General features: G+C 35.6%; 1 protein-coding gene and 1 pseudogene across 1 annotated transcript; both read left to right on the top strand.

Moving 5' to 3' along the window:
• Positions 1-17,321: 17,321 nt before the first annotated feature.
• LOC113192445 (neuropeptide FF receptor 2) lies at positions 17,322-26,455 on the top strand. Its single transcript, XM_026402587.2, has 3 exons — positions 17,322-17,649; positions 21,456-21,555; positions 25,621-26,455. Exons 1-3 carry the CDS (start codon positions 17,322-17,324, stop codon positions 26,453-26,455), a joined length of 1,263 nt encoding a protein of 420 aa, XP_026258372.2.
• A 17,855-nt stretch (positions 26,456-44,310) lies between these two features.
• Positions 44,311-53,922, top strand: LOC144257276 (protein archease pseudogene; annotated as a pseudogene).
• Positions 53,923-72,089: the final 18,167 nt, after the last annotated feature.

The raw sequence follows: 72,089 nt of genomic DNA, 5'->3' as shown, positions 1-72,089 counted from the left end.
GTCTGATAGAAGAAAAAGTTGGCTCCGATCTACATATTGTGGGGTCGGGTTCCAAATTCCTTAATAGGACACCCATAGCACAAGAGTTAATAACAAGAATCAATAAATGGGACTTACTTAAACTGAAAAGTTTTTTCTCAGCAAGAGAAACAATAAGAGAGGTAAATAGGGAGCCTACATCATGGGAACAAATTTTTACTCCTCACACTTCAGATAGAGCCCTAATATCCAGAGTATACAAAGAACTCAAAAAATTAAACAATAAGAAAACAAATAGCCCAATCAACAAATGGGCCAAAGACCTGAACAGACACTTCTCAGAGGAGGACATACAATCAATCAACAAGTACATGAAAAAATGCTCACCATCTCTAGCAGTCAGAGAAATGCAAATCAAAACCACCCTAAGATACCATCTCATTCCAGTAAGATTGGCAGCCATTATGAAGTCAAACAACAACAAGTGCTGGCGAGGATGTGGGGAAAAGGGTACTCTTGTACATTGCTGGTGGGACTGCAAACTGGTGCGGCCAATTTGGAAAGCAGTATGGAGATTCCTGGGAAAGCTGGGAATCTAACCACCATTTGACCCAGCTATTGCCCTTCTCGGACTATTCCCTGAAGACCTTAAAAGAGCTTACTACAGGGATACTGCCACATCGATGTTCATAGCAGCACAATTCACAATTGCTAGACTGTGGAACCAACCCAGATGCCCTTCAATAGATGAATGGATAAAAAAAAAAGTGGCATTTATACACCATGGACTATTATGCAGCACTAAAAAATGACAAATCATGGAATTTGCAGGGAAATGGATGGCACTAGAGCAGATTATGCTTAGTGAAGCTAGCCAATCCCTAAAAAACAAATACCAAATGTCTTCTTTGATATAATGAGAACAACTAAGAACAGAGCAGGGAGGAAGAGCAGGAAGAAAAGATCAACATTAAACAGATACACTAGGAGGGAGGGAAAGGGAGAGAAAAGGGAAATTGCATGGTAATGGAGGGAGACCCTCATTGTTATACAAAATTACACATAAGAGGTTGTGAGGGGAATGGGAAAATAAACAAGGAGAGAAATGAAATACAGTAGATGGGGTAGAGAGAGAAGATGGGAGGGGAGGGGAGGGGGGATAGTAGAGGATAGGAAAGGTAGCAGATTACAACAATTACTAATAGGGCATTATGTAAAAATGTGGACGTGTAACAGATGTGATTCTGCAATCTGTATTTGGGGTAAAAATGGGAGTTCATAACCAACTTGAATCTAATGTATGAAACATGATATATCAAGAGCTTTGTAATGTTTTGAACAACCAATAAAAAAAAGTAAAAAAAGATATTTATGTTGAAGAGGTTCCTGTAATTATTTGTTTATCCACTAAAACTCATTTATTTTTTTCCTGTTATGAGTCAGGTTCTTTGACAGGCATAAGGGAATGCAGAACCCTGGTCATTGAGAAATTCCTGCAAGAAGTGGAATTAGAATAAAGAAAAAAAATAAAAAATAAAAAATATAAAGTAAAATGGCATGGTAGGAAATAGACTAAAATGTTAGGTAAAAGGTTAGGTAAGTGTGTTTCTAGGTATAAGGTTATAAAAAGTTGTTTGTTTTTACTCGTATTCTCTAGATAAAAATCTGAATTACTTTCTCAAGATCAGAACTTTTGCTCATTATTATGATTTACTAATAATTTCAAGTATATAGCCCATCAAGGAGCTCAATAAAAGAAGGTTTGGAATGTTGAGGGTGGCCTCAGACTTTGAGGTGGAAAAAGCCTATCAAATGAACTTTGTAAAAATAAAGTTTCTCCTTTCTGTATTAGATGCTCACTCATGGCCCAGAATAATATTTGGGACCTCCAAGTAAGGTTTTGTGGTGTTGGCTAATACAGCAGAGTGATTTTTCATTCTGTGATGTATCTCAACTCTGTATCTCAGTGCCATGACATTTTCTGGGGAATCATTCCTCATAAATCCACAGATGCTGTGTTTATTTACTATCAGCAAAACTTAGGGATATTCTATTGGAAACATTAAGTGGGTATGGCTCATCATCCTAGAAAATATTATTAGTCTATCTTGAAGTACAATTACATCCACAAGGACATCAATCCAAATCATCAGTCTTATTTTCTTTCCCTATGTGCAGTCTCCCCATAGTTGGGAGAGAAATGAATCACTGGCCACTTTAAAACCTTCAACAAATTCACTGTTTGAACTAGTTAATATCTCTCACCACACATTTCTTAGGTTATCACTATTTGTCTTACTATATTTTAAACAAAGGATAAGGCTTTTAATATCCCAATAATGACCAATATTTGAACCACCCAATGGGGAGTAGAAATAGAGAATGTTCACAGCAAACATATTTCTTTAAAGTTCATTTGATATTTTTTTGCACCTTGGTTACTATTTAATTGTACAAAATTACTGGGACCTTTTTTGTATGATTTGACAGAAACATTTAATTGAATGTGCAATGTTTCTAAAGTCAAATTCACTTTCTCTTCTGGACAATAAATTTCAATATTTATCATGTTTTATATCAATGGAAAACTTCAACTCAGCTTCTCAAAGCATTTCCTAATCAATGCAATTCTTCTGACCTTCAGATTACAGATCAATGAGAAGGCAGTCCTTTTTCTCCAGAGAAAAGAAATCCAAAGTTTCTTCCAATATTGGCCATTAATCGTAACCAGATTTGATAAGGATATACAACAGTGTTTCAGATACTTCACATGAGCAGAATCATTCAGTACTTTTCCTTCTGTGATTGGCTTATTTCACTTAGCATAATGTCCTCCAAATCTACCCATGTTGTTGCAAATAGCAGAATGTTCTGAGGTGCAGTTTCTCATTAGCCATTTAGCCCTAAACTCTTCCATGCCTGCTCACTACACAAACCAGATAATGAATTTAAGAAATCTGGCCAAAGCATCTGCTTTATTCCAAATCCCTTCTTTGCCAAGAAATGGATATTTCTAGTGGTTATGTATATGACACAAATTAAATCTTCCTCTAAATTCCCTCAGGAATTTTTTTTAATGATTGCCCATTTCCCTGACTGTATAACAAGATCACTGGCTTCAGCTAAAGAGCCTTTGCTTTCAGCTCTGTCCACTGTGTAGATCTGCCCTTGTCTTCTTCCAGTAAGCATTTCCTAAATGCAGGTGTATCACTGTGGATTTACAAACAGCAAGATGACCTAATTCAGAAACTCTCATCAGGGAGCCAGAGGGTTTCCTTTGCTTCCACTGGGAGCAATTTGTCAGACATAAAGCATGCAATGTGGATAGAGAGGTCCTCTGCATGCTTTATTGTCGGTCCTACATGCCATGAAGCATCCTGCTCTTATATGCAGTGATTCTCTTCTCTAACCATTCCCCCTTCACAAAGTAAGGTCTTTAATATCCTACTTTGCAGTTCATGGTGAACTTTTGCTGTACAGTTTGATCTCTTTATGAATACTTCTGACTTTACCTAAGACAAAGCATTTTAGGTTTCAGAGTTACCTGAAAATGGCTTATTGGGAACAACTATCTTGGGCAGATTTTGTGCTCTAAGCATAAAAGGCCTTCACTGAACTATATCATTTCTGCCAATAGCTTCAGTCTGTGCAATTCTGGTCTCAGATAGATCTAATATCAGCTAAGCAGTCAAATGATAAAGTCCTGCTTTAGCCTTTATTCCTGCTTCACCACCCTTTGAAAATTCTTTAGCAATCGGTTCTACTCAAGACTTCACTCAATTTCAATTATCTTCCTTGTGATTTTGTGAATAGGGGCAAGTATGACACTTAGATTAAAAACAACAACAAAAAACGTTCTGCCAAAACCAAAGCAACCCTATTTGTTTCTAAGTCTCTTGCCTATTGGCCAATTCTGTAAGAAACCCATTTTTTTTGTCTGTTCATTTGTTTCAAAAATGATTTTAGTTTCTCTAGTTCATGTAATTCCTGGGTCTTTGATTTATAGCTGAGTTTATAAACCTGCCTTTATCTGTCATGTGTATCACTCGAGTCCTCAATGCCTCTTGACTTCTTATTCAGAGGAGAAGTTATCCTAATAATAGTCAATGCAGTTTGCTAACTTGCTTTGACTGTTTATTAAGTCAAAGCCTTATCTTATGAAATTATGGCAGTTATGTCAGCTATTTCAAGGGTACTTTGGCAACACAATAAATTTACATGAGTTTTTTTCTGTGAGAATGCAAATTGTGCCTACTTATTATTGGAAATCATGATGGCAAATAAGCCATCAGCCAAGTTTACAATGACAGACAGTCTCACTGGCCTTTTGTGCATCCTGTATGGTTTTTATCATATTAGACACAGTTGAAGCATTTGGAATAACCACCTTGTTGCCTGCTTGATAACCTACAGTTGTGGTGTACTGGACAGACAGGTCTGCTAAAAGGAGAGCTAATGGGAGCCAATAAGCACACCCCAATCATTCTCTCAATCAGCGTGTTAATGTTTTGTATATTCTTGGAAGTCTATTGCTTTCTATGTATTGTGTAAAAGAATGCAGGAAATTACCAAGGTTCCCATTTAATGTGTCTAATTAAAACTCCAGAAAAGATGACTTAGACAAAATATTCCTGTTCTCCCACCTTGAAAAAAAAAAAAGGATTCAGGCAACATTCCCTATCCACTTCAGTTATATTTTTAGCCAAAGGCCATTAATCATTAAAAAGTCTGTCCAGTCCTACTTTGTGCCTCTAATCTCAGCCTGACCTTGTTCTCTCCATGGTATTTCCAATCTTTCCAGTTTCATCTCTGGGGCATTCAGAGCACCACCTCTGTTTCATAAGTGTTACAAAACATTAAACATCTTTATCTAGCAATCCTAAGGAGCATTGCTTACCAGTCTCAGGCTCTTTCACCAAAATGTCTATGATTCCTTCTTGGGAGCTTGGCAATCCTCTCAGCATGTCAATCTTTTTTGGACCAATGTCTTTATCCATAGAAATAAGTTCAGGTTGGTTGCTCAGGGACTTCCCATATTGAATCATGACTCATTATTTGACTTGATTTCTTCCATATTCTAATACTTAGGGCTGAACTTACAGAGACAATTTAAAAGGTGGGAGGGAAGACTGAAACATCTCCTTGCTGCAAACTGGCATTACTAGCTAAGGACTATGGGAGATTAGAAAATTAAAATACCTTACATTCTGCCATAGTATTAAATATCAGACTTATTTTATATAAAAGACTCACGTGTGCAGTTATGAGGATAAAGCTGGAATTAGGTGGAGTGCTGCTCTCAGAAGGAAAAGCAGATCTAAAGAGTTATGCCAGCAATCTTTATTTATATATGTCTCATTATCAGGTTAAAGACTATGCAAGAATTATTCTTTGTACTCAGGAAAGTTATAGAAGTAGAAACATCTGTGTAGCTTTTCCACAGTTGCAAAGTACAATGTTAGGAGCTTTTTTGTTAGGTCCACTGTTTAAAGTAATGGTTAAGCAGGCAGGCTCAGGAGTAGCAGAGCTGGTGAAACATTGTGGTTGTCAGGCATGAAAATTCCTCTATCCCTGGGAACTACGTGCCTGAGGTCAAGGCCAACACTGATAAGACTCTTAACACAGAGCCTCCTCAGGCAGGGTGTTACCATAGCAATTAGGCATCCTGTGTCCCTGCACAGAAACTTTCCCAGGCACCAGACACGCCACAGCCATGAAGTCATCAGAGACCCCCAATCTCAATCACTGCTCTCCCATTCTCTGTCACCACTCTCCACATCTCCTCACCCTCCAAATGTTGGTACTACCATACTAACCTCTTAGTAGAAACTGTACAGAGGGGCTGGTGGTGTAGCTCCGTGGTCAGTGATAAAACACTTGCACAGCAAGTATAAGGCTCTGTGTTCAATCACCAACACAAAAACAAGCACACACACACACACACACACAAACACTTTTATTATTTTACAGTGGTTTTTATAAACCACTTAAACAGTTCTATTCAGTTGAATGGGATTATTATTTCCTCTCCATCTTCTCATTTTTCTACTCATGCCCTTTTGTTTTTTATGCATAGGTCTTTAATCATTATGCAGTCTTCTGTGCTTTAACTGAGTCAGCAAGTCCATCACTGTCTCCTCAATATTCTTGTGGCTTCCTAAAAGCAAATTACATAAGGGAAACCCTCCAGGTTATTACAGCATTTTTCATTATTCTTGTTAAAAGATTAAATTTAGTGTGTGTCTCTGGTCATCAAATAGCCACCTTGTGGTCACTTGTACTTAACACATGCCTACAGTGTCAGATGGTGTAATATATTTGTGGGTGAAATGGTAGCACAGTTATCTCTCTTACTATAGGTTTGCTGTGCTTCTACTTTCATCAATAGGGGCAGATTGATTGTGATACAACCGAGATTATCTGATCCCAGAAGACCTCAACCACTGAAGATTGCTCCCCAGTTTACATGCTTCTAAAATTCACAAGGTATTCAGACAGTTTAAGACCCCTGCAGATAATGATTCACCATGCTACTGCTGATTTTTTATGTGTGAAATGTTGAATATCCTTGGGATTCAGTATTTACCTGGACTTTTCCTCTGCTCTTTGTATAGTGTTTTGATTAGACAACTGCCCAGCTATATTATTTTGTGAAGAAGTAGGCCATAACTCCACATAGTCTTAAAAGTTTAAGTAGGTGTTCCATGACAGGAAAGAAACAGCCTCACTGCATTCCCTTACAGGTGTCACTTACCAGAGCCACTAGCTCTAGACAGGCGATAGAAATATTTCTATTCCCCTCATCTAGCCACCTCTTATCAATCTACTTAGCCTTTCCCCTCAGGCATGTCTTCTTTTTCCAAATCCTATTGATCCAAAGCTTCACCATGTCCTACCAATAATGGTCAAGGAGTCATCCTGTAATTAAATCCTCATTATTTTTTTTTCATCTACAAAGGGTCAGACTGGCAAAGAAATATGATTCAAAAGCCTTGTTCCTTATGAAAATTTACCAGTAATTTCAGGGCACAGGCAATCAAGAGGCTTAGACAAACCAGAAAGTTGTATGGAATATCAAGACCAGTTCCCTGACACTCTCTTTCCATGTTGAGATGTTTCTGGTTCAAATAGCAGATGAAGTCTCCAGGTATAATTCTGCATATTGCCTCACACAACTGGAGGAATATTTAAAGTATGAAATGTCTTTATTTCTCAATTTAAGGAACATTTTCCAGGGAACCCAGCATTATAAATCTTTAGTTTATAATTTATTTTCTACAGGCAGCTCCTAACTAAAGATAAACGACAATGAATGACCAAAATTAGTCTCTCTCATAAAGAAATAATTGAATACTGACTTTTCCATGTCTGTGCTCCTCTTTTAAGACACTGATGATCACACTGAGCCTAATAATCCAGAAATACACATATTTTAGAATCAGTTAATTAACAATATCAATATCTTTCTGTTATGTAATGTAACCTGTTCAGAAATTATAGATATCAGGACATAGACCTTTGGGAGATCGTAGCTCTGCCTATGAGAAGTTTAAGTTTTATAGTTAGGGTCAGTTAGCATTTTTCATATCTGAGGTACAAATTGAGATAGGTTAATTTTATAGGATTTTCCTAATATGGGAGTTTTCTTATTATTTTGATGGCATTAAAATAAACTGCTTGACAAGGAGATTGCTAAAGTGATATTATGATATCTTATAATACCTATTTGTAGCACAATTTGGATTATTTAATCATTTAACTAAGGTTGTATCTGACCAGTTTCTCCAATGCACATTTGTAATTTTTGCTTTGTAATTAATAAGTATGATATGGAGAAAGAATTTCAGAGTATGCAACTGCTCTGCATCTTATCAAATTTTTGCCCACCACTTTTAGCTGTCACTGATGATTCTTTCCTGAAATTATTACTACTGTAGCGAATGTCATGTGGTAACTTTCTAAATCCATTACTAATTCTGCATTCATTAATTAGAATTCATACTACTTTTATTATTTGGAATGCTGTTTCTAGAGAAAATCACCATTTCATATTATTCATTTATTTATATTTATATCAGTATGGTTTTATGGACTCCTATTTCATTCAGTGGGTCATCTTTTATTATCACTCCTTATTTTAATGCTGAAAATGTTCCAGAGCCTAAATACACGGATACCTCTTTCTCTTTTGACACATTTCCATGTTAGCATTACTTTACATTCTGCCATAGTATTAAATATTAGACTTATTTTGTAAGTCTCACCACCCGCATTGACATTGGTCGTCATTTTTGTAGTTCATTTGGGTAGATAATAGTATTGAAAAATCAAATTCTGGATTTTATGGTTTTTTTTCCCCTGAGGTTTCATTATACCTACGCCTTTTCAATGGGGAAAATACATTTGTGTGTGTGTGTGTGTGTGTGTGTGTGTGTTTATGTGTGCATACATTTGCTTCAATTTCAGACCAATACCACAAGGTTCATTCTAACTTTCCTCTTTTCCACATTTTATCTCACTTTTCTTGTTGCTTAGAAACCTGTATCCCACTACTCACAATATGCCTATACATTTGCTTAATCCCAGGATACACATTGTATAACTAAAGAAATTCAAACCATACCAAAAGAAACAAGAGTAAGACTGACCACCTACTCATAAGGTTCAATATTGGCCTCTTCTAGTTTTTTAATCATTAGAGTAAAGGTATGTTTTTAAAGTAATACATTGAAGAGTTATTTAAGTTTATTTCCTTTTTCTCTTTCAGTATGTTTATGATATACATTTAAAACAGAGCTGGTTGCTTTGCATCTGTTTTTGTTCTATTTTGAGTTTTTGTTTTCATTCTCGTTGCTCTTAGTTATTCACTCCTTTCCTCTTTCTTTTCTCATCACCACTTCTCTTGTCCCCACTCTTGTTTCTCTTTCTTTCAAAACACAACCTGGGTCCAAAAGTTAGAGCCATAGCAGAGTTATATATGTATTTATTTTGCATTCTAATATTTCCATTATTTTCTTCTTATAGTTTCTATCTCTTTGACATAATTCTCCTTCAATAGATACATTTTCACCTTTTCTATTAGATTCTTTTGCACACTAACTATATCTTTAAAAAATTGATGTCAAAGAATTCCATCATTTGAATCATCTCTGGGTCTGGTTCTATTGATTATTTTTTATTTTCAAATTGGTTATTTCTCCATGTTTCATTTTATGTCTCATGATTTCCAATTGAAAACTATTACACATTTCAGCCTTCTATGATAATACCTCTTAGTGTAGACCAGCAGAAACTGATTTTTTAAAATAAGGTTTCTGCCTAGAAATAGGCATAGCTCTTTGCATTAGCTGCTTTAGAGATTGTTGATTCAATCCCACTGGTGATCTAGCTGAGTTCAGGCTTCAATGTCACTTATGTTACCTTCAGTGCTTCACAGCCTCACATTTCTTTTTCCTAGTGGTGAGTTATTCAGCAGATATAAATATTAAATAGATGAGACATAAAGGTGAAGTGATAGGCATTTCAGGTCCTCTGATTCCTTGGGAAAATAAACCCAGAGGGTACACTAAATAACAGCTTTAAAAGACAATTTTATATTTTAATGTTTTTATTAAAACCATTTTTGCAAAAGATATCACATTCTCACTGTGTATATACACACATATGAACAAATGTCAAATTAGAACTAAATATATGATTTAATATATATGTAATTATAAAATTAAGGTAAAATACATATAATATATTTTGTATAATATGTATTTGTTTCTAATTTGACATTCTTGCAAATATTTTTTTGTATTTAATATTCTGGATTTCTTCTCTTTGACTACTAAAAGTCCTTTTATATAACTCAGTTGAAATTATTTTTAAAAGTTCATTAAAGAAACTTATATGTCTAAAAGTTAGCCCTTTTTAGATTGATAACAATGACTTATTGTCAGTGATGAGTACATGGCAGATATTTTTAATAAGGAAGATTATGGATGACTTAACAATTGTCAATACAGGTTAAGCACTATTTTCCAGAGGTCGTGTTCTAAAGAATGAGGAAAATACTGCTTCTACTGTATAAAGGGAAGAAAATCTATATTTTCAATATATGTGTGCGTGACTATATTTGTTTTTATATATTACTACATTTTTTTAAAATTTATATTTACATGTGTAGAGATAAATACATGTGCATATGTTTTGTTTCTTTTGCATTCAAATATTCAACTGTAAAAATAACTTGAAAGTCTAAAATGTTCACATCTTTGACGCTGTAGTGAGTAATAGCAAACTCCTAAATCAATGGTTTTATATTTAAAATTCAGCTTCTTAGATTGGCTATAAAGGTATTGTTTCATTGAACCACTCTAATACTTTTTCTTGTTGAAAACTGTTATACATTTCAGTCTTCTATTGATAATACCTCTTAGTTTTCTCCATCAAGGATCACTCATGATGAAAAGGTACTGCCCAAGGAAAATAAATCTCAAATAAGGATAATACTAACTTGCATATCAATTAGATTTACATGGAAACTAGTGACCTAGATATTGATAGAATTAATGAAATAATCTAGTTCTGTTATTAGGAAATATAGAGTCAAAGCAAATTGTACTTACATTCATTATTCTATGTCATCTGTACCTCTCTATTCAGACATTTTTTTCTGATTATAAAAGATTAAAAAATTACAGAAAAAAGTCTAGGAATACAAATAAGCAAAAAATGTATAATAATTACCAACAATTCCATCATCTAGAGTAATCTGTTACAATTGTGGCAAGTATGATTCTAGAAAGGAAAAAGGTTTAATGACTTCCACCCCTGATTTCTCTTTCGAAAGCTCTAGATTCTCCTTCTAAAGATAAGGCTTAGGGTCTGAGTAAATTGCAGTGACTAGGGTCTCTAAAGGGAGCCCCTGCAGTTAAACCTATATCCATTTCCCCTCCAGATTCAAAGACAAAGGAACAGTACAAGGACTACAATAAAATTTATTTATCACACATTTCTCTAAGTGTAATTGAAGAGTTTAAGACTAATGGTAAAATAGCTCATGTTTTTTACATTAATATAACTTTTTAATTGAGACTTTGTTTTGTGTAAACGGTATCACAAGCGGAGTTGTGCAGCAAAGATGTGCTGGGCCCATAAAACACTTCACACACTTCAGGGTCACTTTCCACGGATCATTCAGTCCTCAGCATGGGAAGTATGTAAATTTGACTTCCTCAAGTTGGCATACACAGTCCTTTTAGTCCTTAGGTTATTTCATCTGCAGAATTAGCGTGATACACAGAGTGCCCTTTAAACAATTTCTGTTCTCTTACAAGTCTTTTGTCCAACTCTGTATTTGCATGAGCTCTTCCAAATAAAATATGATTTTAGTTTATTAATAATCCATTAGAAGAGAAGGAAAAGAGATGCTACCCTCTTAAAAAAAAGAAAAGAAAAAAGAAAAACTCATATGGAGTTTAAGTGAGTCCACAGGATGGTTTTATAAACCTTGTTCCATCTCAGCCTTTCTATCTCAGTGTTCCTTATCTCAACAGATACATCATGGATATGCATCTTCTTTGGAAACACATTGTTGCCATAAGCTAAGGGCTTTAGAAAACATTATGCAAATATGAAGCATATGTCTGATGATGTATTCTACCCATCTGTTTTTCAGCTCTAATTGAACTCATGGCCAGATGTTTCTTTTTTTAAATTATAATTTGATAATTTATAATTGCATATATTTATAGAACACAAAGTGATATGCTTTATGAACACAATGTGAAAACATTAAATTAAGCTAGTTAACATATCTATCACCTCAAAAACTTAACAGTTTTTCATGAAGAGAACATTTGGAATTTACTCTTTCAGCGATTTTGAAATGTATATTATTCAATTGTTAACTATATTGATCACATTGCACAGTGGCTCTCAAAAAGTATTCCCTCTTGAGATTTTAACCTCGAGACCATCATCTCCTCTTTCTCCTGACCACCAGCCTATGAACCACCATTCTTCTTCTTCTACAAGTTCCAATGTTTTATATTTTACATATAAGTGAGAACATGTAGTATCTGTCTTTTGTGCCTGGTTTATTTCATTTGCATGATACTCTTCAGTTATACTCATGTTTTTGCCCATAACACAATTTTATTCTTTTAAAATTGAAACAGTGTTACATTATGTACACATACCACATTTCTTTTATGCATTCATCCGTTGATGGAGACTTAGGTCAATTCTGTAACTTGGCTATTGTGAATACTGCTGCAATAAACCTGAGAGCAGACATCTCTTTAACATGATGACTTCAATTTTTTGGATAAATATCCAAAACTGTAATTGCCAGGTCATATGATAATTTGATTTTCAGTTTTCTGCAGAAACACTATAAAGTTTTACATAATGGCTTTCTAATTTACATTCCTACAAATAGCGTACAATAGTTCCATTCTCTCCACATTCTTATCAACACTTGTTATCTTTTGTCTTGTTATAGTAGCCATTCTGAAGGGTGTGTGATCTCATATAACCAATTTTAACTTGTGTTTTCCTAATGATTAATGATGCTAAACAGTTTTCATATATCTGTTGGCTATTTGCATGTCTTTTAAGAAATATATGTTCACATCCCTTGCCCTTTTTTTAATTGGGTCTTTCAGTTTTTGCTCCTAAGTTGCTGAGCTCCTTATATATTTTGGATATTAATTCTCTATTGAAACTATGGCCTACAAATATTTTCTCTTAATCCATAGATTCTCTGCATACTATTAATTATTTCCTTTGCTGTGAAGAAGCTTTTAAGTTTGATGTAATCCACTTGTCTTTTGGTACTTTTGTTGCCTGTATTTTAAGGGTCAAATTCAAAATACCATCGCCCACATCAGTTTTGCCTGGTTTTCTATGTATATTTTCTTCTAGTGGTTTTATAGTTCATGGTCTCACATTTGTATTTAAGCCATTTTGAGTTGGTCTTGTGTGTAATATGAGATAAAGGTCTATTTCATTCTTCTGCATGTGGCTATCCAGTTTCCCCAGCCTCATTAAGTAAAGAGACTATCATTCTGTATAATCCTATTCTGGTTTCCATTTGAGTGGAATACCTGTTCCCATTCCTTCACTTTCAATCTGTGGTATCTTTAAAAGTAAGTGAATTGAATTTCTTAAAGGCAGCATATATACATGGGTCTAGGGTTTTATGTTTTGTTTTCCTTTAATCCATTTAGTCACTCTATTTTTATTAGAGAATTCAATCCCCTTTAGTAAGGGTAATTATTAATAGGTAAGAATTTACCACTCCTCTTCTGTTAGTTGTTGTTTTCTGATTATTTTATAGATACTACATTGTTTCTTTTTTGCACTCTTAATATGTTCTTTTGAGGTTTGATGGTTTTCTGTATTGGTGTCCTTTGATTTCTTTCTATTTTGCTTTGTGCTTCTATTCTAAATTTTTATTTGTGGTTTTTCTTTGCATTTTCTTTGTAGTTACTATGAGACCACAGCTGATATCAAGCTGTTAGCAATTTTATTTCCTAAAACAACTATGTACTTTTACTCCGTAAAAGAATTTTATGTTTTTTAATGTCAGAATTTACACAGTTCAGTAATTTATATTCTTTGACAATTTGTTTCAGCAATAGTTGTTATAAATAGTTTTGTCTTTTAACCCTTGTACTGCAATGAAATTGCTTTATGCACCAACACTACAGTCCTAGAATATTCTGAATATGGGGCTCAGAGAAATCCTGAGGGGCAGGACAGTCAGAGTAAGACTCTTCTTTGCCTTCCTGATTTGGCTTTACTTCAGTTCTATAGATCAAATGGCTGCCTCAGGCTAGTTTCCAAGTATCCTGGTTTTCAAAAAAAATGTTCTGGTCTATAGATGGTTGCTAGTTGAACTTTTTGTGGGGAGGAGTGTTTGAGTTGGAGACTTCCTATTCTGCCATATTGCTGATGGTATTCATTATAGATATTTCCTATCCACATCCAGTTTTCTCATGCAGTTCTCCTTTGTGTTTGGGGTTTCTCTGCTGCAGGCACAAACATCCTTAGATCTTCCTGTGACTACTTTTCTTTTGGAGACTGACTGCAAAGCTTCTGTTCCAAGCTGCTTGGTGCTCTCCTTTCCAGGCTCTGAACTCCAGACACCCTCAGTCTGACTGCATATATGTGACTATGTGTAGTCCTGTTCACATGGCTTCTTTTCTTTTACTCCTCACTAAGCCCCTGCCCCATCTCATAATCACTTTGCTTTTCTTTCCTTTTTTAAAAAAATTGTTTTCCTTTAAAATTGGGGTTACAAAACACAGGAAAAGCAAAGAGAGGTTTAAAAAATTAGAGGAAAGGAAAACATAAAATTAAAAATTAATGGAAACTATTGGAGAAAAATAATCCCCTTTCATAACATTATTTTTAGTAACTTACTTTTGTGTTACATTCCTATACTCAATAGAACCACAGAAAACCATTCAAAGTATCAGAAATTATTAATACATAGTTTAATACTTATTGTAAATATTTGCACATCAAACATGTTTCTCTAAAATGATAAAAATATACACTTGATGAATGTTATGGTTTAGATATGAGTTGGTCCCCCTGCTGCCCCAGGAAAAGCTCATGTGTAAGACAATGTAAGACAATTTAGAGGTGAAATGATTGGGTTATGATCACTTAATCTTAATCATTGCATTAATCTACTGTAAGGATAGCCTTAGGCCTGAGCCAAAGCAGCTCCATTTTAAAACTCCAGTTTGAAACCTGCAGTCTCACCAGGCCTCCAGTATGGCTCTCAGGCACAAACAAATCACTTGTCCCCTACACTGACAGACTCAGAGTTAAGTCTCTGGCATGTTGTCCTTGTCCCATAAAGGGGAAAGGTGAGAAAATCAGGGTGGGGACCACCAGACCAGATGTTTTAACCCCAGGGTAAATGATGCAACTGAAGACCTGGTGGCAGCTGATGGGGATTGAAAGGGTGATCAAAAGCCCCAAAATTTGGTATAAAAAATGGAGCAAATGAACAGACGTTCAGCCGGCTGACACTGATGCCCTCACGCTGGAGAGCCTGATGAGGATCTGGACTGACATCCCAACTCTTCTCATTATTTGCCTGATTCTCTGCATTTTCCTCACTGTTCTCAAACTCTACAGCCACATCTTGACCCTGGTGAGAGCCATGGTTTCTCCTTACAACCCTCTCCTCAACTGGCTGTCAGCTCCACCCCAGGTGAAGCCTGCCTTGGTTCCTGACCTGATCACCAAGGTCTGAGTAAGAGTGCATCTGCTGGACTTAGAGCCTAAGGCTTGAGACTTTTGATCTGACACTTGAACTTGGCATGCGGACAGAATGTCTGTCATGAGCCTGTCATGATTAAGTGTGTTTGCAGTGCTTAGAATTAATCTAGAATTGTTTGCTGTGAATTGATTATGTCTATTGCAGTGCCTAGCATTAAGATTTGTCATTTTCTTGATTAAGAACCTATAGAGTGAAATTGTATTGAGTGATTTGAGTGAATAAAGCATTAATAAAGGCAGAAGCGTGTGGACATTCTTTATTTCTCCCCATCGACTGCATAAGTCGCACCTTTTTGCCATTGTGACATCCACTGATAAGAATTAAGTGGATGGTAATTGTAGAATGGCTGGAGCATGTGGGTTCCTGGGGGTGTGCCCTTGGGGTTTATATTTTGTCTGTGGTGAGGGAAGCAGTCTCATCCTGAGCTGCTTTCCTTCTCCACACTCTTCTACCATGATGTTCTGCCTCACCTGTCTAGAGAAATGTAGCCCAAGATAAGGACCAAATAAAACTTTCCTCCTCTAAAATTGTCCTTGTCAGGTCTTTTGGTCACAGTAGGGAGTGGGTGGGGGAGGAAGCTAAGCTACAAAGAGATCATTAAATACCTAAAAGTTACAGAAATTAGAGTCTGATTAGCTACCCACCAGTAGCAGATCCATTTGAATTTATCTCTACCAACTCAAATTGCAGAAAATTACTCCAAAAAAGTGAATATGGTAGCTCAGTTGTTAAGTCCACTGTCAAATTCATCTTCATTTATGGATACATATACTGTTCTGTCTAGTCAATGAACAAGCTGTGCAGAAAAGAATTAACAAGAATGCCTGAGCCTACTAAATTTAGAAAGATCTTCTTACAAGGTTGACCTTTGGTTGGAGTCTGGGAACTTAAGCAGTAAATAGTTGTCTATACTGATATAAAAGTTTTGTTAAGTCATCAAAACATTTCTCCACTCCTAGATTGTACAAACAACATGGTTCATGAGCCCAACACCTACTGTCCATCTGGGAGTCTAGAATTTTGATACATTCTCAGAAGAAGTTACCCACAGGTACATTTTTTTTTTAAATGAAAATTGGGATACTGAGTCTCTAATGAACTTCCTGTTAACAACACTTCACACACATTGTTACAACTGGTTGCTGGAGGAATTAAGTCCTGTGTGATTCTATTGAAAGAGGACTATTGGAAGATTGTGCCTGATTTCCTACAAACTTCTTCCCATGTGCCTTTTTCCCTTGTTGATTTTGCTTTGCATCCTTCACTAACATAAATACTAGCTCTGAAAGTACTAAATACTGAGGCTGGTGAGTCCTTCTCTAACTTATTCCTAAATGATTTGGTCCATCTCTAAATCAGTCCTTCCCTGAATCACTGAATGTAAGAATGGTTTTGGATACCTCTGATATACAAAGTTTTATTGAAAGGTTCACATTAAAATATATAGATTCTAAATAAGTTATTAATGCATTATTTGTGAATAGAATTATTCTAAGTGAAACTAAGTAAATAGCCTGCCGTGATTTTAAGAGAGTCACAACATGGTGGCTATATCTGCATACAGAAGTATGCAATTTTTTTTAATTAACTGAGTCAAACTAGAATAAGGCAAATACAAAAATCTTATTTCTATGGAAGTAGAATCTTATTCAGATTATCAGAAAATCTAGAGGCATATAAGTTAGCCTAATGGGAACAAGTGGGTTTTGAAAGGTTATGATAACTAGAAGTAGGGAAAAAGAGAATTTTGAAAAGGGGAAAGTTGCAAATGGGTAGAGGTTATGACCAAAGATGTAAAATATAGAGCATATCAGGAAATAAAATATAATAATAACTGCTGCATATTTCCCAATACTCTTAGAATCCCAATAAATTGAATGCTTTATTTATAACTCAGTCTTTTCTATAAATAATGAATTATCTATGGAGGCCTATCAAAATTCAGTGATGCCTTAAATGTGTTCCTGTTATCAAGCTGAAGCACAGAAACTTTATTCTGCTGGTTTCTAATTATACTTTTCTTTTCTGCCTCTCCTTTGTAAGGTCCATCATGAGTGAGAAATGGGACTCAAACTCTTCAGAAAACTGGTATCACATCTGGAGTGTCAATGACACACAGCATCACCTGTATTCAAACAATAGTATTACCTACGTGAACTACTATCTTCACCATCCTCAAGTGGCAGCAATCTTCATTATTTCCTACTTTCTGATCTTCTTCCTGTGCATGGTGGGAAATTCTGTGGTTTGCTTTATTGTTATGAGGAATAAACACATGCATACTGTCACTAATCTCTTCATCTTAAACCTGGCAATAAGTGATTTACTGGTTGGCATATTCTGTATGCCCATAACACTGCTGGACAATATTATAGCAGGTATGTTGACTGCATAGTGCATGGTTGATGTAAGAAAGGTTTGAAACATATCCCTATAGCCAGGGCAGGGTCATTTCCTTGCAAATATTTATGCAGTTCCAGGAACTACTCCAGGTACCTGTTCTCATGGGGTATACATTCTAAAGGAGGAGACAACACTAAACAGAGAATTTGAGAATAAGAATTATGGGGAAAATTAACTCAAGTGACAGGGATGGAGAGTGTAGGCTATTCTTTTTATAGAGTGTTCACTAAACATCCTAAGAGTATGATGTCTCGCATTTCTTACCAAAACATTTGAATTTGTTAAATATAGACAAAAGAACATAGAGTATAGCATGAATATTATTAAGAACAATATTAGGACTGTACGTTTCAGAGAACTGGTGCATCTGATTGCAGTTGATGTACTTGAACATAACATCATAGAAATTTCAATCTAATAATATTAGAAATAGACAAAAGAACATAGAGTATAGCATGAATAGAAGCAATGTATTTCCAGATAACCACAGCGTTTTGATACTTAGAACAAAGTTAATATTCATTGTGTTAATGGAGAGCACTCAAGATATTCACATTCAAATCTGCAAAAGAACAGTGAAATAATCACAGCCTATTGAATAGCCCTACCTTATCCTTTCATAGCACTCAACATCAATTCACTGAAGAATAGGAAAAGAGCTTTCTTCTTTTTTCATCCATTTTCTCCTTCCTTTCTTCTGGAGTAGTTGCCTACCAAGGATAATTCGGGGTGCTTATTCTATCAGTTCTGTCCTGAATTGATCAGGAGAATTTCTGACGCTTATCATTAAACAAATACTTACTAAGGATGTAACATTTTTTCAAGATACTATACTAGACAAAGAGAGTGAAGGAATTGATAAAAAAAATTGTTGTTCTCAGGTAAGTCACATTGTCAAAAAGTAGTCTTAATATTTTCCCCAGAAATATTTTTTTAAATTATTATTTAACAATTTTGAATGTAAATTATTCTGCCTTACCTCTTGATTTTTATTCCAAGTAGTTAGCCCCTTTCAGCATTTTTTATCTTTATTTTTGGTAATGAATAACATTTTAAAAAAATATTGTTTTCAATATGATGGTTTTCTTCCATCTGTACAAGACACAAATTTTGTTCTCATAATCCACTTCCACTGCATAAAGAGAAACATAAATTCACACACTTCACCTTCTTTCATTCTCCCAATATAACAATGAACAGTTCTATTGAAATCAATATCCAGATATTTAAATCCAATATCCAGAGTATACGTTTCTATTTTATGTGTATCTTACCCTTGCTGAACTGTGGAAAGTGCTCTGATAGCAATTTCTCTTCTATAAAATGTTGTTGTTTTTCTTGATTTATGGAGATCATCACACTTTGATTAGTGTATTCAATCTAATAATATACACACATTTAGGCTCTATTGTGGTTAGCCAGAGAGATTTCTATCAGTTTTTGAGGGAAAAACTTTTTTTCTGCTGTGTACCTGTCAGTAATGTATCCTCAAATTCTCTTCCAGGACTCTCATGTTAATAACTTCGTATATCTATGGTAACCCATGAACTGCATCTTTTTCCTACAGTACCTCTCCAGGTATTCTCTGACCTTTGTACTGTCTGGATTTTTTCTCTCCAAGCACGGAGCACAGAAATTTATCTGGAATACCCTTCGCTGGTATTCTGACAATTATCTTCATCTTTCTTTGCGTTTTTGTGGATACCATGTCTTCTTCTTTCTTAGCTTATTCTTTCCCGAGAAATAGCACATTGAGATAAAACATATTTGAGATCTTGCGTATCTGAAAGTATCTTTGTTTTGCCTCACACATGATTTAGTTAGCAATGTGAAAAATCATGGTTCAGAAATTTCTTCCCTCAGAATTGTAGAGGTATTGCTCCTTTATTACTGTTGGGAAATGTGGAGTCACTGATGAAAAAATCTAGTGCCTTTTGACTCCTGCTTCTTTTGTTCGTGACTAACACTTTTCCTTCCTGAAAGCCTTTTGAACTTGTCTATATGCCTATATTCTGAGTTTCATGATATTAAACTTTATATTACATCTTTTTGGTTTTTATTTGTTGTATTAGATGCAAACTAGATATTTCAATCAGAAAATGAATTTTTTCAATTTTTTCTTCCAGCCTTTAGATTAATACTTTATCTCTGTTATCACATCTTAAAATTTTTGAGTATTTTTTTTTATCTCTTGCACCTTCCTCATACTATCATACTATACTTGTTTCATGGATGAAATTGCTTCCTGCAAGTTCCCTGTGCTGGAGGTTGAGGTAGACCACTCCCAGCTTCAGTAGTTAGGGACTTTCATAGGGAAGTGCATGGCCATTAAATCTGCATGTCAGTGTTCTTGGAATCATTGTCCCCTGAAGTTTGTTCTCTGGTTTGTTGCTATAGGGACATAAGACTGGTTGCTGCATTTCAGAGCTGAATGGGTCTCTGGGTCTGCAGTCACTTAATCCTTGGTTATCACTATGGCATCCACTAACCCTGCACTTGGTGAATGAGCTTTAAGCCTCCACTCTTTTGCCAACAGAGGAGAAAAGCCAATGACATGTGATTGGATTTATTTATAATTTCCACTGTCATCTTGTTTTCCCAACTTTGCACACAGTAGTATCTGGCACCTTGGTTTCAATGGATTTCTGCTTTTATGCTTTGGTACTTTCATTTCAATGGAGTTTGATGAGGTATATAAAGTAAAATTTAGGTTTATTCTTTCATGTTCACCCCAGGGTTACATACTGCCTTTCACTTTTTAAAAAAAATAATATTATCCACAAGCTAACAAATTTTAGGACTGGGGAGACATTTAGTTTCCATTCAGTAGTCACTCAAGTACTTATTTTAAGATGTTCTAGACAGATGGTGGTGTTTTCTTGTTTTGTCTTTTTTTCCAATATAGCTAAATTATTAAGAATGAAATATTTTATACTAGATAAAAATATTTTGCTTTGGAAAAGTAAGTTGCATAATATTTTTAAAAGATAAATTTTAGAAATATGAAGCACGTGTACAGAATATTTTCAAGTGGAAGAATATTGTTATTTCTCTTTAATAGCAGAAGAACATTTTGAATATCAAACTGCTATCAATTTTTTACCAATTTCTTTTATAAATTTTCTAGTACCTGAGGTTCGGTTAGGAGGTAATGAAAATAGACTACTTTTGTCTGTGCAAGGGGCTCTTCATTCTGGATGTAGCTCTGATATAAATTATTTTGTTACATTATATGTAAATAAATATAGCTTATTTATTCTATATGTAACTCCTGGTTTCTTATAATTTATGGAGTATATTTCCAAATTATCAAAACAACATTCTGACTCTTTTCTTTATTTAAGCGGTATTATCACATAAGGGTTAATGATTTGAATTTTGGAAACCTATTACCTGGGTTAGGATCCTTAAAAAGCTGATAACTAGCAATGGCAAGGTATGTGATATTTGTTTGATGTCTTGCTTACACATATCTTGAAGATAATAAAGCTTTCACAAGCTTGTCATGGAAAAAAATAACTTGTCATGGGAATCAGCTATGTTAACAAATGTAAAGCACTTACCATAGTGGCTAGAATATGGGAATTACTGTATAAGTTTTGACATTGTCATTAGTGTGCTAAAAAAGGGGGTCTGGAAAAGTTGGTGAAAATACTGAGAAACATTGTTCTGTGGCTATTATTAAGAAAACAGTTACCTTACTCTTGATGTCACACCATTCTCTTCATAATTTCAGTGATGATTAATGATCTTTTAAAAAACTGTTCCATCTTCCTTTCAGGATGGCCATTTGGAAATACAATGTGCAAGATCAGTGGATTGGTCCAGGGAATATCAGTTGCAGCTTCAGTCTTTACTTTAGTAGCAATAGCAGTGGATAGGTAAGTCAGCACCAAGTTCTGAATCCAGGGAAACAGGCATGTCTGCATTGAACCCACCAAAAAATATATAATCTACCCCATGTGCACAGATCTTCCCCAAATAGTATTCATAAATTACCTTTTTAAGAACAAGGCATGTACCTAGTAAAGGTTGAGTAATAAGAAAATAATCTATCAAATTGTATATATTTCAAAGTAACATAATTAGGAACAGTACTGTTTTACATTATTTCACACTGGAATCTAGAATTTTCTAATGGTAGAAACACAAAACATGCTGAAATAAATCTGAAATATTATTCAGATTTTAAGGTTAAAACTCATTTATTTATCCCTTCATTTACACACTTTTTTGAAAGTTTATGATGTACTGGGTACTGGTTGTATAACATCTAAAATCAAGAAGATCAAGTGTTGTCTTAGGAAGTCTATAAACTGATGGAGTAGACAGACCTATTTAAAAATACTTACTGCTCTTTAATAGGGGTGCAGTGCATAACAGCCATTGAAAGGAGAGCATGATTAGTTGTACTATTAGGACAGGGAGCATTAGGCAAAGAAGAGGTGAGGGGTCAGGAATTGACCTTAGGAAGAAACTGGGGAAAGCACATCTTTTAAGATAAGCATGGACCATGGGATGTTTAAAATGGGGTGGGGGTGGAATGGCTTATCTAGAGAAGGGCAGAGACAGTTCTGCTAGATCAAGGAGAGCCGAGTGGCACATTAGGCTACAAAAGGAGGCAAAGGTGGATTTTCAACAGGCTCATCTCTTGTTTTAAGCAGTGTGAATTTTATCCAGAAAACAACAGAGAGCTATTGAAGTTTTTGAATCAGGAGAATAAAGTCTAGATTTTCATTTTAGATACATTAGTAGCAAAGGAAATGGACTGGAATCATACCAGATAAGAGAAAGTAGAGCTGTTAAGACACTTTGTAGCATCATAGATGGGAGAGGGTGTACATGTGTAATAGGACGGTGGCTACTGGATGAACAGATATTTGAGGGATAACTGGAAAATGAACTGAAAAGTAGGCTATCTACCTGAAACTAGCCCAACAAAGGAAAAGGAAACAACCAAACAATAGCATCAGGTGTGTGCAGAGAGAGAGAGTGGGAGAGCCAGGTTAAAAAGATGAAGTCAAATGGAATTATTGACATCAGAAGAATACAATTTGTAGATTGCATTTTTAATATTAGTTTACTATTTATACCATCATTTACACATTGATGTAACTTTTTTCCAAGAAGTTATCATGTAAATAGATCTTTGTTTATTTGATTTATAAGTAAGACAGTATAATTGGAACATTTGCTAATCACCATATGCCAAAGATATAAGGTTTACATTTAAATTTGGGGCTTACTACATCCTATACTACTACTATAATTACACTGTGTTATTATTTATATACTTACTTATACTATTATTAATAATACAAATGCCACTATTAAAGGTTTTATTATTATAGAATATTTTAAATTCTATACTTTAGTTATATAAATATAATGTGTATATTTAGAGTAAATACAACTATAATATTTGCATTTTCTACTTGAATTTTGAGCATATCATGTATACTTCCACATTACATTTAGTACTTAAATATTCTTAAATTCTTTTTCATTGTTTTTATATGCCCCTGGATTAGGTATAGAAATAAACATTGATCTTAATTTAAAAAAATAAGATTAGAATCCATAAACAAATTGTGCTATATAATTCAATGGATAATTTCACAGTGATTAAAATGAAGTAGTTATTACATGATTAAAATGAATGAGTCAACACAAATCAGCATGATTATATTTTAAAAGCATAAACTCTCAAAAAAGAGATTTCAAAATAAAATATGCATTATCATCCATTGTAAAACATTATAAGTGTAAATTAATACTGAAAAAGTATAAAAAACATACTAGGGATAGGTAGCCACTTCAGAATGTCTAAGAAAAGAGGAAGAATAGGAATGAGTAGATTGGCCATAAAGATTTTAACTGCATCTGTAATGTTTATTTTACAAATGTGATGTAAATATGACAAACATTTAACATTTGTTAAATTTGGATAGCAAGAGCACATTCTTGTACACATTATATTTTTTCCAGTTTTTATGTTTGATATATTTAAAACAACAAATGAATTGCTAAATAAATATAAGAATATTTTTATTTGTATGCTATAATGCTTTGATTTTTCAGAGATATTAAATTATAATTGTGTTTTATATATGTTTAATATTTTTACAGAGGTAATTTTAGTTTTACTCATTTCATTTTTAAATGTTTGGAAGGGGCACCAGTAAAAACAAAATAATAGGAATTTTCATTTTTTAATAAATGTTTATTTTTAAAAATTGGTAATGACAAAAAGCCAAATGACTATAATTTAAAAACTGGTCCTGCCCTTGTAAAATAAAATCCTTCAATGAATCCCCACTATTCTCTGGATAAAATGTAAACTCTTTAGCACAGTTATATATAAAATTATGTGTATGTGCCTGGGTATACATATATAAAGATGGATGTAGAATGAAAAAAATACTATTTGCAACACCATGAGTTCATCTTTTTTAAAAAAGAGAAGCAAATACCTAGAAATTAACTCTAGGTAATGCCTATGAAATTAACCCTAATTTAAAGGTGGATAAATGGGCGAATTCATTGCTGAGAAGACTAGAGGGACACTTAGAGGTCAAGGGAGAAGAACTTACTGAAGAAGGAATAGGATGGATGCAGAGCAGTCAAGCCCAAGCTGATTAGTTATTCTCTGAAGACATGTCCCCTAAGTTAATCTGGAGTTGTTGTTCAACCACTAGAAGCTCTAAATTTCCTTATCTGCAAATCTGACCAGTAATCAGTTTCATAAAATTTCATTTTTAAGAAGTCATTATGAAAATCTGAAAAGATTAAATAGGGACTAGTACTTTGAAAAATGGCAAACTTGCATAATAATAGTATGAGTGTATTATAATAATACAATAAACTTCAATAATAACAAGTTCTACAATAACAAAAGAGTACTAAAATGAATCAGGCATACTCTAATACTGATGTTGAATTTTCATGCTCAGCAGAGGACGGCAGAATGTCAGAAAGGCTCCAAATCAGGACTCATAATGGAAAATCTCAGACTCCTACAGCGTGGAACAAATTGCTAAAACATTTAGTAATTTGACACAATTAATGCTTTATTACTTCTTATGATTCTGTGAGTTGACAGGGCACCTCTCTGTGGGTCTCCTGCTCTGTGTGTGGTAGCTGGAATCACTCACACTGCAGTGCTACCCTGGGAATTCAGCTGAGGCTGGAACATCCAAAATGACCAACCTGTCATCCCCCAGGGCCTTTTCCCACATGCCTCTCATCTAATTCAAGCTTTTAGAACCTGGGAGCTGAATTTTAAGAGGAAGCATTCCAAAAGGACACACCCCAATGTGCAGGAAAAGCTTCTGTTTGCATCATGCTTGCTAATTAATGTCCTATTGGCCAAAGCAGATTTCATGGCCAAGTGCACAAAAGACATGTTGGGGAGCAGAAAAGAACAGGAGGAGAAAAAGTCATTGATGGCTACTGATTAACAGGCTACCACAGCCTAAGAGCTGGCAGTCTACTGAACACACTGTGGAGGTTAAGAGCCTGAGCTCTGGAGCAGAACTCTTTGTTTAAAATCCTGCACAACAGACAAGATTTTTGCTTTTTCTAAATTGATTTCCTTAAATTAGTTCACCAAGAGAGGCTTAAAGTGACCACCCATACAAACCAATGAAACATTGCCTGGAGCACAGTCTTATATGGTCATATTAAAAAATATATCACTTACCATTTTTACTTTCTTATTAATAGTGTCTATTATGCTTCATTTTTTTTCAAATTTTGGATTAAAATATATCTCATATATAAATTACAGAAAATAACAATACATGGCTTTCTACCACAGATGGTAACTTTCCATGTTTTTGAGGGAAATGAGGGTGGGAGGTCCTTAATTACTTAAATAAAGTGGATTCACGACTTGGTTGGAAGCTATGAGGCAATGCCTCATTCATGTTTGCCTTTAATTGCAGATTCCGGTGTGTTGTCCACCCTTTTAAACCAAAGCTCACTATCAAGACAGCATTTGTCATTATTGTGATCATCTGGGTCCTGGCCATCACCATTATGTCTCCATCTGCAGTAATGTTACATGTACAAGAAGAGAAATATTACCAAGTGAGAATCAACTCTCAGAATAAAACCAGTCCAGTCTACTGGTGCCGGGAGGACTGGCCACATCAGGAAATGAGGAAGATCTACACCACGGTGCTCTTCACCACCATCTACCTGGCTCCCCTATCCCTCATTGTCATCATGTACGGAAGGATTGGGATTTCGCTCTTTAAGTCTGCAGTGCCTCATACAGGCAAGCAGAGCCAGGAGCAGTGGCATGTGGTGTCCAAAAAGAAGCAGAAGGTCATCAAGATGCTCCTGACCGTGGCTCTGCTTTTCATTCTCTCCTGGCTACCCCTATGGACTCTGATGATGCTCTCAGACTATGTTGACCTCTCTCCAAATGTACTGCGGATCATCAACATCTACATCTACCCTTTTGCACACTGGCTGGCCTTCTGCAACAGCAGTGTCAACCCCATCATATACGGTTTCTTCAATGAGAATTTCCGCCATGGTTTCCAAGATGCTTTCCAGCTCCAGGTCTGCTGGAAAAGAGGAAAGCCCCAGGAAGCCTATGTCCTAGGAGCTAGAAACAATGTGCTCATAAACACAACTGCTCAGCTCGCCCGGGAACCTGAATTTCAAAACCCACACGGGGAAAATTTGCTTTATGGAAAAAGTGCTGAAAACCCCCAAGAGGAATTAGCGATGGAAGAATTGGGAAAAGCTCCCAAGAGTAATGAGATGTAAGACCCAGTGTGATAATACTAATTTTAATGTGTGTTATATATGTAAACACTGTTGCTTTTTGTGGCTTTGTACTGTAATTCTTTCTAAGGCACTAAAGAAAATATTTACTGAAAGCCCTCTCTGGCAAAAAATAAAAAATGTAAACAAAATAATCAAGTGATATATAAAATATGTACAGTGATTCACAGATTTGCCTGAATAAATCTGATTCTAAGAAACAGTTTGCAAAACCTGACCTTCTGTGTGAGTCAAATGAATCTAGCATGTGTGCATGTTTTGTAAATGTACATATCCACAAATACCCATTTTCCATAAATAGTGGTAAGTAGGCAGTGTTTTGCATGAAAGTACATTATGTCAATTTTCCCTCTGATTTTGAATTTGAAAAATTTAGACTACAGATTTATTGATTTGCTTGTGTTTTTAGAACTTAATTTTCTCTGCAATGTGTTGGATCCCATGTAGTTCCTTACTGAGGCTTTTCTCATTGCCTTTAGTTTACATGGGTTGACCTAGAAGCAAGAATTGTAGGTTCATGGGTAATTATGACATGGGTGACTTCATTTTCTATGTTGGAACTGACTGCAGGGCCAAATAAAGAGAGACAGTATTTCTTTGTATTTTTTTCTAAAGAATATTAAGCTGAGAAAATCATAATATCAATTCATGGAAGTTACTATTGGATTTTTAAAAAATATATTCACAAATTTTATGCCCCAGCTGAGCCCACATTTCTTATGGAACTGATTCAGGCCCAAATTAACCCCCTTCTAACAGAATTTCCAACCTAAAGAAGCAGATCCTTTAGTAAGGCACCAGGTGGCATGGGAGTCTCCTCTCCTAAAGTGCTTCATCAGAGATGTTCAGCAATCATCCTAAGACTCCTATAAAGTATAGAAAGAGCAAGAACAATTATTCCAAATTTCCTACTTTGTATTACACTTAAATCCACCACCCTGGGGTTAATAAATCAGAACTATGGTTAAAAAGAAAATTGGCAACCCCTGGATTCTACTGTGTCACAATTATGTAGTAATAATGGTTGTAAATGCTAGCTTTTATCTAAGGTGAGATAGGTCTCTAGAAAATTGTGAATTATAACAAAATAATTTGTTTGGCAAATAAGAATAAATCTCTGGATGTGAAACTGTCATACTTTTTTAAAAAGTCATTGCTATGATTTAAGCTGAAAGATTTTAAAATAGGCCTTTGAGATAAAACTGTTGAGGGGTTTGTAAACCATTTTTAATTCTAATTAATAGCCCATGCTAACTGTACAAAGTAATGAGTTTCTTTGTGCCATTTTCATACATGCATATAACATACTTTTAATTTGAAATGAACTGTGTGATATTGTAATTTGCATGTATTATTTCCTGCAATCAGGACAGGACAACTTTTTGAAATTTTATATATAAAACTTGATTTTGTGTTCCTTTACCCTAACTTATTGAAATACCACTTACAGTTGATATGCTTGGATTATTTGATGGAGACTGTCACCTGCTCATGAACATCCTCTCACATTCGACAAATACTTAAACCTCATCCCACGCCCTCGTCTCTCACCTGCTTTATCCCCATCTCAGCCCCATTATCTCTTCTTGAATGGTTGGAAAATTCTCACTGAATCATACCCAGTGCTTAGTCTTGCATCTTTCAGTTTTTTTCTACAGTTGGCTCAGTCACCTTTTGGATACATAGATAACTAATTTGCTGTCCTTTGTAAAATGCTTTTCTTCACTCTCAGTAAAGCATGTGCAGGTACTCAAAGCCCCCAAGGCCTGGCCCTGATCTATTGATTGCATCTTCTTCACCAATCACTTCCTAAACTTCTGTCAAACTGAGATGATCAGCCTAGAATGATGAGGGTTTTTTTTTTTAATTTTTCTTTGACTACATTTATCTGCTTCTTTACCACTCATTCCTCACTATTTGCCATGGTCACTATTTTGAATGATCCAAGGTCCATTCAAAAGTCACCTCTCTCAGAAAGTCTGTCTGCATTCTTTCAGCAGAAGGGTTGGTTACTCCTGAGCCCTTTCTAACTCTTGTATAAGACAGACAGACTGACTTGTACTGTAATTGTTCTGAATTGTGTTTTCATACAGTACATTTCTCAAGGGCATGATGAGTATGACCTTATTCATCTTTCCATCCTCTTCAGTGTGAATCAATAAACAGGCAGTACCTACATAGTAGATAATTGCCACAGGCAGAAGCTGTTTGTTGGTTTGCTTAAGGGGAAGGTAAAAGCTGAAAACAAGTAGATTTCTGCGTACAGATTCTAGAACAACAGAGGTAGAAGACGAAGAAAACTAAAATGTCTTGAATGTGCATAATCACTAAGTATTTGGATTCTGGAACCATACAGGATTTGCCGCTGGCTACCTTAATGCTTTGAAAAATACATTTTCTATGCTTGAATTTTCTCATCTATAAGATGGAAATAGCATAGGCCTTTCCACTTGGTATGCTGTCTTAAATGAGGTAGGTGGAAGGGGAAGCTGGTAAAATAAAAAGCAGAGAGTAGCTGCCATTTAGTCAATACTAAATTATTGTTACTGTTTTGATTATTCAAGTTATAATAGTATCAATGACATACTAAGTGATTTTAAACTCTTACAGAAGTATTCTGAGGCATGTATTATTATTCCCATTTTATGCATGATAGCACTGAGCCTAAAAGTAGAAGTTTTCCCCAAAGTCTTGAAATTTAAAAGTAGTAAAACAAGTTTGGAACTCAGATATATGCATATATATATGTATGCATGTATATGTGTATATATATAATTTTATACATATTGAATTATATATATATACACATATATTGGATTTTATATATAACATTTTTAGTTAACTTTATTGTTCTCCTACATGATATCATCTATTCATTATGAGCTTGTTTTGGACATCTTAACTACTTTTCAATAAATTTTTCTGATTGTAAAAATAATGCCTACCACTTGTAAAATTTTTGAGAAACACAGAATGATACAAAGAACAAAATTATATAGAATCCCTCTACCAAGAAAAAAAAACTTTAAACATTTGTTCTAACATTAAGATTGGCCACTATCCATACATTTCTGCCAACAATGATTATCTCCTTAAGGAAATTCTTGATAGAGGAATAAATGAAATGTGTATTTTTGATACTTTTAATAAGCACCATTAAGTTGATTTTCAAAAATATATTAACATGCTATCCAAATTTTAGAGTTGCCTACCCCTTATCATATAGGAAATTTCTTTATTCAACTTTGCTACTGTATGATGTGAAAAAATCAGTATAGCTGAACATTTTACTATTTCTTAAAAATTTATATTTATTCCTGCTCTTCCAATTCTTTGACCATTTTCCATATCTATATCTATATAGCTTTTATTACTTTTTATTTATTTCTATGAACTTTTTTGGACTTTAGACATGTCAGTCCTCAATAGAAGCAACATGATCTTTTTTACAAAATTAGATATCACTTCCCTCTCTCAAAACCATCAATAGTTTATTTTTTATTTTTAATTAGAGAAAAAACAAAATCTTTACTGAGATTTCATATCTTTATTTTTTTCAACTTTGCCTGCTTCTGAACCGCATCATGAACTTGCCACTCACCACTCATACTGACCACCTATCTATCCCTCTGTCATCTGCCCAACTCTTTGCTGCTCTGAGTTTTGTGCATGTGTTCTTGCTCCCAGATATGCTATCCTGACTTCCTTTCATGTACTGATTCCTTCTCAACCTGTAGGGCTCAATTCATACCTCTGGGGTATGCACTTTATAACCTATTTATTCATTTACTATATCAAGAATATATTTCCAGTTTTTCGTCTTCAAAATATTTTATTCATTTCAAATAAGCATTGCTCATTTTCTCAACAGAAATTCTCATTATTTTTAATTATCTTGAAAATTCACTTATTTGCTCACTTAATGCCTATATCTCCTACCAAAAAAAAAAATAAACTCTGGGGCAAGGATTTTATTTTATTTTCCATTTTAGCTCTGGTGCCTAAGAGAGTGCTTGGCACATAGTAGATACATGATAAATATTTGTTAAACATTTTAATTAAATTTTTGCAAATATTTTCCTGTTTTTAATTTGTTTATAACTTATTCATGAGTATGAGTCATATTTTATTTTTGGAAATTGAAGGCAACTCAGAATTTAATAGAAATATTAGATAAAATTAAAAAGCAGATGAAGTTAAATGAAAATAATTCCTTATTCTGCTATCACCTACTAATAGCCATTTCTGCTTTCATTTGGGGATATGTGTGCATGCTTTCTTTAATAAGATTATGATTCTGGGATATGTACTTTATAACCTATTTATTCATTTACTATATCAAGAACATGTTTCCATGTTTTTTGTCTTCAAAATATTTTATTCATTTCAATGCTATTATTACATCATTACACTTCTCTGTGGCTAGAAATGTAAGTTATAATATATATTATAAAAGAATGTAAATATTATACCTTGCATAATCAGAGGTCTATTTGTAGTTATCTTGGAATAGACTTCCAAGAAATGTACATTTCATAATGTTTTAACATATGTTGTCAAATATCTCTTAAATTTTTTGAATCATTTTATACCTCTGTTAGTGGTACAAGAGGGTTTGTTCACATACACTCAAATACTGCGCATTCTATAAAGCAAGGTTTTCTTGCCAGTTGGATAAGTGAAAACTTATAATCCCATCCTTGTTGTACAGCTGAACATTAAAAATAATCTTTATTGAATGTGATCCATTTGCATTCTTCTTTATTTGTATTCACTTGCAGTGTGTCTTTACTTAATTCCCTGTTAATTTCCTCTGCCTGCATTTCCATTAGATCATTTGATTTATTTTTCCCTCTGTGATTGGCAAAAACACTTCCTTATTCAGAATACTAATTTGTGAGTGTCAGATTTCAATACCTTCAATGTGTTACCTCTGTGTGCATGCACATATATAAACATAGGGTAGAAGGATGAGCTACTGTGACAGTTCAAAATGACAGTGGTTTGAAGAAAATAGATGTCTGGTCTTTCTCAAAAATTATTCCTGATGTCAGTTGTTCAGATGAGTGGCAACTTTATGTAAGTGCTCAAGTTCCTTCTTTCTGATGACTCCTCTGTCCCCTAGAGCAGTGATCAGCAAACCACCATCTACTTCAGCCTACCACCTGTCTTGGTAAATAATATTACACTGGAACACAGCTCTGCCTCCCCCACTTTATTTTACGTATTAAGTGGTTGAGATGGGGACCACAGAGTTCACAAAACCTAAAATTACTATCTGAACAATTCTGGGAACATTTGCTAATCCTTGCCAAAGAGCACTGTCCTTGTCTCTGTGGTCAACTGACCAATGAGCACATCCCCATATAATACCATGAGAAGGGGAAATGAAAAGCTTCAGGAAAGGCAGCTTGTCATCAAATTATGGATAACCTCAAAGTGCACACATAGCCACAACAAGCTTCATTGGGAACTGGGAAAAATAGTCTTTAGTAGAGTGCATAGGTTTCCAAACTAAATTCTACAATCAGAGAAAGACCAGACTTGAGAGTACTTTCAAGTCTTTGCACAAGATATTTGCCTCAGTATTAATTAGAAAAATACACTTCTTCCCCAGTGATATCTGTGTCTCAGTCCCTGCAAAACATGTGAATTTCACTGTACTTGCCAAAAGGAGCTTTGAAGCTGTTATTAATCTAAGGATATAGACATGAGCGATCACCCTGAGTCATCTAGGACCAAGCATAATCCCAAGGGTACTTACAGCAGAAGAGATGGAGAAGGGAGAGGCAGAGGCAGAACTGACACATCACCTTAGAGCACATGTGCATGTCATAAAAAGACTGTGGGTGGGCATAGGATTGCAAGAGGTACTGTTTGTAAAGACTCGGAAGGACATGAGGAACACATTATGGTAAATTGGCGAGAAAGAGATCCTTGTTATATAGTGAAAACAATTTAGCAGGACTGAATCCCACAGTTGTGTGGAAAGTAGAACTTACAAACAATGAACGTGGACACTTGGCCGAGGATTTCTTTTTTCCTTTTTTTTTGTAGTGTGAGAGATCAAAGTAAGGTCCTCACAAATACTAGTCAAGCTGCAGACCATTCTTGAGCAAAGTGATGTACGCATGACTTATTGGCTTTTGTTTTATTTTGTTTTGTTTATTGTAACATTCAAGAGGAAAGGTCAATTAAAACAATTGTTAAAAAAAAAAAAAGCAAAAAGGCTGGGAGGGGGAACCGTGTCTTAATGCTGTGTGATATTCTAAATATATCAAAATTGCAAAAGATGATGAAATTAAGATTCATTGCCAGGAACTCATGCTTTACAAAAAGAGGCCAGGGTATGGCTAAATAATATCTTGCTAAACAAACCAAAATATCAGTGTATTCAGAGAGTAAGCATGTGACTCAGATGCTTCCACTATCTTAGCAGAAGCCAAAATGGGGATGGGCTTATCTTTGAAGGAGCTGATGAGGCTCTTCTTACCTGATAAAGTATAGCCCATGGCATAGATGGGAGACCTTTAGAGTTGTTGAGAATGTTATGCAACAGGAAAATAGACAAAACAAAACTGTGAGATTAGACTAAAGAGGACTAGAGGGAATTAAAAAGTCTGCCAGACCCTAAAACTCCACAAGCAAGAAACAGGCTGACAGGTGATATCTTTAGTAAACAAGGAAGGATGACAGAGAACCCATAGGCAGAGCCACAGGTCATGAAGAATTGTTCCCAGGCTTTGTTTACCTGATCTTATTTGCCTGACCTGATTCTAAAACTGCTTGAGATTTGGTGACTGATCCTTTTCCCTTCATTTTCTCCCTTTGGGGCAGGAGTGTCTATAACATTACCCTATGCCTGTCCTATCGCTGTATTTGGGAATTAGCTAACCTGCTTTTTCAGTTTCATGGTGCACATAGGCAGAAGAATTGTGTCACACAGTGCCGCTGTTTGTGATAATTTTTTATTGGCAACAACATATAGCCACAACAAGTGTCATTGGGAATATTTCATTTTCTTTTCTATAATTAATCCATCTGTTTGTAGTGCATGTAAGAGAGGCATTTTGCTGAGGCATCCAGCGACACATGCCTCACCTGTTGATTTTTTGTACCGCCACCCCATCAAGGGATTGTGTTGGGCTGTGTTTCTTTCCCCTGAATAGTGAGAATCAGTGGTAGTGGCTTGTGTGGGTTAGGCCATGCAAAGACTACACATATTCAGTTCTTCAAGACAAACATCAAATAAATACATACATAACTAAGAAGTCAGCTCCAATGAACCCATGAAGAAAGTTGTAATAGGAAGAATATAAGAGGCTATGTGAATTTCAGAATAGATGGAAGTTTTGTGTTGTACACTTTTTAGTTACAGTACGGAAAGAGGATCACTGTGGTCCTTTTCAGTGGCTAATACCTGGCATGGCATAGAGACAGGGTAGTGCGGTAGTTTGGACCACAGATACTGGAGCAGGACATACAGGTTCAAATTAGGGATTCACTGCTTGTTAACAGCTGCATGGTTGTGTATAAGATACTTCATCTGTCTCTGCATCAGTCCTCATCTGTAATAATAATAATAATAATAATACATATTCCCAAATAAGCTGCATTGCACAAAGCATTTAGAACAATGCTTAGTCTTCATATAGTCACGTGTGTAGTCTGTCATCCATACCACATATTCAGTTGGGACCAGTCAAATTTTAAAATATGAGATAAGAGAATAAAAGTAAAGTGTGTTTCTCTATCTGATGTATTAGCCCTGAGTGGTGACTTTCTACAAGCGTTCACATATGTAATCATGATGAGTCACAATGGCAACATATAGGTGGCATAAAAATACTAATTAAAAACAGATGAAACAAATAAATAAAGTGAAAGTCAAAACTTCAATCCCGAGGGAATGACATTGGGCTAAAAATGGATAAGAACTTTACCACTGTTTTATGTGTGTGTGTATTTCATTTATTGTTTTCCTTTTTATACCATGGGCTTTTGAAAGCAAAGAATCTGTTTACTTTTAATCTTTGTATCTTCAGTGTTTAGTATGTTACCCTGAACATGTAGGTGAAATTATAAGTAAATTGAATGTCAGAATAAGTGTTTTTACTTATGAATTTGTTACTCTAATATCTTCATTGCTTCTCTAATAAAGCAATATGATTTGTGTTTGTGAATTAGAATGAAACGAATAAAATATTTTTTCAATAAAAATTATTGGTTTTCTATTAAATATCTCTTATATACAGATATATTTGTATTACTGAAGAACTCAAAATGGTGGTTCTGTTTTTACTATAAAATCCAAAGTATAATGATAATGAATAAAATTTTAGATAAAGAACTTTACCAAGAATTATATTACTACCATTTTTGATTAATTAGTTGATATAAATTTGCATTTACTGCAAATATATTTCTAAAAATTTAGAATTCCCATTTGGAAAACTTATTTTTTTGAGTAACACAACAGAGTAGTTGCTTATTTTAAAATCACAGTCATCTGATACTATCTATTCCATAGAACATAGAGAAATAATTAGAATCATTTTTTTTTGTCTTTTTTGCATCTTGGCCCTGTAATATAGGTATCAGTTGCTAAAACTCAATGCCATGCAGTTTTCTCATATAAAAATGAATATAGGGGCTGAGGATGTGGCTGAAGTGGTAGCGCGCTCACCTGGCATGCGTGCGGCCCAGGTTCGATCCTCAGCACCACATACAAAGATGTTGTGTTCGCCGAAAACTAAAAAATAAATATTAAAAAATTCTCTCTCTCTCTCTCTCTCTCTCTCAAAAAAAAATTAAAAAAATAAAAATGAATATAATAATAGGATCACTTAAAAAGTTAATGTAATGCCATATATAATACCTTAGAACTATACTGAGTACTCTCATTCAACAAGGAAACACATTTCATCCCTGTCTAGTGTCTATTATCTATCATGAAGAGGTTCAGTACAATTTGGATGAAACTCAGAGGTTAAATATAATTGCTCTAACTTGGCCTCTTGGACAATAATCATAACAAATAGACAACAGAAAAAAAACTAAGAAAGAAAAGAAAACCTCAATGTATTATTAAGACTTATATGCTCAAAGCTTATATAGTATTGCCTGTCCCATTTTATAGGTGCTAAATTATAATTCGGAGACATCAGATAACTTACATGAAATTGTAAAACTCTGAGGAAGTTTTGAGTTGTACACAGGTCCATGCAGTTAGTTCTAAAGCCCAAGATCTCTCATCGGATCCTATTTCTAAGTGGAGCTTCCTTCAATGTTCCCAACTTCAAACATATTTCAAAACTCTCAATTGCTCTTACAAACACCAACTAGCAGAATAGTTATCAGGAAATCAGGTTAAATGTTTTCTCATCAAAATTGCAGAGGAAAGACTACAAAGAACAATGCATAAATCATCTCAGACTATTTTGGCATTTCATTTTAAAGCCCATTCTTTAGAAAATAATTTACATATTTTCCTTCTGACAAAGACCACCAAGAGAGTGAAGAAATAAAAGAAAATAAAAAAGAAAAGTTGTTAACTGGCCACAAGATGCTTTCAGGCAGGTGGTGATCCTTTTATTCTTGTCTTCTCCAAAGAAAAATTTCAGTGGAAAGACTCAGACTGAACATGAGAAGTTTAAGCAGCACTGATTTGTGATTTATTAGCAAAGCAAGAGCACACAGTACACCTCACAAAAAGCAGAGCAGGCTGTACCAAAAGATGGAGAGCACCACTACCTAGGTTTATGACTGTTTTTACGTCAGTGAGGAGTAAATATTTTTTACATTTATGTAAATTAAAGATATAAATTTTTCTTCTAGTGCATTTGATTAACATCTACAAGTTAATATAATTTTATATTCAATGTACAGGCACTTAACCCATAACTATCTAAGTGGAGCTCAAAGGGGGGTTTCAAAACTGCAATGCAAATGATATTATAAAGAATTCCACATCATTTAGGGACACAATTTTTCAGTTACTGCAGTCTGTCTCACATTTAGTAAGTAAGAGGAAGAAGGGTTGTTCCTATTTTCCTCTTAGTGTGGAAACCAAACTCACCAGTTAAGACTGCAAGGGAAAAGAGACATCTCTAAAACAAGTGATGAATGGGCACCCCCTTGAGCCCTCCCATTGATATCTAATTGCCTCTAACAAACTGTAGAGATTTTGATGCATTTGAACTTTAAGTATGGACATTTTCAATTTAATTGATTAGGGATAACTAATCAGTTAATTGATTAGGGATAACTAATCAGTTAATTGATTAGGGATAATGGAGAATTGATATCTGTTTACAAAGAAAATTTGATTCCAATATGATGAGACATGATCTTTAAAGGACCGCACCTGACCCCATAAACCTTGCAGGAAAATTTATTTTATGGCTTAGTTTCCACACTAAGAGGAAAATAGGAACAACCCTTCTTCCTCTTACTTACTATCAGATACTGTTTCTTCTCCACTGGAATAAATACTGAAAAATTTGGGCTTCTTTAGCTGTATTATGTTGAATGACAAATAATAAGTTTTTGCTTCTTTATTCCTTGAATCCACCAGTGGAATATTCTGGATATCACCTTTGTAAAAGCAAAACCTTTTACATAACCAGGGAAGTTTCTATGTATATGTTTTGCTGGCTTCAATATTATATCCCTCATCTTTCCCTATACTAAAACACTCCTAAATCACCTGCTTTATTCCAAAAACATCTAAATACTTATTAGAATCTGTTAGTGCAATATTCTTAGGAGATCTTAGTTTTTGAAATGTCTTTGTTATACCCTGAGATATATTTTATGTTTATTTATAAAATTGACATAAATACATAATAGTTTTATCAATTATTATACTCTTCATATTCCCAAATTCTAAGTCCCAATTTTTCTCTCAGCAAATGTCAGTGTCATCTACAATATAAATATGTACAATGGCAAGATAATCCACCTTAAAGAAAACAAAATAAAAATGTTCTGAGGCAATGTTATGTGGGGAAGATATGTTTAATGTTTTCAGACAAAAATATTAGTGTGAAAAGTAGAAAAGATTAGGCTTCCTTCTTACAATGAACACATTTCCATCAAGACATTCCACCAACCCTCCATACATTAGCTGCGCAATCCTGTGCTGTTCTGTCCCTGAGACTCCTGCATTTCACATAACTCCCCAGATTATCATTTGCAAACTAAACTGTTCTCTTTGGTCACACTGCATAATCCTTACTACTCTTCTCACCATGAATCAAGTTGTTGAAGCCATCACTGATGTTTTTACCAGAGATAAGGAGCAGAGATTAGTCCATTTATGTTCCTGTCCTTCTTCACTATACAGCAGTTAGAAAGTACCTGCCTAGGGGGGTAGGGTGAAGATTAAACATCAAATATGGTTATTTAAAAGAGGTATTACTTACCTTAATAAGCTATTTTCTTATTTGCATTTCTGTTAATTATACTTATTTTAATAGATTTATTGAGGTTTAACTACTAAACAAAGAACTTCACTTAGCTAATGTGTACAATGTGATAAATTTGGACACATGCAAATGCCTGTGATCCTATGCCACAATCAAGATCATGGGCACATCCAAGACTTCCACAAGTTCCCTCATATTCCTTTGTGTTTGTGTTTGTTTACTTGTGATGAGAAAATGTAACATGAAATCTATCGTCTTAACAATTTTTAATGTGTACAATACCATATTGTCATTTCTAAGAACACAGAAGATCTCTAGAACTTATTCATCTAGATAGTTACTTTGTAGATCCAAGTGATATAGTTAAACTTCTGTAGCTGACATATTTAGTGCCTTATGTCAGGTCTCCATAGTAAAGCCTTGAATTCAACTCAGCTGTAGCAGACAGTTCTGAGTGCAGTACCGAGCTAGCTCTGATTTTGTTCAACCTGTAAGAATTTGCAGCTCTCTGTAGGCCAGTGTCATAATCCTGCAGTGAAAATGGTGTTATTCAAAACAATACAGCTATGTGGTAGCTCTTAATCACCAGAGGTAAGGTAAATGTAATGGAAATCAATTGCAAAGAGGAAACAAAATTCCATTATCCATAGAAATAAGTAGTAATGGCTTATAAAACATGGAGTTTCTAAGCCCCAAAGTTAGATGGATAGACAGCAAAAGTATTGCCTGAACGTTAGAATCAGGAAAAAAAAATTCAAGTTGTGAATTTTGAATTTTTACTTTTGAACAAAAGTATATGGTGACTACTACAAAAGAAACATTTATTTTTCCAGATTCTAGTCATAAGCCCATTCTCAGAAGCAACACTCATGAATTTAAGATTGGATCTTCTTGAGGAAGCATGCTTAACACTACTGAAAATATGTAAGGAAAATTTTACCCAACTCCTTTCCAAAACAGACTTGTAGCCATTTACCAAAGTAAAGTTACACTAGGGAAAGAGTTTATCTAGATCTCATGATTGCACAGGGTAGACTTTGAGCTGACATAGCTCCTGAGGGATGAGAATGCCATCATGACTTCTAGTCCACACTGAAGTAAATAGAGGCCAGGTAATTAATAGAGTCCTGGACCAAGTTCATATTACAGTGATTATAATGTGTCTGAAGAAATACTCTGCAGTCATTTATTTTTAATCCCTCAGTGCATACTTGGGATTGAAATACTTAGCAGCTGTCAGAACCCTCCTATTGGTTTCTAGATTTATGGAGTAAAAGCCATTTTGGTAGGAAAGTCAATTTTTTTTTTAACTTTGAAGCCATTGTCCCTTTGACTTCCACAGTCCAATAGTACTGTTAAGTTTAACATTCATCTTTCTTAGAATAAATTTTTCCTCTGGGAAATTTTAGGACATTATGTTTTATTTTCCTAGATGTGGTCAACACACTTTAAGATATCTTCCTTACATCTCATCCATCGGTGTTTACGCTTTTCTATGATTTCATCTTTTTGAGAATGAATGAGAACTTATTTCCAACCTAAAGAAACAGAAAAGGCAACTGGAAATCACTCCTGTGTTTTACATTTACAGAAGACTCTGTCTTCCTGGTAGATTTGCTTTTCCTTTTCTTGCTGGTTTTGAAGCAACAACCAACCTCAAGTCGTACAGTCTGAGGAATTGAGTCTTGTGGAATGAATTTAGTCACATAAGTAAAATAAAATGTTCAATATAATTTCATGTGTAACAAGGTGCTTGTGCTTAAACTTTGTTAAGGATCTTTCTATCTTTCATGAGTCTGAATTCTTCAGATTTTGTTTTCTTTTCAGTCAGGCTCTTCATAGCAGCAAGAGGGCTACCAAGAGCCCCAAACTCACCTCTTCACAGATGAAATTGGTAGAAATCCAACGGAGCTCCAGAGCTGAGTCATATGCCTATTACAGAAGGTAAGGCTTAAGGTAATGGTCTATTTACTTCAGTGTTGACTAGGAGCCTTGATGGCATTCTCCTCTCTCTGAAAAAGAAGAGGAAGTTGTATCCTACAGATACCATGTGAGTCAAATAAGTGATTCTTCAAAAGAAAACTAAGCACCAAAGGATTCTTATCCAAAGGAGAGAAATAGATACTGGGTAGGCAGAATTCAATAAAATTCAGATTATATTTTGGCTCTGCAACATTCAATGTCAGCCTCCTTTCCAAACACTTGATTATGAACATTCTTCCACCTAGTAAAACACAACCTAACACATACAACTAAAGACACCCTTAAACCATTTCCAAGTTGAGCAACACAGATTCACACTAAACTGCTCTATTTAGCTCCAGGTCCTTATCTCCTACTAATGTGATTATCTTTTGATCATGGATCTTCATAGCATGCAACCAATAGCAGGTGATAAGTTGAACCACCCAAACAGAGAGTATATAATGATTAGAGGAAAATTTCAAAATCATGATAAAATAACTATATGAGTAAGATTTAAAGAAAAAAAAACATTGATTTCTGGGCAAACCAAGAGAATTCTCATTATTGAGAGGATGTGTGATGAAAACAGCCCAATTCTTGTTGACACGGTTTGGAGAGAATGCTCTGGGCATTATGTCAGTGGGTTAGCAATCTCCAGCCCTTATTTATTTGACACACACTTTTTATCTGCTTACATTCTTGGAACCTCATGGGTTAGTAACCAAAGTGTAGGTCTTCTCAAATTGAGGCTCTTGGCTTTGTTCCTTCACATCAGGTGTCTTTCCATTCTCCTCACCCCTACCTCAATAAGCCATTTGCATCACCATATTTTCACAAATATATTTCATGTTAGTTGGGTCTCTTTGGGTTACAAATTATACAAACTGAACTTAAACTTACTTTTAAAAGGATGAAAAATTGTTAACTCAAGTAATCTAAATATTCTCTGGTGAGCAGCTCTCCTGTGACTTGATCTAGGTACTCAAAGGTAAGATCTGTCTTCCTCTATCTCTTGGCTCTGGTTTTCTCTGTGTTGAATACATTCCAGGCATGTTTTGTTGCAGTATCTGAGGTAGGCACATATCTTAAAATATCTTGACAAGTTTAATGGAATGAGAGTTTTGCATCTTCCTCTAATCCTTTTGATAAAAATCTAAGGATTAGATCTTATTAGACTGGATCCACATGAGAACAGGAGCTAGATAGGCAAACAGGGTAGCACCTGGAATTCAACAATTCCATGGACAAAGTATCTGGTTGGACAGACAGCAGGTAGGTGATCAAGCAAATGAACAGGCAGGTGAACAGCATGATCAACATCCTGATTGGACAAGGAGGAGGTATGATCATGTCTCACTCTGATTGGTTGAAGAAACCCTCCTCCCCGAAAATCATCAGCCAATAGCTTTCAAAGTCACCTTAAGCAACACCATGGAAACCCCTAGAAAGTAGCTACTCAGCAGCTACCCATTAGGGACTTCTCCCTTGTGGGAGCTGCACTTCCTCTCTGTTCAAAGAAAGAAAGAAAATCTGTCACTTTACCCTCCACTGTTCCTGGATCACATTCTTTGGATCTTTCTCTCCCAGTCACCAAACCAATAAGCATAAACTCAAAAGTTGGATAATGTTTAATGGAAATGAGACAGAAAGATAAACCACCCAAAAACAGCTTGAAAAATTGTCTTGGAGAATAAAATGAAGAAGAGAGAATTGGGAAGCTTCTGACCCCAGCTAGTCCTAGCCACAAGGATAGTTCCTTAACAGCCCTTAAACATGGCCAACCCCCTAAGTTACTTTCTCTTGCACCAGCAGACTCTTACCCTTGCCTCTGAGGTTAATTAAGGCTTAGAAATCACTTTACTTCAGATTTTCTGAAGAAGGAAAAATAGAGTTCCCTTTATAAATCCTATATCCAACAATCACTTGTCAACATGGATGGAACCCATAAAAACCCCTAGACTGCCAGGTGTGTTGGCTCAGGTGTGTAATCCCAGTGTCTCTGGAGGTTGAGGCAGGAGGATCACAAATTCAAAGGTCTCAGCAACTTAGTGAGATCTGTCTCAAAATAAAAAACAAAATGGGCTGTGCATGTGGCTCAGTGGTTAAGTGTGCCTGAGTTTAATCCCTGTACAAAAAAAAAAAAATCAAAACCAAAACCAAAAAACTCACAACTGTAGAAAACAGATACCCATTAGCATCCCTCTCTCTTGCCACCCCTCCCTCATTAGGAGCTTTGCCTTCTTTCTTTCTTTCTTTCATAGATCCTGTTAACTTTGCTCTTTATCTTGTGTCCTTGGGTTTCCTTTTTGGAATTCACAAGACAAGGAACTCACCCATTCACTCCATGCTCCAGAAATATGAAATCTGTCTGATTTTTCGCATTTCCAGCAGTAGTGATTTTGATGTATCTAGTGCCATTCTGCAATACCAGTAGATTAATGTAATGGTCTTACCTCACTCTTCCCAAAAGGTACATTTGAGGAGAAGAAATGTGGGAAAATTTTGAATTTTACTGACTATAATGAGAGTAGTAAAATCCAAGATAACAGCCAAGACCCTGTGCAAAGTTGCTCAGACTGAGTTGCTTTGACTCCCTGGAAAGAAGAATCCTTAAGCAAAACATGCTGACTCTTATTGTCAGGTTCATGATTCTTGTTCAGTCAATTTAGATGGTCAGAATTTTTCTAGGTAGTATATCCTAAGTAACTAATAAACTATATTATCTTACCAGAATTTCAGTCTAAGAATGACACTGGAGAACATTCTGTGCTTTGAGGGTTATTAAACCATTTTGAAAGAGTATTTTTTTAAGACAATCTGAAAGGTCAACCTGAGATAATTACTTCATGCTAAGTTTTTATTATATGTCAAATAACATAAGTAATTTACATTCTCTAGTGCATTTAGTTCTCACTATAGCTTCAACATGTCTACTACTCCCCTTTTTATATGAGAATTATAAAGCCCAGCAAGGCCAAATAATGTTGTCCCCCCAAATAAATTTGAAAGCAATATATAAGTTCAGGAGTGTCTAATTCAAAAACCTGTAGAAATAACCAATTTATTTAAAAGTCCTTTTAGAATTGTTCCTTACAGGAGAACACATCTTCTGAAGTAAAAACAACATTACAGCTCATTCCAGGGAGTTTGGTATTAATAGTGCAGGCTGGAGTTTGAAGCTTTGAAATTTTAACTGCAGCACGCTAGCTTTAAAACTAGAGGTTATATAATAAGCTATGCTATGGCTCATTTATAAATAATGTATTTATCACATTATTTATAGTGACTAACACTGTATATGATACATACAGAAAATTATAGCTATTATCAGTATAAGTAGCAAATAATTTCAAGATGTTTGAGTTTATAGTTGCATAAAGCATTAATTACTAATTAATTAAGCCTAAAGATGAGAGACACTGCAAAAGTTGTTCACCAGGTTCAACAGTTAAAAGCCTTAAATAGGTTTACTAGAATATATGTAAATGTTTTCTGTTTTTTAGCACTTAAAATCAATCATGTTGCTACTAGACCCTATGTCATAAGTATTCAATGAAAATTTTCATCTTTCTATTTATAAAATTTCATTTATGCAAAGGAAATGGTGATTTGTATGGTCAGATGATTCTTTTTCTCTTTTGGATTCATTGTATTGCATTCCATTGTCATTGTGAAATTCATATTCATATTTTACAAGAAGTGTGTATGTCATTAGATATCCTAAATACTTTTATGAAGACAATTGTGTGGAAGGCTGGACAATTACAAGTCATCTCTGTTAAGTATTATTAACTGAGCAAATATACTATTGTTGAAACATTTTAATAAAAATTTAAGTTAGATAATAAAGTTAACTCAAGCTAACAGAAATAACACATAAATTACTCTGATTCTGATATCTAAAATACTAAGTATGAATACAAAATCTCTTTAGGAGAGAAAACATGTCCTTAAAATTAGAAAATATGGAATCATTTGATTCTAAGTGAAACAAGATAAAAACAACTTTGGAAAATGGGCTATTAATTCAAAGATTAAACATATCATCATGATCATAATAATTAAATTTGGTATTATTATCTATATTCTCAATAACTTTAATAATTATGTTATTCCAAGTAAGTACAGCTGTTCATGTCTTAATGTATCATTTTAAACGTAAAATGTGTGTACATAAATATTTCCTTCAATTTTAATAAAGAAATATGTCATCGTTCACTGTGAGTCAGAGAAAATAGAAAATGGAGTGAAAGCTGGTTCAAACACTAGCAGTTTTAATGAAAATATCTCAGTGATATGATGTCAAGAGTTAAATACATTGCAGTGATTCTGAGTTCTGATTTTAGTTTTGCTGCTGATAAATTGTACGATTTTTGACAAATTACTTGATCCTCTTGGGATGTTGCCAGAATTGTGCATAATCAGTAATTCCCTTTGTTGAGGCATGGAAACAGAGTCACAGAATATTAGGATTTGAAGAAAGCTTAGAGGACACCAAGTGCAGTCTTAACACAAAATGGGTTAAGATAATGCTCTAGGTCTGTGTTGGACTGCCCGGAAGAAGTCTTTTGTGCTGAGAGGAGAAAGGTTTGGTACCATTATTTCTGTTGTTGAGAGTCTTTGAAAATAAATAATAAACAAATGAAGGTTAGAAGTTAATGCCATGTACTAACAATAAGATTTCTTCTTTATTCTGTTATTAGTCATACCAAAAGATCATTGTTAACTTACTAAATAAACACTCCAATCACCTAATATGTGTGAGGAATTATGCTAGTTCCTGGAGATTAAAAATAAAAAGGAGACAGTATATCCAAGGACTCTAAGTTCAATGAAGATTCACATTCTAGGAAATAGCTGTAGTGAAGAGGGGAGATGCATTGCTAGTGAAGTAGATAAAGAATAAAGAAAGAATAATAGTGACCTACAGGGAAAGCAAAGTTCTGACCATCCAACTCGTCTAAAGGAGATGAGAATTTTTTCACTGAAGATGAGGTGACATTTAGCCCAAAATTGTGAAGGGAGAAAAAATGGAGGGAGACATAAGCTTGTTGAAGAAGCCATTTCAGGGAAAGCAATGACCTGAACAGAGGATAGCAAACAAAAGGGAGAAATTCACTGTGGCTGGAAGAGAAAAAAAAATGGTATAAGAAAGAAAGTCACAATCCTATTTGAATGGTCTTCTGCAACCAACCAAAAAGTACAGGGCTTCTTGGTATTATTTCTTATTCTATTATTTTTTTTCTCATTCTCATACATCATCTCTCTTTTTCTCCTCCAGGATTCATCCTGTTTCTTTCTCTGGAGATCTTTTCAGTGAAAAGCTTGGCTGCATTCAATCACAGTGCTTCATTTCCTTTGGTGCTTTTTACAAATAAGTTTGATTAAATAAAAGCACCCATGTGGTCTTTGCAGAGCCATCAGTTGAAGTTTGTGACTCATCTTGCAGCATAGGTGAACACCTTCATTTGTATCCAGTAGGGACAAAAGAAAATGACATGGGTTTAATTAATGACCTGGGCACCATGGTGTGCAAAAAAAGAAAATTTCTTTATTTTCCCAGTGTCAGCCTGTGGGCTCATTCCTCTCTAGGCTGACAGTGACTCTAGAAGAGCCTACATTCTCTCTGGCAGGTCTAAATTAATAACCTATATTTCTGGATGTTAAAGTTTTAGTCCAATCAAGTATAATTTTAAACCCCTTTTAAAATAAACTACTGCCCTTTCTGCTCAGGTGCACACAAGGCAGAAACCAGTAGACAAAGAGAGGCCTCATAAGCCTCTTAATTTGTCCTTTAATCTCCTTTACTGGCTGGATGGAATGTATGGCTCCTTCCAGGGTCAAATAAGGATATTGGGCATGCTAAGGATGGAAAGGATATAGGGTAATAGAAAATTTCTCATTTAATGGTACTGTAATCTAGTTGTCCATGCCTTCTTTGTGACAAATGTATAGTTACTGGCTAAATTTTTTTTTTCACATAGAATGCAAACAGCCTGGTCAATGGAAGCCCTATTCTCCTGGTCAGTTTCACAAGCCCTCAATTTCTGCATATGACTCTCTATTCTGCCTCTTTAATCCTGAAGTTGACTTGCTCCTATTAGGATTTCTCTGTGAAATGATTCTATTTAAAAGATATTTGTTGAGTCAAATTAAAACAGATTGCAATCAAAGAAAGCTTGTTGCCATAAACTTAGATTTATGGAATGAGAAGATGCCCTGAAAGAAAAAAATGTCCATGCTGTTCCTTTTGGGCATTTATACTTACCTGTTCTCTTTGACTGAAGCACTTCATGACTTGCTCCCTCACTTTTTGTGGAACTTCCCTACTGACAGCAGCTCTTCCTAGGAAATATCAACACTGATTTCTGTGTTTCATTGCAACTTTACTGTCTAAAGTCTTTAAGGAACTAGAATCTTTGAGGGACCATGGTGTGGCAGGCTTTTTTTCCTGGAACTAATTGAAGGCTCTTCCCAACCAATGACCTGTGGACTCATTCTCTTTAATTGAGAGCATTAGTTTTCAATCTTTTATTGATATATCCATCATGATAATTCTGCAGTAGTGACACAAAAATAAGCAAAATATAAACCAAGCTTTTCTAGTACTTACTAATTTTTAAATATTTTCATGACAGGTTTGGGAAAGCAAATAATTTTGTGTTGAAGCTAAATTGAGAAAATATTTGTAATATTGCAGATTTTAGGGTGATATGTATTTTCTGTCTTTATTTTTGTCATACAAAATTGTTCAATGTAAAATCTGTCAAAAGAATAGTACCAGAAATTCAATATAATATTCTACACATTTGTTAAAATGTAATGGCATACATTTGCACTAAAATACCAAAAGAAAGTTTTGTCTTAACACTTACTTAGCACAGAATCAGCAAAAGAAATTAAGTGAATTAGATATAATACAGAGGGTCATAGGAAGAAGATATTTATATTTACACAACATCAACAAAGTACTTTAAACTCATTATGTAAAGAAATTTATGAAATTCATGTTAAAAAAGACAACCATAGCAATAGGTAAAAGACGTTTATGAAAAAATTTAACGAGAGAATATCTAAATGGTCAACAATAAAGGTGTTAAAATTCACTCATCATCAGAAAAATTCAAGTTAATACCACAGTGAGATACATGATCCACCAGAATGACTAAAACTTAAAAATTTAATGATAAAGTTTGAAGTGGATATGGAACAAATAGCATCTGCGAACATTGATGGTAGGAATATAATGGGAAACATTTAATAGAAGCTGAACTATTTATACACTGTGACCCAACAACTTCATGCCTAGTTTCATACAAAATATATACATAATTGCATCAAAAATATACCCAAGTATTTTCAAAGTAAATTTTTTGTAATAGCTATAACTCAAAACAACCTCAGTATGCAACAATACAAAAAATGAGTAGCAATGTATTAAAAATGGAAATACTATATTGCAGAGGATACAGGTTAAACCCTGTAGACCACGTTGAACCCTCTCCTTGTTTTTACAAATAAAGTCTTATTGAAGTACATACAATCCCCTTATTTGTTTTTATTGTATATGACTGCTTTTATACTTTAGAACATTGTGGATAGTTGCAACAAAGATTTTAATGGCCCATAAAACTCAGAATAATCACCATCTGGCCCTTTATAGAAAAAAATGTACCGAGTCCTGCTACATATAAGTGAAAATGAATGAACTGTGACTGCGGGAAATCATGGGATGAATCCCACAAACAAACACAGGGCTGAGCCAGAAGAAGCTGAAGGCAAAAGTGAATGGGGTAAAAAAGGACAATTCATTTAAAGTTTAAAAAAATGCAAAACTAAACTGCAATATTGAAGGTCAGGATCCTGGTTCCTCAGGGGAAAAGAGTACACTAATAACTGGGTGAAGATGTAAGAAGGTTTCTAAAGTACTAGTAACACTTCATTTCTTCACTTAAATATTGGCCACAGGAATGTTTTCATTTTGTGATTATACCTATAATATGTGCATTTTCATGATATATATAAAGTTCCAAAAATGAATTTAACTTAAAAATATAATTAGAGCACAGTAGAGAGACTAGGACATAAGCATAATGGAAGAGGATTCCTCTGTCATATCTGGCAATACCCATCACATCTCCCTAAAGAATTTACATTCAGTTCTTTCAGTAAATCACTTAATACCTCCTCTCTCTACACTTTTAATTCTCCATTCACTCAATTTTCTAACAGTAATTTGATTTTCTATTTGACAGGCAAAATTGAGAGAGTCGGAAAAGATAATTCCATTGTCTAATTATCGAAGAATTTACTTATGTATTCCCATTTATAATCTTCTAAGGATGATCTTTCTCCTCATGCACAGGTTTGGTATTGTTCTCACCTCTTCAGAGATTATTCTAGTTAATATGAAATAGCAGACAAAAATCCCATCCAGGAAAATGGAAGAATTTTATAACTCATTCGTGATGATTGTGATTAAAATGAATAGATAAATACTTGAAATCTTGCATAAAAAGTGCATGAATATTTGGAGGTCAAAAGATAGTAGAAGAAAAGATGAGAATAACCCAAAATATTTAAATTGTAAATTGATATATGAATCCAATATGAACACTCCTTGTGCATGTTTGGAGATATTTTTTGAAAATATTTTATTATTTTAAATATTATATTTAATCTTTTTAAAAAATTATTTTTTATTCTAATTTGTTATATATGACAGCAGAATGCATTACAATTCTCATTACACATTTAGAGCACATATTTTCATATCTCTGGTTGTATACAATGTATATTCACACCATTAGTGTCTTCATACAGGTACTTAGGGTAATGATGCCCATCTCATTCCACCATCTTTTTTATACCCATTGCTCCATCCCTTCCCCTCCTTCCCCTTTGCCCTTTCTAGAGTTCATCTAATCTTTCCATGATTCTCCTCCCAACCCCACTATGAATCAGTCTCCTTATATCAGAGAAAATATTTGGCATTTGGTTTTTTGGGATTGGCTAACTTCACTTAGCATTATATTCTCCAAATTCATCCATTTACCTGCAAATGTCATAATTTTATTCTCTTTTATTGCTGAGTAATATTCCATCAAATATCAAAACATAACAAAAGATAGTGCACCACGATCAAGTGAGATTCATCCTGGGGATGCAAGTTTGGTTCAACATACAGAAATCAATAAATGTAATTCATCACATCAATAGACTTAAAGATAAGAACCATATGATCATCTTAATAGACACAGAAAAAGCATTCGACAAAATAGAGCACCACTACATGTTCAAAACTAGAAAAACTAGGAGTAACAGGAACATATCTCAACATTGTAAAAGCTATCTATGCTAAGCCTCAGGCCAAGATCATTCTAAAGAGAGAAAAATTGAAAGCATTCCCTCTAAAAACTGGAACAAGATAGGGATGCCCACTTTCACCACTTCTACTTAACATAGTTCTTGAAACAATGGCCAGAACAATTACACAGGCAAAATAAATTAGAAGGATACAGATAGGAAAAGAAGAAATCAAATTAGCACTATTTGCCTATGATATGATTCTATACTTATAAGACCCAAAAAATTCCACCAGAAAACTTCTAGAATTAGTAAATGAATTCTGCAAAGTAGCAGGATACCAAATCAACACCCATGAATCAAAGGCATTTCTGTATATCAGTGACAAATCCTCTGAAAGGGAAACAAGGAAAACTACCCCATTTACAATAGCCTCAAAACAAAACAAAACAAAAAACCCTTGGGAATCGACCTAACCAAAGTGGTGAAAGACCTCTACAATAAAAACTGCAGAACACTAAAGAAAGAAATTAAAGAAGACCTTAGAAGATGGAAAGATCTACCTTGCTCTTGGATGGGCAGAATTAATATTGTCAAAATGACCATACTATCAAAAGCACTATACAGATTTAGTGCAATTCCGATCAAAATTTTATCTGGAAAAATAAGAGACTCAGAATAGCTAAAGCAATCCTTAGCAGGAAGTGTGAATCAGGTGGCATCACTATACCAGACCTTAAACTATACTACAGAGCAATAGTAACAAAAACAGCATGATATTGGCATCAAAACAGGCCAGTAGACCAATGGTACAGAATAGAGGACACAGAGACTGACCCACATAATTACAATTATCTTATATTAAACAAAGGCACCAAAATATACATTGGAGGAAAGATAGCCTCTTCAACAAATGGTGCAGGGAGAACTGGAAATCCATATGCAATCAAATGAAATTAAGCCCCTATTTCTCGCCATGCACAAACTCAAGTCAAAGTGGATCAAGGACCTAGGAATTAAACCAGAGACCCTGTGCCTAATAGAAGAAAAAGTAGGCCTAAATCTCCATCATATTGGATTAGGCCCCTACTTCCATAATAAGACTCCTATAGTGCAAGAATCAAAATCAAGAATTAATAAATGGGATGAACTCAAACTACAAAGCTTCTTCTCAACAAAGGAAACAATCTGTGAGGTGAATAGAGAGCCTACAGCTTGGGAGCAAATTTTTACCACTTGCACATTAGATAGAGCACTAATCTCTAGGGTATGTAAGGAACTCAAAAAGCTAAACACCAAAATAACAAATAACTCAATCAATAAATGGGCCAAGGAACTGAAAGACACTTCTCAGAAGAGGATATACAATCAATCAACAAATATACAAAAAAATATTCAACATCTCTAGCAATTAGAGAAATGCAAATCAAAACTAAGATTTCATCTGTCAGTCAGAATGGCAGCTATTAAGAATACAAACAACAATAAATGTTGGCGAGGATGTGGGGAAAAAGGCACACTCATACATTGCTGGTGGGACTGCAAAATGGTGCAGCCAATATGGAAAGCAGTATGGAGATTCCTTGGAAAACTTGGAATGGAACCACCATTTTGCCCAGCTTCCCACTCCTCGGTCTTTACCCAAAGCACTTAAAACCCCATATTACACAGCCACAGACACATCAATGTTTATAGCAGCACAATTCACAATGCTAAACTGTGGAGCCAACCTAGATGCCCTTCAATAGATGAAAAAATATTTAATCATTTAAACAATGTTCTGGGCAAATAATTTCTAGGGGAACATCTTATAGTCAAGCAGGATCATAGTAGCCAACGTAAGTGGGAGAAACTTGGGTTGGAATGTGTTTTGTAACATGACACTACTGATAAAATGGGTTGAAAGGCAAATAAATGTAGTTTCATAGAAACTTACATTGCCTTTAGTATTTCAAAAAGGTATATCAGATATTGTTACTACTGCTGTCATTTTTATCCTACAGTGAGATCCACAGATTATAAATTCACTATGCTACATTGGTTACGCCCTACACTTGATAGAGCTCCAGGGCAACACAATACAGAGCCTCAGCTGGTCTTTTCTGAGAGGCATTAATTAGAAGCTGTATTGCTTTTGCTCTACATTGAGGGCAAAGGGTGAATGAAGTCATGCTGACAGAAAGTACTGTGTTAAAAAATTAAGATTGAAAATCATTACAGAAATGATAGCATGGCCTTTTAGTCTAGAGTGGAAATCAGTAATGAGAGTTATGTGAATATTGGGGTCTTTCTTAAAATCTCTACTTGTTGTTTTAATGCATTTGCTAAGTGTATTAAGTCTTTGTTTAGAGAATAAAGAAATAGGGCTTTTAGCCTTTTAATTGCCCTCCATTATTTTCATAGGCAACTAGTTTCCACTCAGTCTTTCTACTATATGAAACTACTATCAGTAGTTTCAAATGAAATATCAGTCGAGTTCTATTAGACTTCTAGTTCAGCCCTTAACCCAGTGTCCCTTTTATTTCTTTTAAGCTCTGGGCACTGCAAGGCCATTCCACATACACTGACCTAGAAAATAACATTTCTTTTCAACTTAAATTGAGTATACACTGAGAACACATTTTATGGATCCATGCATCCCTTTTCAAAGTAGCCTCTCCTGTTCTCTTCCTAATCACATCCATCCCCTCAAAATCCAGTTCAGTCTAGAGCCTCTTTGCAGACCCATACACAAAGCAGCTTTACATTTTGTGAATTCTTATAGAAGGTACTGTGCAAATAGAGATATCAGAATTTTATTGCATACTGTCATTCATGGTTTCTTATTCATTCCATGAGCTTTGACTTTTTTTCCCCTAGTGAAATTGTAAGCTTGATGATTTAATGGTTATGGTTTATACCACTTGGACAGCCTTCATTTCTCAAGCCCCTGCTGAGTATGCAGTAGAGAATCAATGTGTGCTCAACTATGAACAGCTGATGACAGAATAGAATCTGGTCAGATCACAGAAATGCAGGCCTCTCTGTATATATTCCTCAGATTTTTTTTTTCTTCAGTTTCCTGCTTCTCATTGTTGTAAAAGAAAAAAAAGAGAGAGAGAGAGAGAATTAGATTTCCAATGGAATGAAATATCCAAAGTTTCTCAGGATCAATTAAATAACAAGAGGTCATAAAAACTGATTTCACATTTTTAGTGGTTATACAGAATCTTGGAACTAGAAGCTCAAGACAACAATGTCAGGGGTTGGGTTGCTCGGGCTGGCAGGGCTGGGACATCCAAGGTTGCCAACAAAATTCAATATGAAGTATTAGCAAGTGAAATTGGGAAAAGAAAAGACACTTTGCTTAGGGCTTTTGATCAAGTCTGTGCTTTATAATGTGTGCCCAAAAAAGTGTTAGACAAAGTGAGTGCTTTTCCTCTTTTTCAACTGAAAATCCCTTTTCAAATGAAATATCACAACCAAGGATGAAAAAATAAAACAAAATGAAAAGCAGCATTTCCTCATTAGAATAGAGAAGAGGTTTGGCAGTCTTATTTACACCCATCTCCTTTTCCTCTACAGTCCCATGTGTGCCAGCCAGGCCTTCTGGCCCTGGGAAGTGTCACTTGAAACCACCAGAGCAGTCCAAAGACAGTAAGCTCAATGTTGAGTTCAAAACGAACTGTAGTTATTTAACAAGACAGACAGACAAGGAGAGAGAAAGAGAGATTGAGAGAAATTTCCTAAAATTTGCACTAATGAATCTTGATTAAGGTGACAGATTAGAAAAGTCATCCCTCCATGTGAAGTTACAATCATTTAGAGGAAAACAGGACCATCAAAGCGTGGTCCATAGCAGAGCATTACCAACTGGGAACCCTGCCCTAAGCATACTGAGTCTGAATCTGCATTCTAATAAGATCTCTAAATGACTCCCTTTATTTTTGTGTTTGAGAAGCAATGGCTCTCAACTCTGGCTGTCCATTGGAATCGCCTGGACAATTAAAAAAAGTACTGATCCTTGATCCCTATGCTCAGATATTCTCTTCTAATTGGCCTATAATGGCATATTAATACTAGTATACAGTTAAGTGATGGGAATATGCAGTCGGCAGCAAAAATCATGCTGAATAAAAAGCAGAACCCCTGATACACTCCTGCGATCATGGCGCAGGAAGGAGAAGATATTAGAGATTACAATTTGACTGAGGAGCAGAAGGCGATCAAGGCCAAGTATCCTCCAGTCAATCGGAAGTACGAATGAGATGACTTACAATCTCTTCTGTTTCACTTTTTGGATGAGTGGCTTTATAAGTTCAGTGCTGATGAATTCTTCATACCCCGGGAAGTGAAAGTACTTAATATTGATCAAAGAAATTTTAAATTACGGTCAATTGGGTGGGGAGAAGAATTTTCATTGTCCAAGCACCCTCAGGGAACAGAAGTCAAAGCAATAACATATTCAGCAATGCAGGTCTATAATGAAGAGAAGCCAGAAGTTTTTGTGATAGTTGACATTTAAGATGCAAAAAAAATGAAAGAAAGAGAAGGAAGGACGGACATACTCCTATGAAGACCTTTTTTTTTTTTTTTCAGAAATCCTCCTTTTGAGAAGATCAGTGATTTGATCTCTATGGTATCTTGATGAATGGACATTGATACATCAGAAAGTTTTAACTTAAAGTGTGACTTTCAGAAATGGGAAAATCGGAGCATACCCTTGGTCTGTGTTCTCTACATATTCAAACTTTAAAGAATTCTTCAGTGCTTGAGGGCATTTATGTTCTCTTTGTTAATTCCCTGTTATGTCAGCTAGTACCCAAGATTCTTCTAATGGAATGAGAGTCATCCAGCTTGGTCCCAGAAAGAATCACTGGTATAAGTAGCAGTTGGGATGGAAATTAAAAAATTCCTAGAGTTAAATGAAAACACAGACACAACATATCGGAATCTATGGGACACATTGAAAGCAGTTCTAAGAGGAAAATTCATTGCTTGGAGTTCATTCCTCAAAAAAAGAAAAAACCAACAAATAAATGATCTCATACTTCATCTCAAAATCCTAGAAAAAGAAGAGCAAAACAACAGCAAAAGAAGTAGAAGGCAAGAAATAATTAAAATCAGAGCTGAAATTAATGAAATTGAAACAAAAGAAACAATTGAAAAAATTGACAAAACTAAAAGCTGGTTCTTTGAAAAAATAAATAAATTTGACAGACCCTTAGCCATGCTAACGAAGAGAAGAAGAGAGAGAACCCAAATTACTAGCATACGGGATGAAAAAGGCAATATCACAACAGACACTTCAGAAATACAGAAGATAATCAGAAATTACTTTGAATCCTTATACTCCAATAAAATAGAAGATAGTGAAGGCATAGATAAATTCCTTGAGTCTTATGATCTGCCCAGATTGAGCCAGGAGGATATAGACAACCTAAACAGACCAATAACAATAGAGGAAATAGAAGAAACCATCAAAAGACTACCAACTAAGAAAAGCCCAGGACCGGATGGGTATACAGCAGAGTTTTACAAAACCTTTAAAGAGGAACTAACACCAATACTTTTCAAGCTATTTCAGGAAATAGAAAAAGAGGGAGAACTTCCAAATTCGTTCTACGAGGCCAACATCACCCTGATTCCGAAACCAGACAAAGACGCTTCAAAGAAAGAAAACTACAGACCAATATCTCTAATGAACCTTGATGCAAAAATCCTCAATAAAATTCTGGCGAATCGGATTCAAATACATATCAAAAAAATTATACACCATGATCAAGTAGGATTCATCCCTGGTATGCAAGGTTGGTTCAATATACGGAAATCAATAAATGTTATCCACCACATCAATAGACTTAAAAATAAGAACCATATGATCATCTCGATAGATGCAGAAAAAGCTTTCGACAAAGTACAGCATCCCTTTATGTTCAAAACTCTAGAAAAATTAGGGATAACTGGATCATACCTCAACATTGTAAAAGCAATCTATGATAAGCCACAGGCCAGCATCATTCTCAATGGAGAAAAATTGAAGGCATTCCCTCTAAGATCTGGTACAAGACAGGGATGCCCTCTCTCACCACTTCTGTTCAACATAGTCCTCGAAACACTGGCCAGAGCAATTAGGCAGACGAAAGAAATTAAAGGCATAAAAATAGGAAAAGAAGAACTTAAATTATCACTATTTGCAGATGATATGATTCTATACCTAGCAGACCCAAAAGGGTCTACAAAGAAGCTATTAGAGCTAATAAATGAATTCAGCAAAGTGGCAGGATATAAGATCAACACGCATAAATCAAAGGCATTCCTGTATATCAGCGACAAATCCTCTGAAACGGAAATGAGGACAACTACTCCATTCACAATATCCCCCCAAAAAATAAAATACTTGGGAATCAACCTAACAAAAGAGGTGAAAGATTTATACAATGAAAATTACAGAACCCTAAAGAAAGACATAGAAGAAGACCTTAGAAGATGGAAAAATATACCCTGCTCATGGATAGGCAGAACTAACATCATCAAAATGGCGATATTACCAAAAGTCCTATATAAGTTCAATGCAATGCCAATCAAAATCCCAACAGCATATCTTGTAGAAATCGATAAAAGAATCATGAAATTCATATGGAATAATAAAAGACCCAGAATAGCAAAAACAATACTAAGCAGGAAGTGTGAATCAGGCGGTATAGCGATACCAGACTTCAAACTATACTACAGAGCAATAGTAACAAAAACAGCATGGTACTGGTACCAAAACAGGCGGGTGGACCAATGGTACAGAATAGAGGACACAGTAACCAATCCACAAAACTACAACTATCTTATTTTTGATAAAGGGGCTAAAAGCATGCAATGGAGGAAGGATAGCATCTTCAACAAATGGTGCTGGGAAAACTGGAAATCCATTTGCACCAAAATGAATCTGAATCCCTATCTCTCGCCGTGCACAAAAGTTAACTCAAAATGGATCAAGGAGCTTGATATTAAATCAGAGACATGGCATCTGATAGAAGAAAAAGTTGGTTATGATCTACACGCTGTGGGATCGGGCTCCAAATTCCTCAATAGGACACCCATAGCGCTAGAGTTAACAAATAGAATCAACAAATGGGACTTACTCAAACTAAAAAGTTTTTTCTCAGCAAAAGAAACAATAAGAGAGATAAACAGGGAGCCTACATCCTGGGAACAAATCTTTACTCCACACACTTCAGATAGAGCCCTAATAACCAGAATATACAAAGAACTCAAAAAATTAGACAATAAGATAACAAATAACCCAATCAATAAATGGGCCAAGGACCTGAACAGACACTTCTCAGAGGAGGACATACAATCAATCAACAAGTACATGAAAAAATGCTCACCATCGCTAGCAGTCAGAGAAATGCAAATCAAAACTACCCTAAGATACCATCTCACTCCAGTAAGACTGGCAGCCATTAGGAAGTCAAACAACAATAAGTGCTGGAGAGGATGCGGGGAAAAGGGCACTCTTGTTCATTGCTGGTGGGACTGCAAATTGGTGCAGCCAATTTGGAAAGCAGTATGGAGATTTCTTGGAAAGCTGGGAATGGAACCACCATTTGACCCAGCTATTCCCCTTCTCGGTCTATTCCCTAAAGCCCTAACAAGAGCATGCTACAGGGACACTGCTACATCGATGTTCATAGCAGCTCAATTCACGATAGCAAGACTGTGGAACCAGCCTAGATGCCCTTCAATAGATGAATGGATAAAAAAAATGTGGCATTTATATACTATGGAGTATTACTCTGCATTAAAAAATGACAAAATCATAGAATTTGGAGGGAAATGGATGGCATTAGAGCAGATTATGCTAAGTGAAGCTAGTCAATCTTTAAAAAACAAATACCAAATGACTCCTTTGATATAAGGGGAGTAAACAAGGACAGGGTAGGGACGAAGAGCTTGAGAAGAATATTTACATTAAACAGGGATGAGAGGTGGGAGGGAAAGGGAGTGAGAAGGGAAATTGCATGGAAATGGAAGGCGATCCTCAGGGTTATACAAAATGTCATATAAGAGGAAAGGAGGGGCAAGACAAGATAATACAAATGGAAGTAATGATTTACAGTAGAAGGGGTAGAGAGAGAAAAGGGGAGGGGAGGGGAGGAGAGGGGAGGGGGGATAGTAGAGAATAGGACAGACAGCAGAATACATCAGACACTAGAAAGGCAATATGTCAATCAATGGAAGGGAAACTGATGTGATACAGCAATTTGTATACGGGGTAAAAGCGGGAGTTCATAATCCACGTGAATCAACCGTGTAATATGATGTATTAAGAACTATGTAATGTTATGAACGACCAATAAAAAAAAAATAAAAAATAAATAAAAAAAAAAAAAGCAGAACCCCTTATTCAAGGAAACTAAGAATGACTCCCGGATGTAAGCAAACAGAAAGCCTATTTCAGTCTGGTCCTCAGGGGAAGAACTATGCATTTTGATTGTTGGTGATTAAAAATTGAGACACTCTCTAGTAAACAGTGTACACTATTGCTTTGTAGAGAAATGACAAGTCTCGATGGGATATGTGCTGCTGGCGGCATGAACCTCAATCTGAGAACTCCCGTCAATAAGTCAGGTGGTTGCTTTGCCTTGACTGCAGGAACATATAAGTTGTAGACCACAGAGCAATGGAATTAGTATGAAAAATAGAAGATTCTGTTTTCAGACTTTCAGGTGTTATTTGCAGAGCAGGCTGAACAAATGTCAGTTGCAGGGTGGGCTGAACACTGGACCCTCGCCCGTCTGGTGCAACAGAAACCCACATCTGATCCCTGCCCTGTCTGCCTGAAGGCAGAAGAAGACACCCTTAGCAACTACTGTATGATCCAATCATTGTACACCAACAAGGCAGCTTGCAGACCCAAAGATCCCATTAGATTTTGGCTATAAAAACTCTCCCCTCTCCCTCCCTCTCTTTCTTCTCTTTCTTACTTTCTCTCACCCTCTCTTTCCCTCTCTTGCGCTTTGCTCTCCCCACCCCTCTCTCTCTTCTCTCTTGTCTCTCTCTCACTTTGCTCTCTCCCTCTCTCTCTTTCTTCTCTCTTTCCTTTCTCTCTCTCTCACTTTCTCTTTTTCTCTTCCTTCCCTGTTAATCAGACACCAACGTAATAAAGATCTCTTGGTCGCTCCAAGTGTCATGGTCACTTTCCTTTTATCAGGCAATGAAGCAAACTGTTCCTGTTTGGGAGGTAGTCCTTCCCCACTGGTCACCCTCACCCCACTGTGTTGTGGGTTATAGCACTTCCATTCTAAGACTGAGCTTTGCTAAGCTTCTCTATCATTTTTCAAATGCTTATCTGATATCACTTAAGTGAGATCAGTATTTCTGACCTTAGGTTCTCTGATATCTTTGGACAGTAGGGAATATTTCCACAGATGCCCAGTAAGCAAGCTAGAAATTGTCTTTCAAATAGGTTTTAAGGAGCAGATCCCTCAGGCAGCTTTTGAGTGAGGAGCTGTGGGTTCCCTGGGTAGTTGTATTTGATTTGACCAAAGGTTCCAGTCCTTACGCTGGTTGAAAACATTTTCTGGCTGAATTTCAAAACTGAGTTTGAAAGAACAACTTTAATCAAATCTGTCATGACATACTGGTCTGTAGTAAATTTGTTTAATATAGTTGTTGTCTCAGCATGTGCGTTAGGTTTGTTATACTGAGTTTAGACCCAGTCATAACCCGCTTCACATTTACTCTAATTAAAACTTCCCTCCCTAGGTGATTGATGGTGGTATAGCTCATCTGTTCTCCATCTCAATGACCCAGACCCAGCACATCCCATAGCTGTTGATCATAGTAAAACCTAATGGTCAACACCAGAGAGAGTAACTTCCCCACTTGGTGCCAGTGTTCTTTGCTCAATCTTCAACCCCCACCCCCATGTGAAAGTCCAAGGGATAAAGCCCACGTTCCTCCCACACCCCTTTCTCCACAAGGCTCCTTGCTCTCGGTTGGCCCTCAGCTGTGCTTCCACTCTTCTTGTAGGTCTCCTATCTGCCCTGTTAACCTCTCCAGGACTGGGAAGCAATGCTTTTCTTCTGATTCATGCATTTTATTTTCATTTCCTCATTGTGTCTCTCCTGACTCATACATCCAAACCTAACTTTTCCAGGTTGGCTCTTTTAAAACGTGACTATCTTTGTTTGGCTCTTTTGTTTATGGGCACTCTCAAGAAAAAGAACTTGAGACCCAGTTAGAAAGAAACCATAGCAACAGAAATCACAACACGGACCCCATCCCTTCCATGCCAAACTTCTATATAGTCTTAGTATATTAGATAGTAGCATGATAGATATTCTTGAAGCAATAGGGGAAACCACCTTATTGTATTCCACTGTTAATCTCCAGAAAATATCCACCTGGGATACTGACCAGATAGGATATTAAGAAAAGGAATTAGTGGGATCAAAATTACTTCCTCAATCATTTTCTTCAGAACAGTGATTTAGGGATCAGACCTAAGAATCTGCCTTATCACTCCAGTCTCCCTTGATGCCAGAACCTACTTGATTCTTGTTAATTCTTTCCCTAAATCTCTACCTGACTTGCTCTATTGGAATTACAAATGTTTTTACTAGAGAGGAGGTCATGATTCCAAGGTTAGCATAGCTGACTAAAACCAGGCAAAGGGCCAACTAAGTTGATATCCCTCATGAAAAGGGTAAGGGCAGTATATCCTAGTCACACATCCCATTCATCCCAATTATGTATTCCATTAAAAGCAACGTGGCCAGTAGATAATATCCCAGTCACATTTTCCATTTCTGTTCTCGCCATGACCTTGGTCCCTTCTAATGTGGCATGTCCAAATCCTCCAAGTTTCTTCAGGCTCCAGCCCTATCTCTAGTAAATTTAACTGAACCTTAAATATCCCTATGTAATTATCCTAAGAAGTTCTGCCCACCAGTAGCAGGTTACTCTACTGAAACCATTACAAAATGCTGGCCATATCCTGCTGGAGGACAGGCAAGCCCATCTCAACCTTTAGTTCATGTACTTTATGGAGCAAATGAATTCAGTTCCCTGCTTATGTGTTTTGGCTCTAAATCACAGTTTTTATAATTGGATTTCAATTCCTCCAAACTAAGTTAAATAGAACAGATTTTCTGTGGCTTTTCAATAGGAGAAAGTGGAGATAAAACAGATTCCCAGATCCCGAATATTGATGATGCCTGCCACCTTTGCTGTCATTACCCTTTTCTTCCATTTTCACCTGAACAGTTCCATCTAGTTGAGCCAGTTATTATTTTCTCTATCCACTTTTAATTTATCCACGTCATAGCAACCTTCCTTTTGAGGATAGCATGGATCTTTTTTCCCCCCCAATCAGGCAGCCTACTGATAACTGAGCCAAGAGTTCAGTCATTTCCTCCTAGATATTATATATTAAGTTCCCCAAAACAAGATTACATAAAGCTCTCAAGATTAAATTAAATTCCTCTCATCATCAAAGAGCTTGTCTTGGGTCTCTTGCACATGAAAAGGCAAACACAAATTAAAAATAAGAAACTCATTTCTCTGTTGAAAATAAGAGACTACTCACTACTCCTTTTTCATAAAGGACTTATTTCAGAAAACTTTTAATGTTCTTTCTCTGCACCTTTGAAATGCATCTCAGTCACTTTGGGCTGCAATAACAAAGTACTATAGATGGAGTGGCTTATAAACAAGAGAGATTTATTTCTCGTATCTCTGAAGGCTGAAGTCCAAGGTCAGGGGACCAATAAGGTTACATTGTAATGAGAACCCTCTTCTGGTTTGCAGACTGCTTTGTTTGTATTCTCACATGGCAGAAATAGGCAAGAGAACTCTCCGGGGGAGTGCCAATCCTGTTCACCACAATGCCACTCTTATGACTGAATCACTTTCCAAAGACCCCCACCTCCTGATACCACCACAATGAGTTTCAACCTATGGCAGGAGGTAGGGGGTGGGAGGCATACACCTAGTCTACAGTAAAATATGACCAAACCCTTTGAAAGCTAAATAAACCACTTACTAGCACTACAATCTAGTAATACCTTTCCTGGGAGGCATTTCCTTAATATCCAGCCATCAAAGGAAACAGCACCCTTATCTCCCCACATTTGTGGGAGAACAAAAACCTAAGTTCTGCAGACACCTCTTTCCAAAGCTCCCTTTGGTCAAAAAGAGAGTTTTCCTTTGGACCAAGCCAGTTAATTGACAAGCTTATCAGCCCCATTACCACATGTGTTAGGGAAGAACTATGTGTGACAAGTGATATTGTCCAGTCCTGTTAATTGTTGTTTATCTTGACAACATGTGTGCAATGGGTTGTATCTGCTTAGCTATGTAAAAGGATGAGTGAAATTTCTGTTTGCCATCTCTTCAGTGAATTATCTACGATGTACATTACATTTGGGAATAATGTTTAATAATAAAACTATGTTCTCTTCTATCTTTTTGGTGATATTTTCTGTGATGGTAAGATATTGATTTTAATGTTATTTCTCTAAAGATTCTGATAAGAATGTGGTGAATCTGGCAGTTTCTAAATTGGGTGAACCAGTTGAACATCTTGTAGCCACATAATAATCAGGGCAGGGATCCTGAATTATAACAAGTTTCCCTTCTAAGTTCTCTACTCTTTGGGTACACTAGTTTTGTTTTTTGTTTTGTTTTTTAAAATCATTCTCTACAAATTTAAAATATTTTTTATTAAATAGCTTCATATTACAAACTCTAAAATCCCATCAGGATCAATATGTGGTTGGAAAATGTCCACAGCTAGAAATATTGCTTGCAGGTCTTTCTCTTAAACATCTAAAACCTTTCTGTCATTGTTGGAGGGGTAGCTTAAAAACTAACCATACAGTTGCCTGAGGATGTTTCTTTTAATTTGGACAAATTTATGTGTTGGAGTCTTAGTTCTCATTCCACACAAGTGAATTCCAGATATTTATGGTATAAACATCAGCCTAAAAATTTTTTGAACTGATTTGGACATCTTGAATAAAAGATTCAAGAAAAAAATGGAAGAGAAAAAAACAACCCCCTCCTTTTTCCAGAACTTCCTTCCTTTACTGACTGTCCCCCATATCTCTTCATCCCTCCATGCCACAAACTGATTCCAGATGATTGCCTGTTTAGAAGGGTGGTTCCCCTCACCAGTGTATTTCCCTGCAAAGAGGGAGGAGGGAAAACCATCTTTAATTAGTTAACAAATCTTGAAAGTTCAGGATTGCGAGCTTCATGCCATAGCCCTCGGTCCGTTTTATATCTTAACTCAGTTTTGACCTCTAAGAGTCCTTTCTCATCCACTGACCAAGCAATAAGAAAGACATAATAATGAGACCTGTCAGGAAATGGTTGAGACTCAGATAGAAGACTGTGCTCCCAAAGGAAGGCAACATGATGAAGAGTAGATGGTTTAGTCACTTGAAAAAAAGACAAGCAATGTGTTAAGCTGATGAATGTCAGCTTGGGAAGAGAAAACCAAAGTGCCCTCAGGTATATATTTTACCTCAATGAAAAAAAAAAAGAAAGAAAAAAAAAACCCCTTTCTATTTGGATCACCTACAATTTGAAGCTACCCAGGATTCCCAAGTAATTTATATGCCTTCCTTACCAGCTGATCTCATTCATTTAAAGACCTCTTTTCTCTGCACTTTTTCAGTTTTGAACCCCACATGTAGGGACATGCATGGAATTATACAATCTGTATGTTCCCCTTTGGTGAAATACGTATGTTGGGGGTGGGAAGATAATCACATCAGGGATATGGTGGGTGAGGGTAGCTGCCTATGTGCTATTTCCCATAACTATGGAACAGCCAAGATCTTAGAGAACCGTCAAAAGGGGGTAAGAGCCATGCTTCAAAGCTTTTCATTTGGGGTGAGCCACACATTGTAGCAGTGTGTCCAGAAGATGAGTAAGTGCCCTGTTGATATCTATCATTGTTTGCTGAGGTTTTCTCAAAATGTACTGGCATCAACCCGTGGGGAGATCAGAATTGCTCTCTGGACGCAACCACCTTTGTCTTAGCTCTCTTGTTCGCCATACAATATAGGACAAAGGTGGGAGAATGGAAAGCACAGATTCTTATTAAAAGCTGAGTAGCTGCTAGTTTTGAGAACAGTCAAGAAGAAATGAGAAACTACTGTGTTAACTCAATTAGTACTGCTTACTAAAGGAAATAATATTTACTGTGGAAAATCTGAAAGGGAAAAGAGGGACACTGTATCAAGAGTGAAGAAGTCAGGACCTTGGAGAGGAATTGTAGGAAGAAACTCTGCAGAATGTATAAATGGCAAGAACAAATGAATCAGAAGAGACCAGACGGATACAAAGCCCAGTTAGAAAATATTTTCAAATGGCTCCAATTTGACAGATTGAGGGAATATCACAAGTGGAAACTGGTGAATGGTATATGTCAATAACTTAGGTTAATCTATCCTTATCTTTTCTGATAGATAAATGCTACTTTATATTTATTCTGAAATTTTCTTGGGAATCTTTTGCTTTCCATTCGGTTTTGACCTCTGGGGTCAGTTTTCACTTATTTCTTTTCCTCCTTGACTCCCATACAAGGGCCTTGTTGTGGTTTGGATATGAGGTATCCCCCAAAAGCTCGTGTGTGAGACAATGCAAGAAGGTTTAGAGGAGAAATGATTGAGTTATGAGAGCCTTAATCTAATCAGTGAATTAATCCTGAGATGGGGTTTACTGAATGGAAACTGGAGGTGGGTAGGTTGTAGCTAGAAGAGGTTGGTTTTGGGGGGGCGTGACTTTGGGGTATATATATATTATATCTGGTGAGTGGAGTCTCATTCTACTGTCTGATCATCATGTGAGCTGCTTCTCTCTGCCACATTCTTCTGCCACAATGTTCAACCTCACCTTGAGCCCTGAGGAATACAGCCTGCTGTCTATGGACTGAGACCTCCACCATAAACCCCTAAATAAACTTTTCCTCCTCTAAAATTGCTCTGGTCAAATTTTTTGGACACAGTAGCAAAAAAGCTTTCTAAATAGGCCTCTTACTCAGGAACATGTGCTCTTATTTTCTCCTAATTCTTTAAATCTCTAGGGGAGAGACCACGGTGCACCTTACTATCATATTCTGTGCTCTGACAGAGTGTCTGTGGAACTCCTTGGGAAACCAACACCTTATTTGGTGACTACATGCCTTCTTAATGCAAAGGGGCTGGCAGCAAAGATTCTTCTTTGTGTTTGTTATGAAGGAGCCCAATATTTATGTCAAAAGATTCTTCATGTGCTTCAGGACTCACCTATTGAGTCACTAAAAAAAAAAAAAAAAAAAAAAAAAGTTTTAAAAATTTGTGCTATCAAGGGATCTATAATTATTCAAAATGTTGGTGAATTTCTGGTTACATCTGAAGTAAAAAAACAAAATAAAATCAATTCTTTGGCTCCATTTTAATACATCAAGTAGTGTTTTAGTTTTAAAAAGTATATAAAAATGGATAAAGCCTAAAAAGTATTTGAAGAGCCTAAAAAGTATTTGACCATATTGAGGGAATTACCTAACAAAATAATTCCTACACTGTAATTCCTATTTTTTTGCTTAATGTTGTGGGATCTATTATTAACAATCATAAATAAAACAGGGATTTTTAAAGACACTAGACTCTTACTATGCCCATTTCTTTCTCAGTGACCTGAGATTCAACTATGAAATCAATCATCAAGTCAGATAGTACCCCCTAACTTGTCTGTGAGAGTGTAGAATAGTAGGATCCTAAGGTGAGTTTTTTTTTCTTTTTCTTTTTAGAAAAAGCCAATTAGCTAACACATGTGGTCATCAAATTAGCATCTGAGTTTTGGATGAAATATTTGTAACAAAAGGTGCTGAAAAGTTATACCCCTCAAGGTCCAGTCAAGGTTTACCTTGAGGACATTTTTGTAGTGGGGTATAAAAAAAGTCAGATTCCGTCTGCCGTTTCTTTAGTGAATACTTGTAATACACATCACATTCTGATTTAATGTTTGTTTAATGGTAAGACTGCTTTATTTCTCTTCAGTTTTTGTGGAAAGGTTTCCTATGTTGGCAAGAGATTTTGCTTTTAATTAGATTTCCCCAACATACACATACAACTCCTATTGCTCAGGTTTGTAGGTTGAGGACGTTATGGTCAAGGTTCACTGGCAATAACTTACCTTCATCAAACATTAAAGGTCAATTTTTATATCATATGTCTGCTCACAAAACTTCTCAGCTCCTTAGAGATCAGTCATCAAACGTAATTCCTTATATTCTGCACTTTCATTATGATATGCTAATAATGATTTTCCAGGCTGCTGCTGGTATTTCTGTCATCTTATTCCCTTACAGCCTTGGTCTTCTCCCACCAGTTTAGATTTTAATCAATTAATTGAGTTAATTGATTAATTTGTGAGTAAATATGACATCTTTCCTGTTAGACAAAAGAGCATTATTAATGCTCTATTGTAAGGCTTTACAATAAAAAGGAACAAGTAGCTCTACTTATTTGTCCCAACTGCTACATCTTTTAGATGACTAGCTGTAACAAGGTCTGCTAGCAAAATTTTCACTAATTTTCTTTCGGTCTACTTAGGTATTTCACCCAGATCTAAGTCTATTTCCTCCAAATCTACCAGGTGAGATTTAACCTCTCACTCTCCCCCAAGACCCTTTCTACTTCATTCCAGAGATCCCCAGGCAGCCTTGCTGGCATCACCTCCTTATCATGCCTTTACATCCCACCTCTTTTTCTTACCAAAAGTTATGTTGTTTTCTGATCTGTGGAACTGAAAGACAAACCTGCCCACTGCCAGTCTGATCTAGCTCAAAGGAATAGGTTGTCCAGTCAAATACCAACAGATAAAAAATCTTTCCCGAAATCAAGAAAATTTTATCGATTACTAGAGATTTCTTATACCCAAATTCATCTTGGACAAAGGAAGCTAATGAAACAGTAAAATAAGACATATTGAACTCCTTCTGCTCCTATTACAAGCACTGTGCCACGCAATTCTACATATGTATTTTCATTTGATCTTCAAACTTTTGTGAAAATTTTCAACTATCAAAGAAGTCCTAGGAACAGCAGATCATAGTATGGTTCCACAAGTTATTCTGGGTCCCAGAGAGATCATTATGAAATTATTTTCAATCATGATCAAGTTAGAGTAGCTTACTTACTATTATTATAAAGTTTTCCATAGCTGATTTATAAATGAAGCAGGTGTAGGTCATTGAGTTGGGAGCCATTGTCTAGGTTTCTGAGTTGGTTTTGGGCTAAGTCAAATGTGATATATCTCAAAAGTAAGCTGATCTTCTACAGGCTCCTCAGGTGATTGTTACTTTGTACTATGAACAAGCATGTTTTTCATGTCTCCTTGACTATTAACTACAAGTGAGCAATCACTTCTCTACTCTCTCCTGTGCCAGTTCTCTACCCAGTGCCATTCTGACTGAGCCCCCAGACATTTAATGAAACTGCTTAAGGACCAGAAAACAGTAATACATAATGGCACACTTTTCCCTTAAAGTCATACAATTTTATTTTCATTGACAGTATTTCTTAGAGATTAATGCATTTATGTTGTTTCCATTTAATTTCTTATAATTCAAACTAACATCCCCACATACATACAGGAGTGATAATCTTGGCAGTGTGGGACTAGCATCTCCTTTAACAAGCATTGTACACATTTTAGACTCAACACGGGGAAAGCAGGTAAGAACCCTGTTTTCCTACTATCAAAAATTCCTTCATTTTTTCTCAAAACATTAAAAAATTACAAACTTACATTTTAACAAATTGCTCCAGACTTTTCATGGATACATCATCTATAATTTAGATTGTACATGAAGAAAATTAGCCATAGAAAGTAATTTGATTAAGATCACATGGCATAAAACATTTAATTCCACTCCCACTATTGAGTTTTATTTCCCTGTAATGAGTAGTTCAAACTATGCAGTGCCAAATTAGAAATGTAAATTCTAGGACTCCTTACCAGATCACAAAACCAAAATCTGTCAGTGATTGCCCAGGATTTATATTTAATTGTTTTTTTTTTCTTTTTATGAATGCTAATAATGGAGAAGCTTTTATTTAAATTAGCCTCATGAAGATGTTTGCAGGTGTGTTACTGGAAAAGGGTGACTCAAGGCTGGAAATTCCCAGGGTACAGACCAAAGAATATGGCAGATTATCAAGTGAACATTAGGTAATTAACCCTTAGGCCTCAGAACGGGATTGCCAACAATTTTAGGAACTGCCTACTCTTCTGCTGAGAAACTCCTCTCTGTCTCTGAACTCCTATTTCTTCATTGTTAGTGTGGTTTGCACTGTCCTAGGGGAGGTGATCTCATCAGGTAGGCAAAGATTACTCAGAATTGTAAGTGCTGTCTTATTTGGCTTAGGAATGTACTCTCATCCTCTAAATCCTCTTTAGTATTTTGTTCAACATATAGGATTTAGTGATGCAGTGCTATTAGTAGAATTTTACTGTTGGAAGGAAACTTAGATATGTCTAATATGTAACATTTTGCCAAGATATAAAATAATGCCCTGAACACTGGTGCCATGTGAAGACCTATGTAACCGGAACCTGTGTCCAAGCCCAAAGCCATACTGCCTGACTCTCAGACTTCTCCCTTTGTAGTGCTTTACTCTCTACCCTCACTGAATTAGTTGGTAGTCTAGAAACCAAGTAAGGTGAGGTTACAAGTTGCCTTCTGTGTGGAATGGAAAGGTGGGAAGCATGGATTTCTGCCCAACCTTAACTATGTATAAGTGGATCTAATTGCATATGTCGAGTGGTCTTTATTAACTTTGTATTTTTCAAAGTTACAAAGTAACTTTGTGTTTTTCAAAGAAAGTCTAATTATTTATATTACAAATATAGGTAAGAGTTAAGGAAGGATGAACTTAGAAAAATCATGGAATTCCAAGTAAAATCTTCAGGCCCCTCCTCCCAATGGAAAAAAAGAAGTGAATAGCTGGAATCCAGAAGAATGCCTGGAAATCATCTCCAAGCTCCCTGCTTTCTTCTCTAATAACTTTTCAGAGACAGAATGAGCCAAATGCAGAAATGTGAGAACCCTGTAGAGACAATACCCCTCTCCCACTGCACTAACCAAGAATCGCTAATATTTAAATTACATTTCTCAGAGTGCCTTTATTGTTGCTAGCCATTTTTGTCACTTTTTAGCTTAAATGAGAACAACAACATTATTGATGATTACTAATAACCCTACACGAGAAGTATGGCTAAATCCTCAGGGGAAAAATGGTCAAAAGTAGTCTTCATTAGGATTTTACAGATGAAAAATTTCTCAAGGTCACATAGATAGTGACAGAGCTAGCAACCCTACAGAATTATGGAATTCTGGTCTCCTACAGTAAAGCTTACTGCTATTTCTACTACAACAAGCCAGTGTTTTCTGCCCAAATGAGAATAAAAGGAAGAAAAACCAAAGGATACTACCAGAAAGAGCACATGACTTGGTTGAAGTGGCTTTTAATTTTAACTGTTTCCCTAATAATAATCTTTATCTTTTAATACCTTATTTGTGCCAGTCACTCTTCTAATTGTTTTTCTACTAATGCATCTAGTATTCATTTAATACAACAAATATATTACAAAGGGCAAAGGGGAAAACTACATGCCTATGAGGTTAGCACTATTGTTATCCCCATTTTACACAAGAGAAATGACTTCTAGAGCAACCTATTTTGGTCTTGAATTTTTCTCATTTTTGTTTCTTCAACCAAATTCTAGGTGAGGTGTTTTGTTTTTTTCAAGGATGATGCTGTCATCAATTTTAATAAGAACATGAAGAATCCTTGAAGTCTTCAGGCTCAAGATTGCAGTCTGTATGTTTTAGTCAGAAACTTTCTCCATATCATAGACTCCATCATTATTTGGGCTTCACTTTTTTTTCCCTTCCAAATCTTCATGTAGAATACCTGCTTTCTAAGATTTGGTCTCTTATCATAAGCTTTACTTACTTTTTCCCCACTGCTTCCATGATATTTTGACTCTTGGCATTTATTATTGATCACTTGCTGGTCTGGCTTTTTCGAACATGAGACAAATTAGATGTTTAGGCAAATATTTACTAACAACAGAATGGATAATTATACGATGACAAAAATTGGCTATCACAGGGACATTTTTTAAAATTCTTATATGCACGTTATAGAGTGAGATCTGCCCACAGAGTCAAAGAAAGCTCGAGGAGTCTGTGACCACCTGTTCTTGCACGCTTGCCTAAAGCATTTCAGTTAAGTCACACATAGTAGCAGGCAGGAATCTATTAGAAAAGAAAGGAAAAGGAGATAAGGAACATCTCAAGGGAGAAAGGGAGTGTTTGGAACCTTTTAGAGAAGGTCTACTTCTTGCCCTCCAGTTTCCTTGGGGGTCCCAGGGAAGTTTCTGGCTGAGGTCCACTTTTTGACTTTTGATGGACAGCAGGGTTGCATCAGGCTTTCAGGTCTCCATAGTGCATACTCTTGCACAATGGAGGGGAAATTTTACTATGACAATGATATGCTAAAGATCAAAGGCAACTCTGTGTCGCATTGGCTTGTGATGATGGGTTCTAATTGGAACTTGTTCCTACAGATTTTATGATTGGAGGGCACTTTACTTCTAATTGTCCTGTCTCCATGAGTCCTGGAATCCGGTCTGCATAAAGGTCACAAAAGTTTCACACTGTAACAGTAAATTGTGTTCTTCTTATCAACAGGGAGAAGTCTTTGGGCCTTTAGTTCCCCGGCAAATAACAGGTTGTTTGCTGAGGAATATAACATATCCTACTGACTTAAGCCAGGATGGGGTAATAGTGGTCTCAGTAAAATGCTTTTTTAAAGAAAGCACAGCAGGTCCAGTATATAAAATTATCCCCTTAACCTTGTATTCTCACCATGCATGTCTGACTGCTCCCTATTACATATATGTAACTATGTTAGTAAAAATCTAGACCCCCAAATACATGAACATTAAGGTGACAAATATGCAGATGTCTACATCTTAACCTTCAGAACCATTGTACATAATACCTTTGTGGCAAAAGGGATGTTGCAGATGTGATTAATATTAAAAACTTCAACATGGGTAGAATATCATGGATCAAACAGGCAGCCCAATATAATCACAAGTCCCTAAAAGTGGAGGGTCTTTTCTTGTGGTTGGCAAGGTGAAAAAGATTCTACTTGTCCTGTTTCTGAAAGATGGGGTGACAAACAAGGACCAGGGAGGGGCATCTAGATGCTAGAAAAGGCATGGAAATGAATTCTCCCCTTGAGCCTTCAGACAGCCCTAAGGACACCCTGATTTTACTCTGTGGTACCCATGTGGACTCTGACCAATGGAACCATAATTTAATAAGTGTGCATTGTTTTAAGTGGTTTATGTATTTATACTAACGTTTATAACATTTCCCACCTCCATTCCAAAATCACAGCATTCTTCCTTTGCTCATATGATTTTTCCTCCTCTGAGAGAAACCTGACCCTCATTATCTAAAATATATTTACTTCTTTGTTCAACCACAGTACATATGTAGAGCAGTTTTAGAATTCTAATGCATGCCGCTGTGAGTAACAAATTCAGCTGTTTTTACGCAGTTCTTTCTGGCATTAGTCCTGCAGTATCTATTACTTGGGTCAGCTCCTTTCTTTCACACAGCCAGGGGAGGTTCTCAGCCTCTGAGCAGCTGCTTTCAGCTCAGCATTTCTACCTCTTGGCTCGAATCACTTATAAATTACCAAATACTTTAAGGGGAAAAGCAGTCCAGGCTGTTGGGCTCACTGCATTTCTTGGGTATTTACATCTTTTTGTTGCGGTGGTAGTTGTCAGCTTTGGACTTATTCTTTTTTTTAATTGCTTTTATCTTTTAAATACGTGACAGCAGAATGCATCACAATTCTTATTACACATATAGAACACAATTTTTCATATCTCTGGTTATATATAAAGTATGATCACACCAATTCATGTCTTAATACTTACACTTTGGATAATGATGTCCATCACATTCCACCATCATTGCTAACCCCTTGCACCCTCCCTTTCCCTCCCACCCTCTGCCCTATCTAGAGTTCCTTTATTCCTCCCATGCTCCCTCTCCCTACCCAACTATGAGTAAGTCGCCTTATATCAGAGAAAACATTCTCCCTTTGTTTTGAGGGGATTGGCTAACTTCACTTAGCATTATCTTCTCCAACACCATCCACTTACCAGCAAATGCTATGATTTTATTCTCTTTTATTGCTGAGTAATATTCCATTGTGTATATATACCACATTTTTAATCCAATCATCTACTGAAGAGCATCTAGGTCAGTTCCACAGATTAGCTATTCTTCTTTGAAATTTTTTTTTTGTTTGAAAGCTTATAGACTGCTAGAAGTGCACCTTGTTCAGTTTCCTCAGCTCTTAACCACTTTGACTTTTAAGCATCTCTACCTATACAATTTGTGAATCAAAAACTGCATCACAGGAAAAGTGGTATCCCATGTCAAACTTGATTCAGTGAGTTTTCTTTTTTCTAAATCTTAGCTCCTTAAGGCTCAGCTGCCTTACCTCTCTCTAAAGCTTTCAAAAAGACGTGCTGTTTGTCTTTCCCATTTTTCATTAGTGACAGGATAAGCTACAGATTGGTCCTTAATTGGTGAAAAGGGAAATTCTAAAATCCTGAAACTAGTTCTATGGATGATATATACATATACATATATATATGTATATGTATATATCTATACACACACACTATGTATATGAGAGAGAGAGAAAATATGTATATATCATGTTGGAAAAATATAGGACTACTTCTTCCTGTCAAGGCTCATGTATGTTTGTGTATATGTATGTGTGTGTGTGTGTGTGTACATGTATGCACGAGGCACATCCTCAGCACCACAGCACCTCTAA

The sequence above is a fragment of the Urocitellus parryii genome, chromosome 10 (assembly GCF_045843805.1).
Source record: "Urocitellus parryii isolate mUroPar1 chromosome 10, mUroPar1.hap1, whole genome shotgun sequence".
NCBI classification, from domain to species: domain Eukaryota; kingdom Metazoa; phylum Chordata; class Mammalia; order Rodentia; family Sciuridae; genus Urocitellus; species Urocitellus parryii.
The sequence above is the reverse complement of the archived record's forward strand: the minus strand, read 5'-3'. Positions and strand labels throughout refer to the sequence as shown.

Coding starts and splice junctions, on each gene's coding strand:
- LOC113192445 (XM_026402587.2), top strand. CDS start 17,322: ATGAGTGAGAAATGGGACTCAAACTCTTCAGAAAACTGGTATCACATC. Junction 17,650..21,455: donor GCTGGACAATATTATAGCAG/GTATGTTGACTG, acceptor TCTTCCTTTCAG/GATGGCCATTTGGAAATACA. Junction 21,556..25,620: donor GTAGCAATAGCAGTGGATAG/GTAAGTCAGCAC, acceptor CTTTAATTGCAG/ATTCCGGTGTGTTGTCCACC.